The 72,089-nt window shown below is 37.1% G+C and overlaps 1 protein-coding gene across 1 annotated transcript; it reads right to left on the bottom strand.

Moving 5' to 3' along the window:
- Window positions 1-16,653: 16,653 nt before the first annotated feature.
- NDUFS4 (NADH:ubiquinone oxidoreductase subunit S4) lies at window positions 16,654-64,048 on the bottom strand. Its single transcript, XM_065656613.1, has 5 exons — window positions 63,894-64,048; window positions 43,332-43,410; window positions 25,314-25,486; window positions 21,097-21,170; window positions 16,654-16,860 (listed from the first exon to the last, which is right to left on the bottom strand). Exons 1-5 carry the CDS (start codon window positions 63,977-63,979, stop codon window positions 16,757-16,759), a joined length of 516 nt encoding a protein of 171 aa, XP_065512685.1. The 5' UTR covers window positions 63,980-64,048; the 3' UTR covers window positions 16,654-16,756.
- Between the last annotated feature and the right edge of the window lie 8,041 nt (window positions 64,049-72,089).

Here is a 72,089-nt window from a genome sequence, read left to right as displayed (position 1 = left end):
AAGGTATTTTGTGTTCTGAGCATTGTCCTTCTTCTTCATTAATACACGTCTGCTTTATTTGTTTCTCACATATAGTCAGTCCAAAGAACACGGGCATTTGTGGAGAATTTTTTAGCAGCAGGTTGATTAACTTCTGAGAAAGTGGATTTTAATACCAGAAACTGTGACAAGCTCTTCCTTGTAACAGTGCTGTGCAGTGGCAGGGCGCTCAAAAGAAAATTTTATAGTAGACTTTTGAGAGAGCGAGAGTGTGTGTATGTAAGTGAGACAATAGAGGTTTTAAAGAACAATATTGTACAAAACAAGAATAGTATATGTTATTTATTTTACAAATGATATTATCAGGATGAGAATAATATAGTGTTATACATTGGAATCTAGGAAAAATGTCCATTACCTTGTAACTCTTTCTTCTGTGCAGTGCATGTTGTTGCATGCTCATCTCTGTAAGCTCTGGGACAGCCACTTAAATCCCCATAGGGGGCTACTGCACAGGTACACCAAGGCACAACTGGCTAAAACATTTGTGCCTTAAAAAAACATGTCAATGGAAACAAGTTACATGTTGCCTCAGTTCTTGCAGACCTTTGTCAAGTTACACCATCCCTATTAAGTCATAGCAACAAAGATTTAGCAAGGTTTATAAAGCTCTGGTAGGAACACACCCCTCTGCTCCCCAGGCAAGAGGCACCCTTGGTTCTGTGTTACTTCAGCTTTTTCTGTTCTGGGGTTTCCTGAAATGTTATTGTGGTTCACGGTAACAACAGCTACATTTTTAACCATACATAAAATGCATAAAGAGAAGAAATGCTTGCTGGCACACTGTTTTGAAAGGCAATGCTGTCTTGGTGGCTTGGGCCAGATGCTTTCTGGGCAGATGATGTAAGAGCAACAGGATACACTGTGATTAATATAGTTGCTCCTTCTAGTCCACCAGTTCTGGATGCTCTTCAAGATACCCTGTTCAAAAACACAGCAGCAACTTCATCATCCAACAGTGAACAGCCAGTTACAGCCTGTTTTGGTGATTTCTTCTGTACAAACTTTGTCTCACTTCTGGAATCCCTCACCTTGCTCTTAATGACGATGGTGACTTTGGCAAAGCCTTGAGGATTTTTTAGCTTACACAGTATATTTTATTCTTATCTTTTTGTTTCCATTATTTGTGTACTACTATTTTATATGACAGCCTAAGACTTGTTACTTCCGACAACTCAGAATATTAATCTCCCTCCAACAGCTCTTCCTATGCAAGGACCAGTAGTTTCCTCTTCACTGGAACACCCTAGGAAACAGCATAATGTAGCAAAAAATAGCAACTGCATTTCAGTTTAAAAAAGAGATTGCAGATTTGGATGTGTATATACTGCATCATGCATCCATTTTTTCATTGTTTTTCAAAGTGTTCAGTGTCAGTATCATGAAACAAAGTTTACCACCTTACATCTGTGATAAGCAACCACAGAATTTCTTGACATAATTTTTTGAAAACACAGATGAACAAAATTAAAGTGGTGCTAATACCATTTGATTGATCAGTAGTTTCCAAAACCACTTTAATGCCAGAACAGATTGGAATTTCTTGTGGCCATAGCCAAGTTTCAGCTCTTCACACACTTCCCTTTCCCTTACCCAAGCTACAACATATCTCACATATATATCTCATCTGGCATCTTTCTCTGTAAAAAAAAAAACAACTACCTACCTCTAGTCATTACACTGCTATGTATTTAAAGGACTTGTTCCTGAAAGCTGTTTTAGTAAAGCAACTGTCTAATTAAAATTGCTACATCGTAACCTATCCAGTATATCACTGTTGCCAGTTTTTTGAGAACCAGCAAGTTGAAATGATAAATTTTGCCACAGAACTTTGGAATTTCCAGTTAAAGCTCATATTCCATTTGGTAGCCTGACAAAACTGAACTTTGCTTGGATTTGGATGAAAATTTGATGAAAATTGACTTTGCTTACATTCTTCTTTTAGAAGTAACTGTTGTTACTGTTGTGGAGGAAGCTCCGTCTTGATCCACTGGAAACAGGCAGTGTCATGATTTAACTGAGTTGTTAATATTAATTTCATCCAAACCTACAAATTTAGTTAGGGTGTTCTTAGCTCTAAGGTTAAGCTATAGTTCATTTAGATGCCTGATTAAGGGAGTATGCTTTCAGTGAAAGCTTACACTTTTTAAAATAAGCACTTCTTTTTCAGTCTCTAAGTAAGGAAGAGAATAGTAAAGCTATCAAAGGAGTATCTTAACACATTGCCTTTCCTAAAAAAATTATGCTTAGCAAATCAGCATTTGTTTCAACAGTTGAAATCCTGATATACACTGGCCACTGTCACATTGCAGTCTGCAGTCTTGATGAATAACTTCCCTTTCTTGTTCATCTATCTTGTTCATCTATCTATTTGCGACTACACACAAATAAGCATCAGATTAGCAAGCTATGTTGCAAATGGAAGGTAAATACTAGTAGTCCAATCACCACCATGGGCACTGTTGCTCTAGTAAGAAAACAACAAAACAACTCCCATTTGTTATTTGTTGACTATATTCAGCTGATTTTTCCTTTGTTGTTTTGAAGTTTATAAGATAAAGTTCGTAAAGAAAGAGGTGATAACATTTTTAGGCCAACTGACGATAGAATATTCTTAGAAAAAACTACCAAATCAACAAAGAAAGTAAAAAAAAATTGATCCATCCTTAGTACATTTAATGCTGTAAATTTCTCTCTAAGAAAAATTCCTAGTTTTTATATTTAGTCTAATCTAGGTCCATGGAAATGTCTCCTATATTGAAATAAAATTGCCAAAATGGAAGTATTTCAGTGCCATCAGAGACAGTTAAAAACTACTGGCTAAATGAATTTCATGTTTGTTTGCAACTTGTTAATGAGTTAGAAGTTATTTCCTTGAAAGTAACAACAAAAATCAGGACAGTAATTTCTTTTTCCCAATGCTTATCTGGAAACTTTCAGTGTCTTAATTTGATAGACTGGCCAGACTGGTATTCCAGACTCTTTGCAACTGAAGTTCAGAATCTGATTCGTAAGTCATTGCCAACTTTCAGACATTTTCCACTTCTGAGAAAATTCTTAGGCTGTGATGTTTCATACTTATATTATCAAATGCTATTTTGAGTTAACTGCACTTTGTGGCAGAAACATGTTTCTTCCATTTCCAGGGAATCAGCAGCTCTAATGACAACAAACCAATTTCTATTCCCATTGTGAAGAATGTTTTGGCTTTGCATTGGACATCATTACAGATGAAAGGAAAATGGCTGAAAAGAAACCTTCAGGTAAGCCTTCCCTTTTGTCTTCATGCTGAAACATGCTTTGAGTATAGGAAAAGGCTCATTCTTTATGTATGGCCCTGCAAAACAAAAAATGGTTTATAGATACATTTATCTTCTAACATTGCCTGGAGACAAAGCTATAGAGAAAACTCTCGTCAAAAGATATAAGTACCAGTGGCTAAACTTGTGTATGCTCAACTTGCGGTGCTCATCTCGCTGTCTAGTAGACTAGCTGGTCTTAAAAATACTGCAGACAGCTACATTCTGCTACGAGATTATTAGTGCTCTGGAAGGGAACAGCATCCAATGCTCCTACCACTTATTTTACAGAAAGAATAATTTAACACAGCAATGGCTAGTAAAATGATTTGGGAAATAGCAAGCCATTGGCATGAGAGGAGATTAAAGAGTTCAATGTGTTTAGTTTAGTAATCAGAGGCTAAAAAGGAATCTGATTAGGTATTTTAATTCAGAAAGCACTTACCTGAGAGGGAATATTTGCTAAATAAGTGGAAAAGTGTGTGAACTGGTTATAAATAAAATTAGTCTGACAATAAGAACAGAAAAAACAGTATTTCAGAGAGAAGCATTCTGGACTGATCTTTGAAATGCAATTAGGGCCACAAGTAATACAGTGTTTAGCAACTCACAAGTGTGTAAGTGGGATTTGATGATGGGATAGAAGTCATCAAGTTGTCGAAAATTAAAACTTGTGATTTGTATCTTTGAGTGGTTAACTTCTATCTGTAACAGAGGCTTGAAAGGAGACTGCATTTCCATATAGCTTTTTTGCACCATATTTTAAATACTTTAATCCTGCCAGCTGTTTACCTGCAGGGGCCATAGAGATTTACATTTGCTCTCAGTGCATAATATGGCTTTTGGGGAATGAAGGTAGGCAGGGTTACTTTCTTTTGAAGCATCAGACAACGGCTGCAGAAAGCGACAGGATATTTGGGCAGAATTTACTGGTATTTTCATGATACTGAAAAAAACTTTCCTGCCTCTGCTCAGTTGTTTAGGAAGACCCTGATTTTCAGGTGTGGAGTCACATGGATTCCTCACCCCAAATTCAGTCTGTGAACAGTCCTGTTTTCTGCCTTTCTACATGGCATTAGGCACTAATTACTTTCTGTTATCCCCTGGCATTTTTCTCTTCACAAATGCCGTGCTACTGCTAAGGCCATGGTTGGGGCATCAGTGACATGACAATTTTTCCTATTTTACTCTTGCATATTATCTTCTGTGACGATTTTTCAGCTTCATACTGAACGTTTTGGATTTGTTATAGATTGACAGAAACTTTTGTACTAGGTTTTGAGGTTTCACAGGTAAGTGCATGGCTGCATACTTAGAGCAGTCAGAGCAGATATTTTTGCAGACAGCTGTGGAGTACCTATTCATGATTGGCTGTGATTGATTCCAAGCCCCTCCGGAGACATATCTTTCTCAGTATTTAAGTTGACCAAATAGTTGTTGAATCTCTGCGACTGTGACTAGTTGGAATATGTTTGATGCCCTAAACAACATTAAACATAGGAAATTGCTCCATATGTCCTTTACCTGAGAATATAGTTTACTGTGGAGAGGTGGGGGGTTTTTTTGTTTGGTTGTTTGTTGTTTGGTTTGTTGTTTTGTTTTGTTTTTCTTTTTAATGTAGGCACTCTTGTGTTCTTGTAGTAAAACCTCCTAGTCTCTGTTTCACCAGTTCATCAGCTAGAAGGGTAAGTTCTAGCTTCTGGGGATGCAGGAATATAATAGTCACTTCATCTAGGTTTCCATTCTAACTCCATGATGTAGGCAGGTCAGAAACATAGCATGATTTGGTCTTTTGATAATGATGCTGAAGATGTGATGTTACAGTCATAGCCTTCTATGCCAGATGGATAAAAAACACCTCTGCAACTGGCCTATCATTACTTTTTGGCACCATTCCAAAAGCAGTGTAAGGGTTTGGACAACCTACAGTAGAGACCTTGCTCAGCCTTCAAGATGTCATTTGCCATCTTCCATCCTCAGTATTGACACTTGGAGACTATAGGCCACTTTGTTTATTGCTTCCAGATGTAAAAGGTCACCTTCTAGTTCTACAGTAGACTTATGATGAGTGAACTATTTTTTGGAGGAAGAACAGTAATTCCTACTAACCCAGCTCATTTTATGTGTTCATCTGCAGCTTGACGGTGCTGCCTTGCACACACCAACAAGAAACATTTATTACCGAGTAAGTGGCATCTATTTGGAATTACAGCTCAGCTGTGGATAAAATGGGATGAGATGTAGAGAGAATAGCCAGCACTGGTTAACAGTATGCAGACATCAAACCAGCTGGATGCCTCTAGGGAAACATTTGAACATAAGCTTATTTGATTAAGCAGCATTTCAATGTTTATTTAACTAGATGGTAAGCATCTCTTCCTATCACTGGATTAGCATTTTCAAGGTACCAACAGTGAAATACATAAACACTTACTGAAAGGAGACCAAAGTGTTGCTTCTCCTATGGCTGCTGTTTTTTAAAATCTATTTTTGCAATAAATCTTCACCTTTGTACATATGCCATACATGCACAGTCAGAATACCTAATCCTGAGTTGTTAGATGGTCTTCAGTGGAGTCCCACATGTTTCCTTCACTTATAAATCTGTTAAAAGTTTTATAATGATAAGAGTACTGAATACATGTATACAACACAATGAACAGTTCATTTGTGGAAATAATTCAAAGGAGAGAGAAAAGGTATCATGTATTTTACTCTTGGACAGGACACTAGTGGCAGGAGGTAATTGCTTAGTGTCTGACTGAAGATTAAAGTATCAAAATAAGCATACAACCCAGACTTATCCCGCAGGGAGCGGTGTTTCATAAACCCATAAACAGGTGGTATAGCACATACTCCAAAGATGGGAATATTTCCAAAAGAAGTTTCAGAAGCTTTTATGGAGTAAATCTTTATCTGACTGGGGAGAAGGTTCTTATTTAGCTATATGTTAACGTAGAGTATTTGAATTAGCAATCCATATGGATTCATTTTGGGAGAAAATCTGCAGCACTGCCTGCAAAATGGTTTGTTCTTTTACTCTTTCAACAAAGCCAGTCACCTCAATCAGGTTGTGAATGTTTTGGCAAGATGCAAATCATTAAAAAGTGTTCTAACATATACAGTATACAGGAAGACTTTTTTATAGTAATTGATTGACATGGAAAGCTACAACTATTTTCAGGAGAATTTTAGCTTGGGGATTAAGGTGGACTTCTATTGGATCTCAAGAAGCAGAATTAAAATGCTCGTAAAAGGTCCTATATTTACACAAAGATAATAAAAGAAACAAAATCAGTGAGTCAAAATCCAGTCTGCATTCATTTCACCTATGATGCTATAAAGGAAGGACTCAGTAAGTGCAGAGTACACACACAGCAATTTTTTTGAGACTATAACAAGCTGGATGGATTCCTGCTAAGTTAAGCACAAAGAAACCTTAACACTTGATCAAACTTTCCAGGTCTCAGGGAAATAGGAGGAGAGCTTATTTGGATGAACATAAGATTGCAAATTTTTTCATCAGAATCACTGCAGGTGAAGGTTGTGAGAACAGCCTTATTTATACTGTAACAGGATCCTTCCACCAGACATGCCAGAATGCTTTAGTGTCTGAACCAGGATGCCAGGCCAGAAATTCTTGCATGTAACAAAGGCAAAATCTGGCTTCAAGAGAGATGGACGTGCCCAATGGCACATGACTAAGTGTTCTCAGATTCAGGCTTTTTACTGCCCAGGGTTTTCTCTAAAATTGAAGTGAGTTTTACTGATTCCTGTTGATACTCTGAAATCCAAAGTTTGCAAATTCTATTCTGCAAGATGGCATTAGAAATTGTATTTCTTTTTCATTGTAAGCCAAAATTTGGCAGACATTTAAGAGGCAGCATATTCTGCCTGTGATCTGGCAAAGAAGATACTCTAAATTAACTAGAAGTGGGTGGGGAAATATTATCCCTGAGGATCTTGCCTGGAAATAAAACCTGGAGCTTTTGAAGTTCCTTGCAAAGAAAAATAGAAAATGGCATCAGAGAAATAAACTAGAGTAAATAACAGTCACAGCAGCTACCTAGGAAACATAAGATCTAGACTGAAGTTCTGGCTCCAAATCAGACCTTGGTGTCTGGGACATTCACATACAAGATGATTACCCTAACAGTATCTAGAATCCGTGCTTTAGCCACTTCTTTGGAACAGTCATATTTTGTGCAGATAACTGGGTACTACCTAGGTCAGCAAAAGGGAGAGGAATTCCTTAGCCTAACGGTTAGAGAATTCACCTGGAATGTTGCAGCAGCAGGTGCCAGTCCTTCCACCGTGCCTTCCCGGACATTGCACTTTCCTGCTATTGCCTAGGCTTGTGGAAATTCAGTGGTTTTGATACGAAGTTATGCCTGAATGTAAAATATTTCAAAACTACTGTTTATTTAAGACAGAATTTTCCCACAAATCACAATGGTTTCAACAACTCAACATTTCCCAATATTACTTAATTTTTTAGAGAATATTTCCAAGCTGCCAAGATTCAGAGAATTTTTTATGCTGCTGACAGCTCAAACAGCAGGACTCTAGTAGGTTAAATAAACTCAAAACAAAGCCTAAAAAGAAAACCTTTTTGAGCTAGCCTAGTGCTAGATTAATGATATGCCACGGATAAGAGTTAAGCACCTAGACATGACTAGCAATTCTAATCACAGATGAGACAATTGGCTACGCTCTGCCATTTTATGCCTTTGGGAGATGGTGAAGGTCATTCAAGTACACAGATGTGGGATGCTGAGCCTCTTGGCCAAGAAAGAAATTCCAAACTCCAGAAAACATAGCACCAGGATGGAGCACACGTAACCACATCATTCAAAGACTGACTGTGAATCTTTAAGGCAATGCCTATGGAAAAGAATAAAAGGCCCAACAGGTGCCAGCAAGAACTGGATTTTTGTTTCTGTGACACCATTTGTTTTCTATTATGGATATTTGCGTCTTAGGTTAACATTCCTCTGAGATAAGACCTCATACCTGATAACATTCATCCCTAGGCCAGGCCACAGATCTGTGTCCCTGGCACCGTACAACTATTTCTGTCTTGAAACCAAAATACTCCCAAGAACTACATCACTTTGTGTTCAAGTTTAGGGTTGTTTGGTTTGTTTTGTTGTTGGTTTTGTTTGTTTGTTTGTGTGTGTGTGTGTGTGTGTGTGTGTGTGTTTTTGTAGAGACCTGGTCAGGAAAATTGTTCAGGAAGAGAAAAATGAATCGTGATCCTGGAAAGAGACCCTGAGCACGTACAAAAGACCATATGGTAATGATCAAAGTTGAGGGAAAACAAAAAGCTGCCTTCCACCTGCAAAAGAGAATTGTCTGAAGATAGTGAAATGGGAATGCTTTGAAGATAAGCCATCACGCAGTGTGGGAAAAGGAGGCAAGAAACGAAACCTGGTATTGAGACAATTTCCTAAGTTGTACTCTGTGATAGGTGAGTGGCGGAGCCAGGTGCTGATTATTTTCTACTCTGTTCTAACATGTAAAAGCCAGCAGAAGTGCTAATTTTGTTACCTGCTTTTCCTCATAACCTGCTTTCCAGTGGGTAGAAAGCAGGCAGGGGAGGAACTGAAAATGATCTCAGCTATTTCTTTCAAAATATTCCAGGTAGTCAGTCATCTCCCCTTCCTGAAGTGGGATTCCTATGTTGTCTTCCATGGTCTTCTCCTGGCTCTCTTCAGGAAGATAAAGGCTTAATTTCAAACATGGGCTCTGCAATTTCTCTCTCCTGTGCTTCTTAATCAGTCTGAAATCCGAAGGTAGGCACTGATGGGAAGTGAGGATACTATTTTTGAGGTCACATCGAGAGAAGTGAGTATACCTAACTCTCTCCACTCCTCTATTGCACTGACTGGTAGCATCTATGACTCCTTCAGAAAGCATATGGAGTCTTGAGACATAGGCAGGTCTTCAATACTGAACCAAACTACTAGCCTGGAGGAAAAAATTAAAAAAAGTAAAAAAGGGCATTTCTTAGCCATTCTTTGTAGCCAAGATGGATGCTTCAGCCATCCTTTTTAAAGGAGGCAGAAAAAAATCCAGAAGGAACTTGAGATAACATGACAAAATGAAAATATGTATGTAATTCAGCCTTCAGCTGTGCAAAGCAAGGAGATTCAGATCTGGAAATATAAATTCAACAGTTTTAACATCCCTCAGACGGATTATATTTTACTGATCAGAAGTTAATTGTCTCTCAGTCATGAAGAGTGGTATTCGTGATTGGACTTGAGATGTTCACAGTGGGGATGGCAGTAGCTTAGCTAGCCTCTGTTTATAGTCATAAGTGATTCTAAGAACATAAAGGTGATCATAGTGGTTCTGTCTAGCCTGGGTCCTGTTTCTGATGGGGAGTGAATGTAGACAGGTGTCTAGCTCTGTAAGGATGCTTGCCATGTCACATAACCTTTGAGTATTCACAGCCTCCAGCCATTTGTGCTTTAGGGACTGGAGGTGGCTTCTATGTGTTTAATAACCCTTAATGATATTTTTTTCCCCAATACCTTTAGTTTCTTTTTTGAGACATGAACATTCAACATTTACATCACACACATGGCAAGAGATAAAAAGCTACTTCTATAGTTCCATGCATCTCACCTCTTCAGATTTCTATACTAGCTAAATTAATCAAAATCCATCAGCTATTAAAGGAATTCAGGTGAAGTGTGGATATCCACATTGTGGACAGGTAGGTAGTTCGCACATTAACCTCACTTTAAAGCAGATACTGGAAGATGTTGGCATTTGCAGTTTTACACCAAGTTACAGTGATGGGCTGCAGCAAAGTTATTTCCAACTTACTGTTATTTAAAAGAAATGGTTTATATTCACAGTGTCAGGTTTTTCTTTTTTACAGCCTAGTTTTAAAGTACTTTCGTTTAAATAATTTTACTTAAATAGTTATTATACTTGTGCTAGTTACTGCACATTCGCAATGCTGTGGTTCGCTATCCCTTGCTGAGGCAAACACCTTTTGGTGCCAAGTTTTATCTTACATATAGATGCAAAGAGCAGTTGCAAACTAAGGATCATGAACATGGAAATTAAAGCAAACTTATTTAGCTGAACTGGTAAAATATTTAGTAGTTTCTTTTACAGTGTCTTGGCTTCTTCATGTTATGAGATTTTATGTCTACTCTAGTTATTGGGTATTATAGATATTTGAATGCTATACTTTAGGATGTTGACTGGTAAAATAACTTTGCTATCAATGCCCCAATATTAAGCTGGTAATTTGTCTTGCCAAAGAGAGAGAGAAAAATGCACCATCAGAAAGCTAAAACTTGAATGACCCATGCAACAGATTAATGAATAAGACAGTCTGCAATGTAAAGGGCACTGTAACTGCAGGATTTCCCCAGCCATGTGTATCACTCAAAAATATTTTCTCAAGCACTGTGCAGACATCCCAACTGAAGCAAAAATGGGAAGAAAGCAAAAATAAATTTTCTTTCTGAGCAGCTTTACAATTTTAACAAAACACCTATTTGGCAACAACATCACATAATGTAAACCAAAACAGTGAAACATCCAAGAACTAATCAGAAAATGTGCTGTAATAAGTAGAGAATTTATTAGGCACTGTCTGTAGTAAGCATGTTCTGGTTTTAAATTTACAGCATTTCTCAGTTTGGTGTTTCACCTCCCTGAGCTGGTTAAGGCAGAAGACAGCAATGACAAGCTTACATTTGATTAGAAAAATAATCTCAGCACACTGACTACAGCTTTGCATACATATTCCTATAAAAGACAGCCAAGGCATGCTTAAAGAAAACAGCTTTACTTGTCAGACATGCAAAGAATTTTCTCATCTCTGCCTAATACAGAGAAATTAAAATATCTTCCAGTACTTACAGGCACAATACCAGAATAAAGACTTTGGCTGACTTAGCGATGCCTTTGTAAGAATAATTGTACTTATTTATAAAGTCAAGCCATTGTTTTACTAGGATGTCTTATGAGGGTTAACTGTACATATAATATGAAAATATTTAATCTTCAATGAAATACTTGTGCAATCATAGACAACAATTTTGAATCTGTGCAATTTAGCTCCATGTAGGCATCCGAGTATGATAACCTGTTTAAAAAAAAATGATGACTGAAGATCATGATGGTCTGTAGTAAATCTCCATCAGCTTCAAAGTGGAAATTGTTTGTCACCATTAATCACAAAAACTTGACAAACACAATAGTATGAAATGTGTGAACGCCATACTGGCAAAAAGTACTACTAACAGTCATTTTGTGCCAGACTAGGATACTCACATGAACAAACCCAGCTTTGGCAGTGGCCAATACTGACAGCCAAGAAAAGAAAACAAAACCAGGGCTACTCCAAGGATACCCTTTCTCAGCTGCCAGCAGCTTTAGCTCAAGGATTTTTCTAAACAGGAATCTTTTTCATGTTTAATGCAAACTTTCATTGCATGCATTTCTTGTGTTGAATTTGAGGTAGTGTAAAGTTAGTTTTGGTAGTGAAAAAGTTGCCCGTGAATTTCAAAATCTGTAATGTGAAAAATGCACTAGTTTAAGCTGCATCCTCATGAGTTCGTTGATCTGCCTCTGCATGAAAAACACTGAATAATTATTAATATACAGTTTTCTCTGCACCACTTGTGATTTTAGAGGCCACTACCAGACGCATCCTCAGTTCTCTCTCCTGGAGACTGAGTTGCTAATCCCACCCTACAGATTTCCTCCTCAAAAAAAAGATACCTTTGTCTTTAAGTATGCTGTTGTCTCTCACTGTAACCTAAGGGAATTCTGAAAGCCCTCTGTAAATCCAAACTGACTACGTAAACCATCTTTTCTCCATATTCACCAGCTCCTCTGAAGAACATGGAAGTGAATTATGTCTAAAATAGACCAACTGACATATCATTTTTATATCATATCTGTTCACAGCACTATAGAGGGTTTTTATTTGTTTTTGTTTGTGTTGTTGTTTGTTTTGTTTTGTTTGTTTGTTTCTTTTTTGGGGAAACCCCAGAACTCAATAAACTAAAACCCCAAACCTGTCACCTGTTATTCAGGTAGAGGTTTAAGCAAAATATTAGCCACAGATAATAAAGTTTCAACTTTAAATTCCTTCAGGGCTGCCACAGGACTACTGTCTGACCTTTATATTTATTCTAATCAACTTGTCCAAAAAGGTTTTCTATGCAGGAAGGGTTCAAAACAGGAACCCTTCCACCCTCTCTCATGATGAACATGGATGGAAGAATCAATATTTTAAATTCAGCTGAAATCCACATTTTAATACAATTTCAAAATAATTTGCCTTTGTTGTTTTTGTTAGTTGTTGTTGTTAGTATTTGCTGTAGGCACATTTATTTCAGTGAACTTGTGATGTTGGTGATATACTTCAGCATTAATCAAATACCAATTAAAAATAAATTCCTCTCAGAATGTACAAATAAGAACAAGGATTTATCAAAGTAAGCTGCCTTACTAGACATACCATAACTTACAACTAATTTTTTTTTTTTAGGTTACTTCAGGTTTCCTTATTTGCATAACAAAATATGTTGGCATGCCCAGTAACCAAACGTAAAGTTAGATAGCTGTACCTCTGGCAAAACCAAACTACACAAGCTTCTGGTGTGAAATTACAGGCAAAAGCTAAAATTAGTCCAAATCAGCTTCTCTTTTCTGCTACATAATAAAACTTTGCAGAGAAGGATAATTAAATTTTCCATTTCAGAGTATCACTTAATAGACTGATTTGTTTTAAATTATCCATCAAAACTGCAGAGTTAAGGAATACACTGCTAGAAACCTGAAATGGTGCTTTTAGTTTCCTGACAGTCTTTTGGTTCCATTACACCAACAGGACTTGGAGAGTTGCAAGGCCTTTAATAAAACAAAAAAATTATTTTTTGCAATTATGAATGCTGCCCATCTTCAAAATAAGTTGGTATCACCCAAATGTCATTTTATCACAACAGAACTGTGCAAAATATATTGGAGCATTTGCAGGTATGCACCTACATTTTGTAGGGAGTCCTATACTACGAAGTAGATATTGTTATTGGTAGTCAACCACAGAATGGGGAGGATTTACTTCCAGCATTTGAATTTGGCTTAGGTACAAGAAATGCCATAAAATATAAAGGTTAGGACCATTCTGAGCATTCAGAAGACAGCTAGACTTGGGTTGGTTTGGGTTTTGTTTCTCTGTGGCTCATTACCAAATTGATGTAAACATGCGTATATTAAACAGAACAGAATTCATTGCAAGGAACTTGGGAGAAAAAGTGGCAGGACGGGGGAAATGCAAATGTGGAGTAAAATTTTTAAAAAGTAAAGTTAAAATATAACAAAACCATTCCTGGTTTTAAACAGAAAATATAGTAGTAGCCACCCTTTCAAAACTCATGTTTGAAAATCTTAATCTGATCAAAAGACATTTAAAAAAAATCTGCCACACACCTTGTAGAGCTGATGGGAGTAAAAGTAGTAGTATATTGGAGGAAGAAGATGCTGCTACTGCTTCTCTCTTAAAAGAAGGAACTTTCACCCAAATTTGACAGGAATAATCCAAACCTCATTGTGATATGTAGCTGGCTGAGACAGCACTGACAGATAATAAGACTTTTTGAGAAAACTGATGATACTATGCAATAATCTGCTAGAAATGGGAAAAGACTTTGTCCAGTAGCAGGGTTCTGCCTCCAGAACTTCACAAAATATATCTACACACGTCCAAGTGTAACCTGCTTCTGGTCAGCTCCTGTTATACTTGCATAAGACTTTCCACAATAACGGAAGCTACAAAACTGCAAGGAAAACCTCTCAAATCTACACAGCTCAATGAGAGAATGTAAATGTGTACAGCTCCTCTACAGTGCTGGCATGCAATTCTTTAATACTCTTTTGGTTGTTATTGCCATGTAAGGTGGCATGCAAATCCCACTCGGTAAAGAACATGTTGTTTGGGAGCTTTAAACTTTTTCTTTTCCCATTAATGACTTTAATACTTGTAGAAGTTTAGAGGATTACTGCCATGAAAAGCTTTGATTACTTGCGTGCAGCACAGCTACATCTACCATCAAGATGAATATTTAATCTTGTTCAGCATTTCTATCAGCCTTGAGTCCTCAAAATCTCTTCAGATTTCAATTTTCAGATCAATGGTTGAGGACACTAAACCCCCCTTATTACGGGAGTTTACCTGATGTGCCTTTTGTTTTGACATACTCAAGATTTGGGAGCAATTTTAGCTGTCATAATACCCTGCAGAGTAGATAGAAGCTGGAGTTTACCAATGAAACATTCACGTCTGCAGGTACTTAACTAAAGACAGTCAGATCACCTTGTACAACTTCAGTTGAAGCCTAGTGCTGTAGTATCCTGATAAGCTAACTAAAGAGTAATGAAATTTAGTATCTAGTAGATTTTTTGATCTCTAAAATGTATTCCTGCTGTCTTCTGCAAACCTTGTACTCAATTTCACTTCTAGAGTCTGAAGACTACAGAGACTATACTCAACTCTCTTGCGCTGTCAGCATGCTCATTCTTAAGAAGCCATCCAACAGGAGAAAAAAATCCAAGTCCTAGGAAAGTGATGGGAGCAAACGCAGGTCTGGGCTCAAACACAACTTAAAGACTCGAAGGTGGGGTGCATACTACAGAATCATAATGAACATACGCATTTAAAAAATATAAGAAAAAGCTTTCTTCCTCAGGAAGTGGGGAAGGGGACTTAACAAATTCTGCTTTGAATATTTCCGTGATCTTAGCAGAAGAAACAAACAAACAAAAGAAACAGTGCTCTATGTGAAACTTATTCTAGTTACAAGAAGTATAGATTAATATATAGCAATTTCATATATTATGTGTCTAAAGGTATTGTTAGATTCTAACATTTATCAGTGATTTCCCTGGACTACAGAGTTTCAAAAAACAAGCTGTGCATCTGCTGCAGTAGACATCTAAGTACTCTTCAATTTTAATGCTGACAACTATCTTATAAAGCTTGAAGACCATTAAGATTTTGCTGCTCTTCACTTGCAAAAGACAGAAGAAAACCAAAACCAAACCAAAAAAAAACCTCCCAACTCCAAAACAAATGAGTTTTCTTATACTGTCTCCTTAGTAAGATCAGCATATTAAGCTGGAATACAGAGATACGGTAGATTCTGGACTGTTAAGGTTCCGGTTTGGTGCACTTTGGTGTTCTTGGAGGACTTCAGGCTTCACTGCACAATGCAGCATTCAAAATTCAATAGGAAGATGAATTGGAATAACCGTTCTTGTCTGTGATAGGAAAATAACAACATCAGCAAAATGGTTGATTACACTGAAACTGGGTCAAAAACAATGCTTTAAATGAATGTTAGCCAGCATATAGGGCAGCTAGTTAAAACCAAGACTATAATCAAATCTGAGCAACACAAGGTAGTTTTATGCCTTCTTTTAGCCAGACTCAGTGCATAGCACTTACACCATTCTTTAGATGTATGTGGAGAGAGCTCTCTCAACTGTTTCTTGTGTGACAGTTGGGATAAGGCTTCCAGTTGCATATGAAAAAGCCGTACCTTTGCCCATTTGTGAGAGTGTTCACTGATCATGTGTTGATATCCCAATTTGTAAGTAAAAGATAAAGCAAAAATGAATAAATCAAAAGCCATAGACATAGAACCAAGGATTCCAAACATAATATTTTGCATTGTTAAAATGAATAATTTAATGTCATGTAAGAAACTGAGCTCAGGCTATATATTCGATGTTAAGCTGAGATGCTACCATAACATTTCTTAGTTTCACTTTTGGAGAACATCATACAGAAACAACTGCAATTTTGGTCTTTTGGACTAAACCTCCCCCATATCCAACACAAAACCTAGTTCTTTTTATTCCATGGAATAATGACAATATTAATTTGGGCAAAAAAGAGGTTATATAATATACCTTTATACAGAATAGTCTAAGTTATACTCAAATGTTAAGTTTTATATAACATTATCTGCTATTCAATTGGCAAGCTTCTCTTGTATACAAAGAGAAAGAAAAAACCCTGGCTTCTACTGAGATAATTTGTAAATTAAAGGCTTGTAAGTTTAAACAAGATCGTGAATATAAAATTACCATCAAAGATAAACCATAATCTTCAAAGTTGCAGCTGATTTCAAACATTCCTTTTGATAGATTCCTAGTACAACATTTTTTTTGGAAGTATGAACACTCCAAATCTCCTCTATTTATAGGGAAGTTTGTAACAGGTTCAATTGGAGACATCAAAAACATTTTAAATAGACATCACAAGATGCATCTGTAGTTTAAAGGTCAAATTTATTAGGAGATTAAGAGATGTATTATACATAGACTATAAATATAGCACAGCTGACTTTATTCACAGTCAGACAGCCAATGCCAACCTATTTTGTAGACACCCTTGTTCTCTTGTTCCAAGAAAAGTTTGCACCATAAGACTTGGATTTAGGTTTTGGAATCTTCTTCTCTTCAACGTCATAACTCCAGCCTGGAGGTTACAGGGGAAATAGCGGGGGGAGAGAAGAAACAAAGAGAATTCTAAATATTCTTAGTATAAAATAGAGAGCAAATGCAACTTAAACCTTTTAACTTTAACGTCTTTTTCTCCACGTAGGCATCCACTAGTTTATTCCTTTGTAGTTAGCAGCAGAGAATACTAAAATGCCACAGATGTGACAAATGTCCGTTCTCTCAGTTGACAAGCCATAACCATATTATGTACCGACATTTTGTTTACTCCTGCAAAACTTGACCGTCATCAGTGGAAAAGCTCAACAGGGAATACTGACTGTCCTGCAAGTTCATGGCCCCACAACTCCTCAGCATCACAGAAGCACGAAGACTCTGTGTATGCTGGCACAGGAAACAAAAATAAAGATAAAATAAAGGAAACATGGGAAAAAATAGCATACAGAAGATCAATGCCAAAGCTTGGGAAAGAATGGAGACCATGGAAAGGTACAGAAAAAAAGAAAGGTTGGGAGGGCCAAAGAAAGGAATAGCAAAGAAAAAACTTAAGATTCTAATTCTAAAAAATTAGAAAGGAGTTTAATACTTAACATTTTCATAAGAACATAAAAAAATAGGAGTAAAAGAAAAGGGAATGAAGTGATAGAAGACAAGTAAATTATGTGATAGTTAAGCAAGAGAAATGCTAAAAATTGTCAGAAAAGAGGAGGTGGAGACATTAGTGTTTATGTAAATCAAAATGCAAATTGGTTGCAGCCTCCAGGTGTCTGGAAAGTTGCCAGGGCAGCACTCAGTATGCCAAAGTTTTGTCTCTTTAGCTGCAACATTTCACTCAAAGTTGAGGTACTTGAGCTGAAGCTAGAAGTGGTTAAGTATGAAATTTTAACAGATACTAATAAGATGATACTTTTCTTCCTTAGTTTTAAAACAAAAACTTGGTAAGTCCTAAAAGGTTTAATATATATCTAAATTTTTACCCTTAAGATGTTCACAGAAAACACTCAAGATACATCTACGCATCAAAACAACTTTTGTAAGATACACAAGGTGTCATGTCACTGTGACTCAATTTTGTGTATTCACATATGTCACACAAACATTTCCTTCATGTTTATTAGGCTGAACCAATATTAATTTCCAAGTTAACTATTCTCCACAAGAAATGCTGGAATAGAGGTTTTAAAAACATTATTTCCATCTGTGAGAGCACTGGCTTTTGCTTACCGTTCTGATTAAAAATATAAGCTTGAGTAAACAACCAGAACTAGATCCAGACTTCAGTATTGCAACATTCAGCATTGTAACACCTAACTTTGAGGCACTTATCTGCTGGAATGGAATCTACAGGCCCAAGTTTTGCTTTATCTTTTTATACACTAGACAGAGAGGAGCTGAGCACCTCCAAAAGAGATTCACAACTGCCAATACAATGACTTGGGCTGCCATAGCCATCCAAAATCCACAAAGTTAGTTATATCCAACTTTGGATTGCAAGAGGCCACCCTATGTGATAAAATTTCACACTCTGGAGCAGTCCCCTTGAGTTAGGCACCTTCAGCTGTTCATGACAGAGAGCAGAGGTCACCTTGTTACTCAAGCTGTATGTTTTTAAACAGCTACCTCAGTGATGTCAGACAGGATAAAAAAAAAAAATTAGGTTGACAGGTTAAACTTCTACTTTCATCCTGTTACAAGTGCTTCCTCCTTACCTCGACTTCAGACCATCCTCAGCTGTCATATTTTAGACAAATTACTCCCGTTACTGTATTCAGTGCTGCTATTCCTACACTAGAAAAAACCTCAGATGGAGCAGGCCGAAAGACAGCTTCCCTCAGGTTCCTGAAGTTCTTAGATGAGGAAGAACTCTTAGGTTTCCCAATCCTATCAAAATACCTGCAATATCTAGGTTTTACAGAGACTAAACTTGAGGTTTTTAAGGCATCTCGTAATGGGTTGGTTCACATGGGAAGGACAGAGAAGTAAATATTTGTGTTCCTAGGCTTAGACATGTTTCAGTAACACCTCAATTTAGAAGAAAAGTTCCATTGTAAATGTGTGCCTAAGTTTCTCATTTCTTTCTAAACACAGAACTAAATATTGTAAAATTTATAATTCCAGGTACATCTGATACAGAGGCTATTACTACAGAAAATACTATGCACATATCATGCATATAAAACTGAACCACCTTAAATAAAAACGGAATAAGAATTTAGGCAAGCCAGTATGCGCAGAAAAGTTTGGCACATCTCAATTATGGTAAAATTAGGGGTGCAAGCTAAGGAATACTGAAGTAATAATATTAAGTCACAGCCTTAGTTTAGTTGGTAGAATTTCTTTGTAGTTTTCCTGCAAGACAGAGATTGTTTAGTAATTCAGTGAAGGCATAAACTTCCTACCCCTAATGAATCAATTATTTTACTTGAATCTTCATTTTGAAAAGACAAAATACAACACGTCTGAGAAGACGATATAAGTAGCTCATAATTATAGTGATTTATAGGCCAGGATTAAGTTTTCTTCTCTTATAGGCTGAATTTCACAAGAAATAGAAATAGCATGAACAATACAGAAACATAAAGCAACACCAGATTCTCCTAAATTTCCTGTTTGTTCACAGAACATTACAAAATACTATTAATATTGCACATTAATTGGTATATCCAATGCAAATATGATGATCCTACTAATTTCTTAGTGAATACAACTTACTTTTGAATTAAATTAAGACTATTAAGTTGAAAAAAGATCCATTCAAAGAGGAATAGAGGAATTACAGACTACACTTTAACACTAAAACGTGCAAATAAATTACACATTAAATGGTTTAGCTTCTTAATTGTATAAGGTAATGGACCTATCCTGTTTTTCAGGTGTATAAGACAAGCCATCTAACAGCTCTGCACGATTTGGTCTGATGAAGAACTTTACTCCTGTTTACCCCGGATCCAATATGTTGAAAGCTGTAGACCACAGGGAAGACTTCTGAAGAAGCTTACACTCCATGTGCATTATTCCTGCTTTAACTCAGTGTAATTAATCTTCCTCACATCCATGAGCACTAAGCATCAAACCTAGCTCTTTAAAAAAAATTAAACTGATTTTAAAAAAAGCAGCAAAAAAATCATACCAACACATAAAAGGACTGCTGAATATTCAAAAGGCTGAGATTATGAGTACTGCTCATGGTCCCATAATTCTGTAGAGAAAATACAAGACTAAATAACCTCAGAAGTTTATAGATATAGTCCTTCTGATACATCATTAGCATTAAAAGTATTAAGTAATGATACTGGATTTTCTACCATCTCTTTTCTCAAATACGAACAAACATCATGTGTAAGTGTTTAGGCTTCAGTATTGTACTTGGGAAGCGTTGGTATAACTTCCTCAATCTATGGCTTCCTCTGGGTTCAGTGGCAGGGAAAGTGCTGATCTCCTCTCTTTGATGACCAGTGACAGGACACGAGGAAATGGAATGAAGCTACACCAGGGAAAGTTCAGGTTGGACATTTGGAAGAGGTTCTTCACTGAGAGGGTGGTCAGTCACTGGGACGAGCTCCCAGGGAAGCGGTCATGGCACAAAGCTTGTCCGAGTTCAAGGAGTATCTGGACGATGCTCTTGGTCATATGGTTTAGTTTTAGGTGGTTCTGTGAGAAGCAGGGAGCTGGACTTGATACTTACGGGTACCTTCCAACTCAAGATATTCTGTGATTCTACAATAAACCCATTCTGCAACATGGCCAAAACTAAAGTCCAACATGCTTAAATGGTAGTGATTTCATTTTAATTTTTCTGATTATCAAACATTCACAAGGATTCTAACTGTCTTTCCTCAACTAGAATTCAGATGCTCATGTCAAACCTTCAGGCAAAAATCCCACGGCCATGCTGCTCGGAACCCCAGCGTGAGATGCTCTTAAAGACAAGGTATTAATTTTCCTCCAAGACCCTAGCAAGGCTCAGTTCTCACTCAAAACACAGATACTTGCAAAAGCATTGCAAAAATAACGTTAAGAGGCTGAAACACTTTTCCAGAAAGTGGAAGGTCTAGATTCAATGCCTTCAGCACACTCAGAAAAATTCCCTCCCTTCCCTCATTTTCTTCCTCCTCGTGTACAGCACTAAAGGTCTACCAATTTTGTGAAGCAGAGGGAAGGGACTTTATCCTGTACTTTTTCTGTTGTTAATGCTTTGAGATCAAGATTGCCTACAGAAACTGAATCCCTCTTGCCTAATATGTATAAGACGTACCATTTTTTTCAGCAAAGGCAATGGCATCTTCTTTAGTAGAGAAAGTAAGAACCATGTTGGATAAAGGATCAGCTCTGTAAGAAATCAAATGACAAATATAAAATTGTTATATCTGATCTCAAGTTCTATATTACACATCTTTTTGTAGTACACCACCTGGCAAGCCATTCAAAATCCCTTTATTTTTATTTATTTCCAGGATTAACACTTCCAGAAGAATATAGTTTCACTCTCTCAAGCCTGTTAAACTTCCCTCCCAATTCCTTCCAGAAACTCATGTTTTAAGTTTTTTTGACAAACACATCTAACCACCTGCTGAGGCTATAATAAGCATTCTGCAGCAATTTTTTTCATTTTTAAAGCTGTGTAGTCCATCTTTTTCGGAAGATTAGAAGGGTTAAGGCAATTTTAAAAATTTTAGGACATGAGAAATCTGTAGAGCACTAGGGGAAAAATAATCTTATACAGAAACAAGCAGAATATCAAACCGAACAAAGAAGGAATTAATCGGAGACTGAAAAGTACATCAAAAACCTTCAAGAGTTCAGCTTTGGCTGAAGTCACAACAAGCAGATTGCAGGCCATCACTGAAAACAAAGATCAGAAATGCAAACTGCTAGCTAACTAAAAACCAAGTGTCTAGTTTTAGATGATCAGCTATTCCTTAACTGCATTTCTGAAAGGATTCAAACAGCAAAAATATTTTTGAAACAAATTAAAATCAAATTAAAATCAAGTTAAAAAAACAAACTGCCTTATTTGTTGCTATAAAAGCTCAATTTAAGAACAATGACAAAGAATGAAAAAAATAGCATTTTAAAAATCAATCTACAAAGCTTTTAGAGAAATAAGGTAGTGGCAGTAGAAACACAATGATTAGACAATGCTTCCCTGAGACAACACTGCACGAGCCTGGGAGACAACTGGGAAGACAAAACCAAATTGCAACAAACGATTGAAGGAGCTGCCTCTCAACTGTTCTCTCTTTGAAGCTAGAGGAGTAAGTGAACAGAAAAAGCAACTAAAGATACACTGAACTCCCTACAATAAAGGGCAAAGCCTGTGACTGGTGGAGGGGGAGGGGAAGAGGGTGAATCTAGCTTCCAGCAAAGACAAAAATGTAATTTTATCTGATGTACTCTTGGAAAATGGAGTTCACTATATATCCGATATAAAAAACAGGATAAAGGCAGGAATTACACTTTCACAAGCCACTAAGATGGGCTCTCTTGAAGACATTTAAAGATTTCTCTTATAAAGGCAGTATGGAGAATTAGGAACTAAGAATTAGTCCATGGCATGATCAGTGGAGAATCAAGTGACCCCAATATACCACAATATTGCAACAACTTTTGCTTATCATTCTTCTCTTCCATGATTGGGGTTGGAAAAATCTCAACGCTACCAAGTGGGAAACAAAGAAGTTTAAGTCTGAAGTGTTGTGATGGGCCACTCCCTGTTCAGTCCTGCAAGTTTGGCAAAAACTTCCCAGGACAGAGGCAGCCTGGAAATGAGGATTGTGCAGAAAGGACTTGTTCTGTTTTCATGTGGAATAATCTTTCATACAATTTAAATACAGCTTTTTTATTTCCTTCCATAAATGAGCTATCCATGTGTTTAAGTTGGTGATAATCTGTGAGTATATTGGAGTTCAGGATGGCCAGCATGATGTTCTGATTGCGTTGGCAATAGCAGTGCTGCAAGATTTCCTATGCCTGCCCTAAAATGTCTTACCAGTCACTGCAAACTGTGATTCCACACTTTGTTCTCTTATGAGATCCTGTACAATGGAAACCACACATTTCCCATATTGCTTTGTTTACAGTTTTATATTAAAACATACACTCAAGAACTATCCATAGGCATTCCTGTAATTCCCACTATTCAAAAAAAAAATACCATGGGTACATTTAACTTAGATCTACAACTGGATAATTTTCACTGAAAAAAAATAGTATTCAAGAAATAACAAACACAATAAAAAAACCAAACAAGACTGTAAAATGACAGAAATATAGCAAAGACCTACAGGTAAATATGTATATTGAGTTCAGTGGAAAACGGATCTAATCCCTAGACCCTCAAGGGCTCTAATCCACTAATCCCATTACATTATTCAAAATTAAATGGGAAAACTTCTAAGTATTGTTCTTTGCAGAAATTAAATCTGAAAAGAAGAAACTCTTCTTTGGTATTTCTGGGTGTTGAATGGTAATTTGAAATTATCAGAATATCCACTAATAGTTTTTGAGATAATTTATTAAAAAATTCACAAACTAGTTTAAAACTCTTGACCTAGCAGTGTCAATTCTCACCACAGAATTTGCTGTTGACCTAAGTGGAGCCTACATACATGGGAAATATCCCTTTCCCTACCCCAAAATAAAAACACATGCAGAGATAGATTCATCCAAAACAGCCATTCCAGTTTAAATTCCCACAATAAACTCACTCCAGGACAATTTAACATACAGGTAAACCCTTAACACCACGGCTAATTTTTCTAGGTGGTTTATTTAGCACAAATGGTTGTGACTCTTATAAAGGTTAAAAGCCATTGTTTTGGCTGAAATGATGCAAAATCCTACCCAGAAGGTAACTTGTCTGTGGAGGTTAAAGTCAGCTGGAATGCAAGGGGGAATTAGAAGAAATGTTAAATTTGACCTGAACTAAAGCAAGTGTTACTGGCACCTGCTACAGTATTATGATCTGTGTAATGGTATAAATAGACCATACGTTGGTGGCAAGACACCTGGGAGGCACACAGACAGGAGGGAAAGGTGTATTGCTGGTCAACTGTCCATCATCTAATTAATTTAGGCCCTGTGAAACAACCTGGTCATTACTTGCTAACTGTAGAAGGTACTTGCAGTAGTTGAGTCAATCAAGCCACACATGTCTTAAATCATTGAAATCTTACTTTCTGAAACAGTAATTTAAATATCGCCCATGATGTACCTAAGATGCAGTCACTGTTATACACTGGCTTTAAGTTTTAAAGCAGGTATTCTAACAGACTATTTTAATACAACTAATATTTTACCTCACATTTATTATTTTTTATCATCTAATGACAGTGAATTTGGCTTCCTTAATGCTTTGCAATACCAATACAACCGAGATGTTACAGGTGGTGAGCCTCCTTTATTTTTTATGGAAGGAAGATTTGATTTCAGAGTTATTTTGAAACATTTCTGGACACATTTATTTTATAAATAAATGTAAGAAAAAAAAGATCATTCTGTGACCAGATTTAGAACATTAATCTCAAAAATGCATCCTCAAATTATTTAAGGTTTTAGGGTTTTTTTAGTTTTTTAGTTTTTTGGGTTTTTTTGTTTTTTAAATGGAATTTCATGTTCTTTGATCATAAGTGCTAATATGATTGCAGCCAGACATTTTCAGCACACCTTGTATCCTTTTTGAAGTTTGAAAAATAATCTTTAGTGTTTGATTTTTGTTTTTGTAGAATAATTATCATTTCTGAATACACCTCAAACAAGACAGCTTCAAATCAAAACTACAGTGTTGTCAGGAGAACTGCTGGCATACTCCTCACAGTTTATGGGAATTCTTACCACACTGTAAAATGTAGGTAGTATACTTATATAGGGAAAAAACAATGAAAAATTAGCTGCATCCAAGTTATAGCTCCAAATTAGAGAATATTTATCATATTTTTTCTGGATTTTGGCATATTTAGGAGTTTTTACTACTAATATTAGCAACATTGAAACAGTGAAATATTTTAAGTAGGTTTGTTGGGACTTTTTACATTAGTTATAGCTCCTCATTTCAGATCTTCAGAATATTTATAAAACTTTGAAAAAAAAATCCAGAAGCTAAATATTGTTATTTTATGTTTAACCAAATCTAAAAGATGCAACTGAGAGCTGAGAGGATTTACTGGTTCACATAACTAATAACCTTCTTTTCCTGATGCTGCCATACAGTAACATCACCACAAATGTAATCGTTGAAACTTCTGGTTGGTAACACGTTTTTCAAACTATTCTAGTTGATGTTGCATGATAAAATCTGCTTTTAAACATAGTAGATCATTAATCATACAACTAACAAACCCAACCACTTACAGTAAGTGCTGTTAAAACACAAGCAGATTTACAGGTAGAAAGGATATTTCAAACTTAAAATTGACATGACTAGTAGGAGACAAATACAGAAGAAAACTATTTCCAAATTCAGTAACTACTCACGTAGATGCCCAGCCCATCAAAGGGTTCTCCCAGCGCTCCCTGTTATCAAATTCCATCTTCCATTTCTTTGTATTGTTAACTCCTGCCTGCATTGCATTACGTGCTGGAACAAAAATATGAACTTTTCTGGTTTTGATGTGCTCATCTGGAACACCAGTTAAAGCAGTGATATCCTAAGAAAAACACAATGGAACGTGTTAAAAAAGGGTTCATATAGAAGGCTAGTAAAATAATACTGCTTATGCTTTTCACATCATTTCATGCTTTATTTTTTATTTTTTAAGCTACAGAAAATGAAAAAAAAAAGCAGAAAAGTATGTTACGAGTCCAGTTGTATAAACGTGAAGCTGATACATGTTGGAGCTGCTATTATCCTGCCTCTCCTGGCTGAATTACATTTTGCATGGATCTGTTACCTGAATGTGCTTGTCTCTCAGCCACACAACTGTTAGTGCCGGAGGGATGGACATACTCTCCCACCCTCTCACCAGAGCTGCAAAGCCAGGACTGCTCCAACTTGCACCAGCTACAGCAAATGAGGAAATGTATAAACTCTTCTTCCTCCCTTAAAGAAAATACTAAAACACAGACCGAAACATTGACAAATCCCAAAATTTTGCATTACCATTGGGAGCCTGAATTTAATATGAACAGGAGTATTCACCAAAATCCAAGTCAGCCAACTATGTGCTGCAGGTTAAGTGCTTTCCCTTGGGCTTAAGTCTGTGTATAACTGAGACACACCAACATCCATGTGGACTCAAGAAGCTATGCTTAGCATGAATAAATAGGTAGGAGGTTATCTTTTGCACAATAATCTATCGATTGTTTGAGACTTCAGATCAGCTACTAGAACCTAGCTCTCTCATTTCTCTGACCACTAGTTATTACATATAACTGACCCCCTCATCATGTTTCAAGCTATGAATATCAGCTTTTGATAGTAAATTCTTCTGCTGATGTTCAAGATCAAGAGAGGAACGTTTGGTAATGCTAACATTCTTCAGTGTTTTTGTGAAGGACAAAAGGATTCAGGAGTCTTCAACCTTCAAAGAAGAAAAAAAAAAAGGCTTGTAACATTGTATACAGTCAGTAGTAGGATGCCCTCCTCTACTACAGCTTGGCTTGTGAGACCTCAACAAAAACCGGCCTAAAACACTAACTATTAAAGAATAAGACAAGGAAAAAACCTCACAAGAATTGCTATGAAAAATTACCCTCTGCAGCATCTGATATAATCAAAGTGATCTTTCTTGCTAAAAACTAAACAGTAATTACATAAAATTAACCTGTCAGTTCACCCTAGTAAAGAGCGACATCAAACATCAAATCCATCTCTAAGGATGCTAAACTGCTCCTGTTCCTTACATACTTAAAAGGCCAGTGGGAGCTCCTTAATCTCCCTCTCTGCCCTTCCCTCTCCTCCTCTCTCCAGGAACAACCAGAAAACTGGTAAAAGTCCAAAAAGTGCAGCAAAACTTTGGGCTACTAAACTCATCTCACCAGTACTGCCATGACTTGAACTAGAAGGCAAACAAATTTAAATAGGACACTGTGGCTTTATAGGTCTGTAGCTACTAACTTTATAGGATTTTGTTTTGTGGCAAACTTAAAAGCTGGTGCTGTCATCAGATCATCCTTTGAAATGACATGTCTCATTTTTTGTTTTACTTAAAAAAATTAATTTTGTGAGATCATTCCCTCAGAACTATACCAGGCAGCAAGTTTAAACCACTGGCTTTATTTGCAATTACAACAGCAGGTGAAACAAACAAACATGCACACTGATTTTCCAACTTCTGAAATTTCTACCCAGACTGACAAATGAAACTGTCAAAACATCTTAACAATTCCATTATAAATGCTTTCATTAGGACCAAGTAATGTTTATTTTTCATATGAGTCAGCAATGATATGAAAAAGAAACATTACCAGTCACTGGAATGTTGCAACACGTATGTAAAACACCTCCTGACAGACTGGCATTTCTGACTACTGAAGCTAAAACCACAGTTTTAGAAGGAAATAGCTTGAAGTTTTCTTATTTGAATTGGCAAAGTGCTTTGTTTAACAAAAAGGTTTTTTTACCTGCAGTAAAGTTCGGTGGGTGTTTCAGCTTGTCTGTTTATAGGAATAGGCTACTATATTAGTCCTAATTTCTGTATTTAAAAGACATGCCTACTGAGAAAATATAAGAACATTCACAAAAGATGTCTTTTTTTGCCTGTGAAATAACCTGCTACGCACAAAAATTCTGGGTTTGTTATCATCAAATACACCCAAATATGCAAGCTTCAAAATAGCTCAAAACTAGACATTACTTTTAAATTATTATTACTACTATATTTGCAGCACCCCATACACCAGTTATTAATCTTATGCTTCAGATTTAGTGGTTTTTGAATTGTTTCAGAATTATCTAGGTTAAAATAAGATACTTTGTTAAATAACACCATGGACACATTCAATTTCCTCTTTTGAAGCCTTCACACCAGAGAATCATAGAAATACTACACATTAGTGCATACAGAACACAATCTAACCAGAGTGTTAAAAATGAGTAAATGCTATATTTATGAGGTAAATATAGTAAAGAAATGCCTAGACTTGTTCATTTGGATTAAAATAAAACAAAAATCCCAGACAAACCATAAGTCCCTTCAAGCCATGTTTCTTTTGGCACTCACTTGGCTCCAAATCAAAGTTATTTCACTAATAATATAGGATTCATCCCCCAAAAAATCTTTTCAAGGTTAAAACTAAAACCTGCCTACTTTATGAAACTAAAATACCTAAATAGTGTTGCTCTTCATATTTTGATTCATTATAGCTAAAGTTTCCGTGCCTTCTGGGAATCTAGCAATTGTTTATTGATATCTTCCCCATTTTAAAGCTGGCAATTGAACAGACAGTTGTTAGGACAATGAGTTTCTGGTTTCTGAAGCCCAAGTTGTCCTGACATAAAATCACTGGTTTTGCTTGCTGTAGACATGTAAGGTACTGTAGCATAGCTGAGCTGTTGCCAAAGATATGGAATAAAAAGGCTTGGCATCTATCACATACTTGACACCTAAAGAGCACAGAAGCTCTAAAATTCCTATTCCCCGTAGGCGCACTCTTAGTCTAGACAAACTGATTTCTCACACTTTTAAAATGCATTACAACACTCTATTGTGATCATTTCATCCACACAGCTCCAGCTAGTGACAGAAGAACCTGTCCTTTAAGCGACATTTCAATGGGCTAAAGCTCCCGCTCCAAGATGCCATTAAAACAATATAATACTTGAAAAGAACTATGCTGCACTGGGTTGAGCTCTTTACTGTGTCTTCAGTGCTTTGTTCTGAGTTCAAGTTCTCATTGAAACTACCTGTGAACCAACTTTCCAAAACAAAGATGTTTTTTGACAGCTAGTTTCACATTACTATCTCTCTTCTTTTTGAAGTGTTCCTTACTGAATTTTGCTATATTAGCATATTAAAATATTAGTGAGGTGTTCAGCATTCAAAATAATAAGGTGACAATATCAAAGACTTGAGATTTGAACTGCATAGGTTTGCTTTACTAAAAGTTAATAACTCAGCTTCATGCTTTTAACACAGCTTATCACCTAAAAGGTGCATTGTGGCATTGTTTTTCTTAGTATAGATAGGTTTGGTGGTTTTGTTTGTTTGTGGGGGGTTTTTTTTGTTTGTTTTTTTTAAATTCAAAAAAAATTAAAACATTCATTTTGAGGTATTTTGGCTCTTCTAAGAATAAGCTAAGAGGGACAAAATTCACTTTACTTAAAACAGCAGTAATCACACAAAATTGCTTACAAATGAAGATGAGGTTTTGTCTTTATTATAACTCATGTCATTTAAGAACACTTGTCCTGGCAGAAAGGCTGGTAAAGCTGTTCATGAAAGAGTGATAAGAAACGACAAAGGTGTTGTACAGCAGGGAGAAAAACTGGTTCACAGAGGCAGTGTCAATTGAAGCAGGATTCGGCATGAAGACGACTTCTAAAAGAAATAAGAATTTCCTTAAGTATCCACTAAAAGCACAAATTCCGAAGGGGACAAGAAATGGAACTTTATAATTCAAGTGAAAGAGACAAAAAGCTTGAAAGTATCTCTGAAAACAAGTGGTTTTGAATAGATGGGTCAGTTGTGCATAAAGGTATCATGTTTCTCCTATGACATTTCTTTCCATGCATAGACAAAAACTGTACATAACCACTATCAACTATCTACTGTTTAACACCCCCACCTTTTTCTTTTTTTTAATAAGGGAAACAGGGAACAAGCAATGGGAAGTTGATGTCAAAACACAGAAATACCTCCCAGCAAGCTTCCAGCAACCACCCAGGATTTTGAGTCTTGCTAGCCGCTCTCTTTTCAATACCAGAATTTCACACATTTCAATGACCATTATGACTTCAAAGAATCAAATTTTCATCATTGTCCGTCATCTGCCGGTTGATTTGTATAAAGGAGTTCTTCTGCATGCACTCCAGACAAAGGGCTCCTTACTTTCGTGGCTATATATCAAGTTTAAAAGTTCTGTTTGTGACAGTTGTGTCTGTGGTAAATTAGGGTAACACTGAAGGAGTGCAGCTGCTCTGCGGGAACCTCCTTTTTGGCATCATTTCACTTAAATAAAAACTGAATAATTAGCTTCTGCCTTTATTAAACCGCAAAAATGCCACTGGCCTTAGTAATTACTTCCGGTTGCCCCACCTACTTAACCTCAATAGTTTACACTTGTTAGAAAGGAGGGAAAGTAGAAGTTTTCTGTACTTTATAGGAGTTTACAATAGCTTGCTCTCCTCCCCACTCCCAACATGTTTTACCAGACTAAGTGCATAAAGTTTTGCTACAAATTCATGTTGCAATACACTTTCTTTAGGAGCTGTTATATCAAAGCACAGAACATGTTGCATAATACCCACAAAATAGCTGCTGTGAAAAGGAGCTTTTTATTTAGCATGCTCAGCTGCTTAGCCTGTAAGTCAGGATGAGAACATTTATGTTTCTACACTTCAATACAGTATTTTTGAAACAAATGTGAGAGAACAGAATCCACTATGCAAATTGTAACTGGCAAAATGGAGCAGAATGAGCTAAACATGGTCAGACAACATTTATCTAACAGCTATAGACATAACAACAGGCAAAAAGCATATTTGCCCTTAGGAAACTCTGTATCACACAGAATAGTTTTCTTTCAGGCTTCACCATCATTTTGCATTATCACAGTAATCTGTGAACAACATGGTGTTACTTGTAACATGTTCTCCCATCTAACTATCTTGCAGAATGATTAATATAGAAGTTGGAAAATCAGTGAAAGATCTGTATTTTTAAAAAGAAAACCTAACATTATACACACAAAACAGGATTCAATAATAATTGCATGAAAGCTTCTATTTAAAAAAAAATCTCTTTCCATAGGCAGTTCCGCAGAAAACACTAAAGAGAAACTGGATATGGAGAAAGGATATGCCGAAAAGTCAGTCTAACAGAAGCAGAAATTGTCACACTACTGGAATCAACATAAGTACTTTATAGTCAACTGACTGCCATTATACAAAGGAAGTGTCGGGATCCAGAACAGTTCAACATTTGCAAGTGCTGTAAGCTTCAGCAAACTGCTCAGCAGCTTGTATTCATAGCTGAGGAGATACTACTCTAACAGCAAGGAGGGCCAAGCATTCTCTGTTGTCACAAAAATTCCTTGAGAACTTCCCTGTCATCCCACTGCACAAAGGCTCACTCCACTTTCCCAGTATTTTGCATGCCCAGTATTATTCCATGCTGCTGGTATGAGATACTACAAACACAGTGTTATGACAAATCCTGCACACTTGGATTTATTCAAAGAGAATATGATGAAAGAGTAAACAGGAATACTTGACTGGACTTCTAAAAATCCTAAGTGTTCTCTATAAACTGGAACACAACTTCACACTAATAAGTAGAAAACTTCCCCCTCACCAACCCTTCTTTCACATCTTAAAACGCTTATAGTCTGCATTACATTCCCAAAATCTGTATTCACATCCTTCTCCTGCAATAACAGAAAGACTGTATTTATAAAAGTGATTAATGTTGAAACTTATGGAAAAGCTGCTGAGTCATACTTTCGATAATTTAAACCATAATACTAAAAACAAAACAAAAATGCCCAGATTTTGTATCTCTCAGTGCACCAACAAGACTCAAAACAGAGAGGCATTTTGTTTGACAAACATGCAAAAAATACCTATAATTCAGCCTGCATTCTTGATGGACAGGTAAACAACATTTTAGAAATTTTAAAATGAAGCATTCAAAACACGTAAGCCCCACTTTCAGCACAGACAGATATTTCATGCTCAGTTTAGTTTTCCTGCCAAGAAAGAATCAAAGAGCAAGACAAAATTATTATTTTTTTTTCTTTAGTTTTGTAAATGTCTGGGTAAATATCATGAAATTAATGAGAAGGGGAATCCAATATCTGGGTCTAAAAAAGATTGATGTTGCTACTATTAGCCATCAGAGACTTCAATGTGGTCATTACATTCTTTAAATTAAGGAAATTATAAACAGTGTGCTTATCTTCAACAAGGTGGAAAAAAAGACTGAATTACGGCAGATCTTGTAAACTACTTTTTCTTATAACACGGCAGGATTTAGAGAGCATACTTTCTAGAACTCATTCGAAGCATATGTAAGCAAGTCCTTTGCTTCCACACACTCAAGTAGCTTGTGGTTTTTTATGAGCTGCAAGGCATTTAAAAATACAGAGTTTTCTACAGCACACAACTTCCAAGTATTCTACAAGAACTTTACAATCCTCAGATTAAAAAACATGCAAAAATTTAAATAGTTAAGAATAAGACAACACCAAAGTTCTTAGATCATAAACTTTCAAATAAAATGAGTCTTAGTTTACCTGCATTTAGAAAAAGAAAGGATAACTGAACAACTGAAATAATCTGATTCCTCTTAGAAAAATTTACAGTTATGGCAACACTCTACTGCTTTATGATCATAAGCAACTCTTCTTACAAATACTATTTCTCAGTTGGAAAACAAAAATAACAGGCAAGAAGGAGCTTTACAGGAAAGAAGACAAGTATTAGCAGCTAGAGGCCACCTAGAATAGAAAGCATTGTATTGATTTCCCTGATTAGTTCGATTTTGCATATACTATTAAATAAATAGTAAACTGCAGTTCACTTGTAGTTCAGTGATGGTATACTCTTTCAGATAAAATTTATTCAGTTTGCTGTTCTGATTATTTTTGCTATAGTCACAGCATAAGTCACAATGAGCAGACTGGCTTGCAAAGCTACACATAATATTTCAAGAATATCCTGGTGAATTATACACTAAAGATGACTCTTGAGCTTACAGTCCATAAACTGTAGTTTTGATCATGGACACCTAAAGCCCCGGCCAGGAACTGAGGGTAGGGTCTTCCATAACTTAAGTGAGAGCCAAAATTCAGGCGACTCTTGCACAGTGGAGATAATTTCTGTAATTTTTGTGTGTTTCTGATGACATTTTAGTAAAGTTCTTATTTTTAACATTCAGTTACCTGTATTTATAGAAGAAATCATAAGCATAAGACTTAAATGAATTTTATAAAGGTACTGTTTTCCAGGAATTCTGTCAGGAACAAGAAAATTAACAGTTCTGATCTGCTTTATACCCATTTGAAAATCTTACAAAGCTTCATTTAAAGTATTGATTGAGAAATTTTCCAAATACAGCCCAGCTAGAGTTCCCAAATACAGGCACAACTTCTTTTATCAATTTCATCACCTTCAGCCTTTGGAGGTGAAGGGGTCTCATCTGTGTTAAAAGTGTGGCCCAGTGCCTTTTCTCAGTTTTATGGCAAGCTCCCTTACCAGTTCAAGCTGCAGAAGACCCAAGGGAGGATGACATCCAGAACCTAGCAGCGAACTGGGACACTACTCACACAGCAGAAGTACAATTGCTGCTGTGAAGCAGGAGTACCTTGGCCAACTCATACTCTAATTTGGACAAAATCTGAGCTGTTGAGTTCAAATTTGGATGTATGGCAAAGTCTTAAGAATTGATAACTATAGTAAGACTTCCTATGATGAAGTCGCAAGAAAGATTATCACTGCAGTGCATGAAACATCCTTTGTAGATTCGGTTTTAGCTAGAGAACAATCTCCCTGGGCTGGTGGCTAGACCAAAGAATACTTTTTTAAATTTTTTTTTTTATTTCATTATCATGCATTCTGGTGTTCTTTTCCTTACACTACCCATCTCTAATGGTAATGGTGGAACACCATTTAACTTTAAAGGTTAAAATTTAACAAATTATTTAGGCTTCTGTTTATTAAAAATATATTCATCAAAGGTGGGGGTGAAAAAAAAGCAAAAAGTAGTCTTTTAAAGTTTAACTTGACACTAGTACATGGTCTGTTACTAAGAACAATGAGAAAACCTGAGTTCATGTAAACCACTGCCTGCCTTCATTCTGATGCATGTTCTCTATTCTTTACATCTCCTTCAGAAAGAAAGTGGTTTCTGTAACACTTCTTTGCCACATCGTAACAAGTGGTGTGACACATAGGGGAGAAAATCAGAAGCAAATCCCCAATCAAGAAATGCAAATTTAGAGCAAAATCCCTGTTGGTACATGCTTTTTAGAAGAAAAGTTGTATTTAAGAAATTACAAGGAAGCCAGACCTGTTAAAAGCTGTCTCTTACCCTAATGCAAGATGTAATGCTTCTATGTAATATGCATGGACTTTAAAAGTTGAAAGCAAGTGCTAAATAGTGTACGTAATTTCCATACACAGCAGGTAGTGAAACAAGAAAAGAACTGACACAGTTATCCTCGTTAAAGAGATGCACAATAGAGAACTGTTATGCAGCATTAGCATATTGAAGGTCTATGCATTAGGGATGTTGCGGCTATTAACAGCTTAAATGTCCACTGTATTTTGTTAATTAGTGCATACAGCTTATAAGCCTTAACTGTGTTTTAGAAGGTTCTGTTCTAACAGTAATGCAGTCATTATTCCCTGGTGGGTATCGGAAGAGTTGATGGGACTTGAACTGTTTCAACGTCATCAATAAAATACGCAGCTTAATACCACTGGACAAAAGTGGTTTCTCTAAATTTACCTATACGTTTAGTGAAAAGGGCAGCTTTCTACAATCTCTCTCTAAAAAGCTGAATCATAACTAGAATATATTGGTGCTACTTCACAAACTGTTTTTAGCTTGTTCTATCTAGAACTCTGTCTGTAATTTGTGCTTTGGCCTTTATATGCTTGGTCTTTAAGGTCATAGGACAGAAATCAGTCTTCTACTTCATCATACAATAGAGAGAAATCCATCATCAATTAAATTCAGTAATTCAACTTGATACACTACATCTTTTCTTTCAGTTTTATATTACTGTTGAGAAAAAAATTTGAAGTAGACTAGGACGTACAATTATGTTTACTAAACAGTGATAAAAAAAGAAAGAACTTGTATTGGAAACAGACATAACAGAAAAAGATATTCAACTTCTGACTTATCAGAGGATGAGAATTAGTTTACCCAAGAATGCTTTCAAATGGAGTAGACATGGAAACAAAAACATGGTTCTAAGAAAATGCACCTAAGAAAAAGTACAAAGCAGAAAATAAAAAATAAAATACTAGTGCAGACTATAATTTTAATCTTAGAAAAGCTTCTGGGTTAACATGCTACTCAGCGAAAACTTTAAAATATATGATTTATGATGATCATGTTGGCCTATATAGAAAAATACTGTTATTTATTTGTATACATGAACATACGTGCACATCTATAAAATAAATCTGTAAGGAAAAACTAAACACTTCTTCAGATGTTTGTAATCAGAATTACCATACCCTCATTTTTTAAAAAACATTTGCAACATAATTATAAAATCTTTTAAAAATACTGTATTTGATATGTCTTATTAGCATCTTGTAGAGATTATGTACAGCTCAACTTCTCACTTGTTAACCCAGTTTCAGGCTAACAGGTAATACAATAAAAGTTATTACCCCATCAAGCAAAGATTTTCTTTTGCACAAAACATAAGCCAATGGGCTTTATGGAGTGAAAAGAACTGAGTATGCCAAAAAGATACATAGAGAATGAGCAGCTTTCTTACAGTGCATTGCTTCACAACACAAGGACTAAATTGCATATTAAAGCTCTGGACCTGAACATCAGATGCACACTCCATGGTTCATGTCCCCACTTAGCATAGGTTAACATTCATAATTTGAGAAAACAGCCATGAAAGTAGTTCAAAGATACCTCATAAACAAGCCATCAAGAACTGGAAGAGCAACTGGTTCCATTTCATCATTGATGTTCTGAGTAGAAAGAGGTGGTACTGAAGAAGCACCAAGCTCTCGTGCAGCATGACCAAGATTTTAAAGGATTCCTGCAGGCTCACTGGGCTTTCCAGACAAGGAAAGCTTTCCCTTTCCAACTTGATAAAATGATTCAGCTAGAACTTCCTGACTAGCAACAGCTTTCAAGTCTATACATAGAAATTTGTTAGTTAGGCTAACTGTGTCTTAAATGTACAAGTTACTTACACTACAAAACTGCAAAAAGACACATTTGATTGAACAGAAAAGCAAGCATGCTACAAGGAATTGTTTATTCACTATTCCTGACAGGACAAGGAAAATTCATGTCATCTACATCAATGTTTCATAACAGGGTATACTAATGCAGGTATACTAGAAAAGGTTCAGATAATGGTAGCTTTACAAGAACATGAAAATACTGTCTAGTCTTTAAAAAGCAAAACTACTAAACAAAATTGCTCCAAAAAACCAACGGCTTACTTTTATTCTTTCTAGCAGATCAGAAATACCGCTTGAAAATTCAGACTTACAAAATTAAACAAAGATTTGCATATTGAATAACCTTCTGGAAACCAGACAAACTAAACATGGCACAATGACACTCCTTTAATCTGTTCTGAGCAGTCATCACAGCAAGCTCTTCAAAACCAGTATTCTTTGATAGAAAATTCAATGAAGTGTAATGAAACAACAAAAAAAAAATTGCTTGCATATCTTTCAAAAAGACGTATTCTTTGACCCAGTGCTCCAGACTAAAGCCTTGGAATTTTTGCACAAGAATGCTGCACGAAGGAAGCCCAGACAAAACAGACACTAGAGATGTTAGAAGGTTGTGTAACCTCAAGCTCAGACACTCCTCCATCCAATACCCATCAGAGATAGCACTACCATGCACCAAAAGAAAAGGCTCTCAGACAAAGAAATCCAAACCATCTACCCCATCCTAAAACCAAAATAAACGCACACAGGAATGAGAGCTCTCATTGACAGAGCTATGTATCACTTCATACAAGGTTCTGAGCTACTTGCAAAACACATAGTTTGATAAACTGAAAAAAATATCGCAAGCTAAAATTTAGTAATACAGCAATATTTATTGCTCTTAAAAGACAGCTAAAGGTGGTGGCAATTTCTTTATTTGAACTGTCAGAGTATGGAAAGCTTCTTTATCATGAAGACTAACTGTTGCCTACAGACATTCTTACAGAAAGCTGTTTATTGGTATCCAGCCAGCTGGGTTTTCTAAACCACCAAACTACAATTGCTTACAAAAACAAGTTGTAGCAAGCAGCACAGGCTGAATTGAGCTAGGATATTCCAAATGAAGAGGAATTTAATTGCCAAACGGCAAAATATAGTGAATCTGCAGTCCTGAAAACATGGACATAGGTAGATAATCTGGTACCTACAGACACACCTACACCTGAGCTTGTACTGTACTTAAGACCAAATGCAACTACTAGTCTAAACTATAAAGAAGAAACTGCCAAATTATTTAAATCAAAATTTTAAAAACCACTGTTTAGAAATAAATATATGGTCTGGCAGAACAGTGTGGTGTATAAGAAGTGAGGATTATCACCATCCCCAAAACCATTAAAACCTTTCCTTTTCACAGTAGCTGCTTGACAAAGTTATCCAAGACAGTTTTTTCCTCCACTCTTAAATTAGAAACTTTTATTAAAGTAGCTGTATATGTATTTGTACTTGCAAATTGGTACATTTGTACTTCCATATTGGTACTTTGCATCCTTTGAATATGAAAACTCCCTATCACAGAGTAATACACACAAGGCACAGAAAGTTTTATGAGTTATGTTCCTCATCTGAAGAGGAATGCTGCCCTAAACTGAATCCTTTATGGTAACCAGTTCAATAAATACTGTAGCTATAGTGGGTTAAACAAAGAAAATATTATTCTAAATTCTTTTATCCCATTAAGTTACTTTAGGAACAGATTAAACTCACCCTCAAGGAATACCCCACAAGGGGTTAACAGAATTTTGAAAAACCAAAACACAGAACATCTACTATATCCTTATTATCTAACACAGTGGTAAGACTTTGAGAATTCTTGGCTGAAGAGTAGTTCCAAGAAAAGGAAATCTAGTAAGCCTGTCTTTAATAAATGCATACTTTGCCAAGTGTTTCTCTTCACTGAGTTGCAAAAACAGCTCCTTATACAGAGTCTTCAAATGCAATGTCACACTGTCTCGCACATAATTTTATGACACATTATTGCTTTGCTTTTCAGAGTAAAGTATAATATACACTCTCGGTTCTTGGGAAAGGCTGCTAGCAAAGACCACACTTTAAAAAGCGTGATAAAGCTTGATTTGCTATGTCCTTTGTTTCACAGCACTGTAGACTATCAGATTGAGATTTGAAGAAGTTTCATCATTCCAGGCTATTCTCCACTTGTTTGTATATTTTATTTTGAACCTCAGTATTACCAATGTTTATTATAGTGAAGTCTATGCAGCTCTAATCAAACAGAAATTACACAATTTCACAAATTTCTAAACCTAGCCAAAGCTGGGATTTGGATGAAGGTGAACAAACTATGACTCAATGCTGAAAACACCGTGTGATGTCTGCTAATAATGTAGTCTTCTAGAAAAAATGGACTGGAGTGTTTCCGCAACTTTTTTGCTGAAGAGGTTCATGTTCTGAGAATCTTATTAATATACTGCTACTTCTGGATTATTCAGTAGTAAACACAATAGACACTAACCGCTACCTCTGGACAGCCAAGAGGAAGCTCCCATGATTTTTGATACCAATTTCACAATAGTTATTAGAGTCACAGAATCATTTAAGTTAGAAAAGATCCTTAAAATCACTGAGTCCAACCATAACCTCTAACTGTCCAGTCTACCACTAAACCATGTCCCTAAGTACCATGTCTATAAGTTTTTACATACCTCCAGGGATGGCGACTCAATCGCTTCCCTGGGCAGCCTGTTTCAATGCCTGACAACCCTTTCTGTGGAGAAATTTTTCCTAATATCCAACCCATTTCCTCTCTTCCTATCACTTGGGAGAAGAGACCAACACCCTCCATGCTACAACCTCCTTTCAGGTAGTTGTAGACAGTGATAAGGCCTCCCCTCAGCCTCCTTTTCTCCAGGCTAAACAGCCCCAGTTCCCTCAGCCGCTCCTCATCAGACTTGTGCTCCAGACCCCTCATCAGCTTCATCACCCTTCTCTGAACTCTCTCCAGCACCTCAATGTCTTTTTTGTAGTGAGGGGCCCAAAACTGAACACAGGATTCAAGGTGCAGCCTCACCAGTGCTGAGTACAGGGGATGAGTTCTGATACAAGCCAGGATGCTGTTGGCCTTTTTGGCCACCTGGGTACACTGCTGGCTCATGTTCAGCCACTGTCAATCAACACCCCCAGATCCCTCTCTGCCAGGCAGCTTTCCAGCCACTCTTCCCCAAACAACATTCACAGCCTTTCCCTCATCCACTAAGTCCACTTATTAACCTGCCTTGGCCTAGGCTGCTGCAGCATACAGCATTTTCTACTCCTCTTGAACATTATCTGAAAAGTATGAACTGCTCATCCTCAAAAAGGGGTTCAGATTTTCTTTGCCAAATTTGGTCCATGCAAGTTATCTTTAGTGAGTTATGCAGAGTACGTCTACAATCAGAAGGAAGCCAGCCCTCTGCTGAGGGTTCAGAACTGAGACTTCTGAAGCATTACTGAAGAAAAGGTTAATTAACAGTATAGACAAAACAAAACAATTTCAGGACAGGAGCTGAAATGTCAATAGCATCATTGTAGTTAGCCTGTCAAGCTTGTAATAGAGTACGTTCCTACGTGTTCTCAAAACGCTGCAAAAACTGCTTTAGTACCATTTCAATTGCACTTGATAGTACTGCTCTTGAATGCTTAACTCTGTGTAGCAACTCATGCTATTTTAGCTTGGCCTGACACAGAATAAAAACATCTGTGAGATGGCTGCAACTAAAAGCTGACCCTTAACCACAGTTCTACAGTGATTCTAGTGTCTCCCCAGTGACTAAACCCTACAACTACTCTTGCAATAATTTTTGCTTTGAGCTACAGCATATGCATCATCAGTGGAATATTCTGCTTTATAGATGCAAAGTATACTTTCTGGCAGTTGTTCTGATTTTGAAATGTTCACAATATTGGTATCATTTAACCACTACACAAGTCCTTTTACTGGTAAATATTTGCGAGTACCTTCCAATTGCAGACAGCAACTTTCACAAAAGTGCCTAGCCTGCAAAAGTTCCAGGCTAGACAACCACAATGCAGTGTTACCAGCACTGACTGGGAAGCCTGCTTGAAGCACGCATGCTGAACTCCATGACTTCTAGCTACAACAAACAGTATTGATGCACCCTACTTACAACAACTGAAACAAATTGCCGTAATTTAAAACAGCTCAAATACTCACTTTAGGCGAAACCATTGAAGCTTTTTAAATGATGATGGAAGTGATGTTGTTCCATATGCACAAACAGTTAAATAATTTGGAACATTACCTGAGAGAGATTTCCTGCAGACAGCTTTTGTCCTCTATAGCCCAAATTTCCTAATGCAAGAAGGGTCTTGAGAGACTACTTTTCACACAGCTATTTGTCCAGACTCTTGGAATATGACCTAATTGGTGGCTAGAGATTCACAATGTGATGCAAGAACTATATTTCTGCTTAGCTTTTTTCATTTTGTATGTTATTTTCTTCAGATTTAACTGTTCATGAAAAGTTATTTTATTCCATATTCACTAAAACCAGTTAGTAACTGAGAGAAAGATATGATTTCTTGGATGTGTTCTATAAAAGTTGAGCATTTAATTGATCTTATATTTAAGAGTGCTGGTTTTTTTCTAATATGAAAAATTAATATTGTCTAAACTATTGTATTTTCTACTATTTCATTAGAACTCATCTGTTGTATTCAACACATGCTGAGCTGCAGTAAGAAGGTGACTGACTACTGCTTAATCATTCAATGTCAGGATGCTCTTACCCATTCTATTTCATTTGTGTTTCCCAAGACAATGAGTATTTTAATACCTACATAACCAAATGGGACTCTAGGTAATTCAAAGGAATCCCTGTCGATCAAGTTCTAGCATAAGCATGTACACATAGAAATACAAGCTCTGCAAAAGCACTGGAAATAGACAGATTAATACGACTACAACATACAGTTAAAAGTTTTCAATAACCACAGTGTTACTCTACTAGCCTTGTAAACATCAACTTACAGAAGAGTTCAGTTTCAAAATAAGTTACAAAAGGATTAAGGTAAACAAAGATAACCATATCCCATTTCCCACCTGTTCCTGCTGCTGCTTGCAGATATGTATGTAAAAATCACCCATAAAGTGATGCTGGTTTGTTTGTTTGTTTTAAAGTAAGACAAAGCAAACAAATTCAACAAAACATGATTTAACGATTTCTAACAATAAGATGCATATATCTGGCACTAACACAAGAGGAGGTGTCTTTTTTAATTAAAAGTTAAGCATCAGCTTCTGGAATACAGTTTAGCTACAACTTGCGTGGAAATAACATGTTTATTATGCTTAGGAACATTATTTAGAAAACACAAAATTCATGTTATGTGTTACACTATTTTTAATGGGTTGTAATTAATCCTACTTAAAATTAGGAAATATACTGCAACAATCTAAAATAAGTTACTACAGTATGCTACTTTTCCATGAGGTTTAACAGGTGTTTAGAGAACTTCTAACCCTGAAGAGAGTCGAAAACCACATCAAACCTCTTTGTGAAGACTTTCCTTGCTAATGGGATATAAATTTTTGCCCATTAATAGAAAAACATTTATTTTAAATTTTACGGCAACACAGAAACCTCTCGAAAAACTTTTAAAGATTTTTAAAATGGTGTTCTAATTTTCTATCATTTTGTTTCAGGCCCTACAATAATCTGGGCGGGGTGGGGGGGGCGGGGAAAGATTTGTGTATCTAGAATGCGCATCTACATGCACACAATATTGTAGGAAAATACTATTCAGTCTGACACTGAAGTTAATACTTGAAACAACCAAGCATAAAGTAATCATTTAGATACATTATATTGATCAAAATTAAACAAAGTTATTCAGTGGCTGCTACTATGAGATCTCAAAAAAAAAACCCCAATAATTACGATATGAGTCTTCAACTTGATAAGAACATATAACTACATTAGAAATAACCACTCGCAATTCATTTACAGTAAGAGAACAGAACAGTTGTATTTCAAATTAGTATCACTTTAGCTCAAATGGAAATAAAAACTGTCATCACTAGACAGGGTAACGCACAACCCTAACTTAGGACAATGTACAGTTAAATACAAAATGGAAGATAGAAGAGTATTTATTTTATGGATCTGTCTTTGCACTGTAGTCTCTTTCAGCTGCACATATCCATCATGGAAGGCCACCATAGGGAAATGTGATACTGTAAATTCAGGCATTTTAAAACTCTATTTAGTTTTTTTTAAATGTTAAAGAACAGCGCTACAATAATCAAATGCAATTCATCATTTGTTTTGGGAACTGTAGGTCTATCAACTTGGTGAATCTTATTTGCATAGTACATTAAATGAAATTTCCTGAATCCCAAATTATGCAAAGTAAATACAGTATAATTTTTAACCTAAAATTAGACTACTACTTTTTAAAATTCATAACGAAGTTTACAAAATAATCTATTTTTTTTTTACCTTTAGTAGATTATTATTGCTACATGTATATTACAAAGCATGAGAAAAAAAGACCCTAAAGAGTTGTTACACTAGGTGCGTTTTTTTTCCAATAGCCTGTTAAACTTCAGCTGTCTCAACTTGTAGTTATCATTACAAATATTCAATTTATAAATACAAATTCCAAATATTTCTTAAGCGGTTCATATAGCTTCAGGGATACAAGAAATTACATACATTATGAGCTGTCTAGTACATATGATGGGAATTTTTTTCCCCGAAGATGCAAAAGCGATATGAAAACCAATGAAAAGCATGCTTCTGTTGTGACGCATCCCGCCCCAGAAGTCTTACAAAAATTATACTATTGAATAATGTAAACATAAGTGTCAGGTTGCATCTAGAGTAACAGACCACACATTATGGAAGAACTTACAAGAAAAGATTGCCAAATTTCTGATCTGCTACTGATTAGCAGAAGAATGTTCTGCATTTGTTCCTAGTTGTAATCTAACCTTCATGCATATTCAAAAACTAGAGTATATGCGCATAGTAACAATAATCTTGCATGATGGTTCTTTACACACTTTCTTTAGTAGTATGAGTCCTAATGAAGAAAATTTCAGGAAGCTGGCAAATCTTGTCTATTTTCACTACACAGAAACTATACCCAGATTTCAAAATGAACAAACTTCTTATAAATTACAGCTCGTACTGATCCTTGGCTCTAACATAATAATAAAAAGGTACTCCTCATTTTAAATTGCTTAACACTTTGAATGCCACAGTTCCTATGCATTCTTTTTTACTAACGTTCCCCTTTTAAAAATGTATGAAGGATTGTTGCTTTGTAGTTCACATTCATATGGCTTTCCTAGAAGAACAGAGAATACCATACTGAATGCCTATTGTGCAGAAATAACCTTGAAGACTGTATCATAGCAGTATGCAGCAGAAAACCCTTACCAACTTTTCATCAACTGTGATGAGTTGCGTGTCTCGAGTTTGGTCCTGTGCCAGCCGCCATGTGGAAGTGCTCAGTGACCTGCAGTGCAAGACTTGAAGTTAAAAAATGATTCATGCAATGAGAAAATAGAGGCAGACAAATCTTACATAAACAAGTTACTTTAACAATATCCGTCTTGTAAAAAAAATTGAAGAGGGAGAGATGAGGGCACAAAAATCCTTTTTCTCCCCAATTAGTTCTGTCTGCTGAGTTTTTGGCAGACTCCCACTTAGCAGTTCACAACAGGCTGCACTTTATGTCAGCCTACAGGCTCTCTGTCACAGAGAGACTGCCAGTGGCAAGGACTGTACTGCTCTATATTAATGTACAGTAGCTGGTTTGTCACGAACAGACAGAAAAATACAAGGCTGCTGCAAGCATTCTGGAACTCTGATCTTTAAAATTATGGCATCACAGGAAAAAAATCCTAAATCTATTTGTAATGGTAAAGATCCAGTTATACACTTTAGCAACAGAATATTAACAAATTAAAAAATAAAACCAAACAAAAACCCACAAAAGAACAACAAACGCAAACCACAAACAACAAAAAACAACTAAACAAACCCTAAGCTGATAATTCAAACAAAATTTTCTGGTTTTGGCTGGGCAAAGCTCATAACTATTTTGCTTAATTTCTAAATGAGTATGGGTCAGCTTATTCATTTCCAAGAAGTACTATTACTCTTCTTGCATAATTACTAAACCTGTAAGGTACACATGGAAACACAGAACCCAATTCTACACCACTGAATTAAGAAGTAAAAATCACCCTTAATTTGCATTATGTCACTAATGTCAGGATTGGGCCCTTTGAGTACAAATAATCTTTTGGCAAAATAATGCAACAGCAAGTGAAACAAGCCAAAAAGCACAATTCTCTGAGCTAATGTTTCACATTTAATTAAGGTCATTTTAAACAAATGAGGCACAAAAATGCAAGAATATAGACAACTGAACAGTAAGAGAGGCTAAGCCACTTTCATTTCAACTGTTCTTCAGAAGATTGCCTAATTTGGGAAGGCAGACATGCTTGCAGATGCAAGCTTTGAGATTTTGACTATGGGATACTCACAACCATACTGCTAGTATTTTAACACCACTGGTAAAGTTCACTTAACATTTAAGGAAACCATTCATAAGTGCCTTTAAAAACACCACAGCTTTTAAAGACAAATTCCAAGACTTTCACAAAATCTGCAATACTATCCAAATTTACCCTTTCCCACATAAACTGTAACAGTTAAATGGTCAATAACATGAAAGGCCTTTCAGGACCAGGTAACTTGCACACAACCACTCAAAACCTGTAGAATGAAAAGACCATACCTTCTGTCACATTCTAGTAAGCCATCCTATCTGGGGAAACAGTCTTCATAACACATTTATCTACCATGTCTTCTAATCTTAAATCCCTCACTAATTTTTGTCAATTCTGGTGAGAATGCATTTGATGAACTTGATCGCTTAGTCAATCTAGCTCCAATGGATTTAACACATTAACTAAACAAGCATTCAATTTACACACAACATTATCATGGTAAAGTTTTTAAGGAGGTAAAACCTACACTAGAAAGGAATTTGAAATAGTGGCTATAAAGCAAGCCACAAGAATTTTATGAAACTAAGCAACTGGAACAAAGTTCAGTTCAGTAATACTTCAAATGCAGATTCCCACAAATCTATACTTCTAACCCAGATTACACTCTACTAAATTACCTTCCATCTGCCAATAACAATTTCAAAAAATCTCTTCATCATGAAAAACAAAGCACAAAGTTTATAGAATCACTCAACTTTGTGACATGGACAGACACCTATTCCTATTTAAGACGATAAAAACCATCTGCAAAGGTACTTTCAAGAACATGATGAAGTCTTCAAGTGCAAGGGAGCACAAGAATTTCGTAAACATTAAAATGATAACGCCTCTGTTAGCTCAAAATCTCTGTCACAGAGAGCTTCTGGCTTAACACAGTTGTCATTTTTTAATTTGTACACGTAAAACAATACATCATAAAAACAGGACAGATACTGCAGTATGCTACAAGAAATGGCTCTTAGATGGTCCTTATTCAAAAACACACCAAGAAAGAAGCTATCTTAAAAGCCTTCAGAACAATAGCATTACACCTGAGTTCTAGTGGCAAGCTGCTGAAGCCACAGAATTTTCAACATTAAACACTGTAATAGGAAAATCAGTTTCTGTCCCACTGCAGGAATTTTAATATCAAAGTAGTATTCTGCAGGTATTTTAGAACTTCATGTGATACTGTGTTCACTACACTACTTAACGTACGGCCAAAGAAGGACATGGGATTATGCAATCAAACTGGCTGTTTCTGGATACAAAACAATCTAAACTATTAATCAAAAAGTTCTCTGAACCTTGCTCCGTGGAGAGGTCTGATGAATACATAAAGATTTGAGCATGACAGGATTTAAGTCAGACCAGAATGTCTTTAAGTATGACCAGAATCATACTTTTCCCTGTGATAGAAATGCAATTTGGAAGAAAATTTAACACAATTAACTTTTGAAAAATAATTTTTTTCTTTATCTAGGAAAGCATTAATCAACCTTGAAAAGTATAAATGCCATGCCCTTCTAATGTGATTTCTACTCACCATCATGTCATTTGACATCGCTTTTGCTCAGATGATTGATCATTTTGGAAATTTCTATATTAGCAGAAAAAAAATTAAAGAGCTTTTATACCGCTATAGTTAAAAGGGAAGAGTGGGGTAAAAATCCCACCAGATTAAAGGTGAGCAGAATATCTCTCCAAGGTGCCTCTAGACTGCATACAGAGAGACGTGATTTGTTTTCCATAAGGTGTCTCTCTAAAACGGGATAAACTTCAAGGCATCACACCTTACAGCTCTCCACGTTTTAGCTCTTCTTCTACAAAAGTAGATGGATGGTTTACTTCTGCTCCTCTTCATAATTTTTCAAAGCCTTTTCTCTTGACTACACCATTCTGGAAAATGCCCAGCTGTTACTGTAACTTTCAACCTTGTTCATTTCTTGAGTGCCAAGCCTACTGTCCACCCCTGGATTGCAATGAGTTGGAGAGAACATACTTTCCCTAAGAACTTCCTATTTGAAAAGTGATTGAAAACTGGCATTTGGACTAGACTAGGAATGTGGAGTCCATGGAGGTCTCTCTGTGTAAAAACACATAAACCACCATTTTTGCTTTAAAGATAACATGCTGCTTATATCTCCATTCGTTGCAGCTCTCATAGGAAAGTAATCTGGAGCTCAGAAATACCAGCAACTCTGAAATATCATGTGATCTGAAATACTAGTATTTAAAAGTTAATAGAAAGTGTTACTAGATTACCAAAACACTTATTTTATTTTCAACAGGTTTCATTGCAGGTTTGTCCCTAATGTCAGACACTTAACTGAGGAGATAACCAGAAAACAGACCTCTTTCACACACAATCCTCTCTTTTCAAACTCCCGCAATGACAAGTATCATTTCATCACTCAAATATCCCCTTAGAAATTGTATACACTTTACATTTATTTTGCCTTCAGATTAAATGAATATGAAATCTAAATCACTTAAGCGACCACTCAGTTTAAACCTTTTATTCTATCTTCAATGGTAAAGTAATTCTTACAAAATTCCCAATTAATACTTGCCTTTGTTCACATCCACCTTGACCTTCAGGTAGCTTTCGAGATGGATAAACTTGCAGAACTATAAAACCTACTTTTTACAATTCCATTCTCACAAGGTTTTTCTCCTTTCTTCTACTACTGACCTCCAGAGAAAGGTAACCTGCTTTCTTTCTTTCTCTTTTTAAGCAACATGGGTTTACATTATCCTGTTTTGCCTCTTTTTGACTGCTTATACTTTTTTTTTTTTCCCAGTCAAAACATGTTGGGATGAGGCTTTAAGAGTAGGAAGTTCCATTCTTAGCCTGTTCCAAGACTAATCAAACTCTGATTTAAAATTACAGTACACAGAATACTTTAAATAATATTAAATAGACCATCAATATAATGCTAAAGTTCAGAAACTATGAAGAAAGTTTTACACGTAATAGCTAGCAATAAACAAACCCTGCTATCTTCTAGGCTCATTAATGTCCCATTCAAAACACAGATCAGATATACTTCCTTCACAGCTATTATCTAATAAACAAAGTGGGATGAGTCTCCAAACTGTCCACATATCCATTTTTCTTATAGTGAACTCCCTAGTGATGAACAAACAAGCCTGAGTTTATTAGAACAGTTAGCCTTTTAAAACAAAAGCCCTTCAAAATTACATAGACAAAAGTAAAATCTAGTTTTATAAAAAAGTTACCCATGGCCTTTATGATCTTGCTGATATTTCCCCACAGTATCTCATATTAATGTATGTGGATAACCCAATCTGCAGCTTCTTGGATTATAACAAACTCTTCACAAAGTCTTCTAGTCCCTAAAAAGTGTCTCTTTCATCAAGGAAACCTGGCTGGTGAGGATGCCACACTTAGTCCACAGGGACTCGGGCAGCAAAATTCTCTTCTTTCTGAAGTTTGTCTTTCTGGCCTCTTCCTTCAGACGTATCTGGCATTACTCTCCTCCTCCCCAAGTATATTCCCTCTCTCAAATTGCCTGATCAGTCTCTTAATGGAAGATGCCTTCTTTGTTCTCCACATTAGTCTGACACACAAATATGGAGGTGTCTTCAAACAGGGATAAATTGGCATGAATGTAGAGGAGCTCCTCTGACTACACAGACCATCACTCAAATTGTCATTTGGTTTGCAATTATGAAAGTGGTATTTTCTCCCCACCTCATACCACTGTGTTGGGCATTTAAATTCCTTAAACTTGATCTATATGATCCTGTATTATAATTTTACATTATTACCATTAAATCATTTCTATCATTTATTATAATTTCATTATACTAATTTCTACAGTTCACTTAAAATGTAACTTTGGACAATAAAATTTTGTGTATACCATAAATCAGATCATGGTCCAGCTTCAGCATGAACTCTGCTTTAATATCTGTTACAAAACAATATACTTTACTGATATTTCTGGGTTTTAGTGTTAGGAATTTTTTAAATGTTAATGTCACTTTTTCTTCCACAGTTCTTCAGAGAGGCCTTATAGACATGAACATTGTATCTAGACTGGGTTAGGGCTACAATTTATTATTTTAGAGTCTCACAGTAAATCTGCAAGTCTTTTATACTGTGTAAAGAGATGAGTAGAAATTTGGCAAAGACTACACTACACAGTCTTCTTAGTAAATAATTGTAAAAATACTATTACATTAGCTCGGTAATGCAAAATGAATTGATGACTACTAGAGAAAATGTAAATTTGTAGAGTTCGAAAATTTCTATAGGTTTCACGTATCCTGGAAATACAAATGCTGTGATCACCTAACTACGCGTCTTCCACAAGAAGCATTTACTCCCCTTCCACTGTCATCTGTTGTTCCAGCAAAGTCATAAATGGGTTCCACATCTCTGCTACACAAATGGAGGAGTCCATTGAGAAGCCATTGGAAGTTCTCCAGTCTTCACTACAATATTCACACCAGTATCAGGTCTCTTGACCATCTTATCCCGCTGTGGGATAAGGATGTAGCAGAGTTCCTTGTTTCAGAGGACATATTTAAGTTGCTTCCTTTCTTACATTAGAGGCCCCAGCTATGTTCATGCATTAACCAGTTCTGTTGAACTAGAGAAGCCAAACATTAAAGCAATGAACAGCTACAGTCTTTTGTGACATCAAGATGAAGGATATTAAGGCACCTGACTTGAACACTTATCTTGCTAGTTTTGGGTATCTGTATTCAATCTCTAAAATTCAACAAATTTGAGCTTAAATATCTGCTAAGCAACCTATGCTTAATCCCTATAGGCTTTTGGTTTTTAACTGCATAAACGGAAAAATAAATGGAAGTCTTACAGAAGAGAATGCTTGCTGCAGAGCCTCTCGAAATGTCATGAAGAATCCCCCACATGCCTAGTGGAAGGTGAAAAGCAGCCATATTTACAAGGCATGAATTTGCCTTCCACAAAGAGCAATGCTGTGACCGGCATGTTACACAACATCCAGATGCGAAAACCTGTATTTACTTGATCTAATTCAGTAGCTGAGATTTAATTCATTGCACAAAAAAGGCTCCTTAACCTCTTCATGCGACATATTGACTGTTTGATCTGTTAGCACCCCCTTTTGGTCAACTGTTGGAGATCTGTTAAAGAAAACCAGATATCACAGCACAGGTAATCAGACCACAACACAAAGATGAAACAAACTCTTGAAGAAGACCTCACATGCCTCATGAAAAACAAAGGCACTTATTAAGAAGTAAGTCTAAAGGGTGTTTTAAGTGTTCTGATACTGAATGACCAGGGAGGGCACCAGTAGGTGTGAATATGCATATATGCAGAAGCTGCGATGAACCATTCAATCCATTGAACAGATAAATCATTCTTAGAAAACCAACCTTCTTAATATTTACCATGAATAATATAAGCTTCACAGCATACAGTCACCATAAAGACATTAAATTCTGAACAAAAAAAACATGGAAGCACTGCCAGCTCAGAACTTCAACAGCATCCAACCTAGTCGCACACTGCAATTAAGCAGACTAAAACCAAATCAGTATAATGTTCTCCCATATAGAATACAGACATTAATGACTGCTTGTTATATAGTATCAAATACAGTACAGATCACAGTATTCAGCCCCAATATAAAGCATTTTTATAAAGATAGCTAATAACGTTGTACTTGTGAGAGATGAACTTAAATAGAGTGGTGCTAGGTTTGCTATTGTAACTAAAGTGGTAAAGACTTAACAGTGTCAAAGGTATTTTATTTTTACTTTTACTAGGATACATTTATTATTCTTATTACTACCCATTATAAGCAAAATACAGAATATAATGCCAAACACTGCCTGTGGAGACCATGTAGTTCTATTTTGTACTATGAGCTACATGACTAATTTTTGGTTTTGGAGGAAAAGCAAGTTCGTCATTTATAAATAGTTATATTCTCAGAGAATATTGGCACATTATATTTTTTTCCTTTGCCTACAAAATTATGTTCAATTATAAACACAGTAAACTATGCTTCTGAATGGATGAAAGGAATACCAATTTATTTAATCTAAACTACTGAAATTTCTGCTTAAAGTGGCAAAGATATCAGAATTGAAACAGAAATATATAGACACTACTTCTACTGCTAAAAAGTTCATATGCATAATATCTATATATTTCCAGGTGTGTATTCGGAAAACAAGGCAGGAACTTACTGTGCTTTTCTGTTAGGCGAATCTGAATTATGAGAAGGAGCAATGGTCATATAAATCATAGAATATGAAAACAACTTTAAGCATTTGACTTGTGGCTTGTAAGTTAGTGTGCATGTTCAAAGCTAAATGTTAAGTTCACCTGCCCTTAGAAATATTAAGTGTCTTAAATTTTCAAGTAGTAAATACTTTATTAAGCAGAAAACAATCAAATTTTAGTTATTTTAGGTTCTACTTTAATCATCCCACTGATAGGAAAATGCTATTAACATATCTATGGGCAATCAAGGTATGAAGTGAATGATAGCACTATGCAAACACAGCCACAGTCCTTCCATAGCTATCATAGGACCAGAGCACTATAGCCACTCCTGACAATCCAGTTAAGTCCCCAGGAGAAAACTGAGCTCTGAGTTGCCCACCATCAGTTTCCCCCCTTTAAACAGCTTTCCCAGGGTCAACAAGGAATGAAAAAAGCTAGCTCTGATTATTGCCAAGCTTGCACTGCCCTTGATTCTAACAGGGCCCATTCGAGCTGCTCTCTAGACAGCTAATTGAGCTGACACCACTAGGCATACAAACACCAGGCAGCAAAACCCTTCAGGCATGCTCAACCTACCCCTGCAAAGCTACAAGGGTGTCTCCACCGTGCTTTTGAGCATGATGCTTTGTATAACAGGAGCATTGATTAGGTGGGTACATGCATAGCACAAGCATACACACAATGAAAACAACTTGAGCTGAGGAATAGTTGAGGCAAAAATCCACAGAGCTAGCTTGGATTCAAGTCAGCACACTGACAAGGTGAGGGCTGTCCGTCCTGAAACAGTTCTCTGCAAACCCCAGGCTGATACCAGACTGTTTCTTGATGTGCTTGGACATAAACTCAGCCATTATTTGCAACTAAACTTCTGAACAAAGCCACACCAGTGATTCTAGATCCTCATATGCACGTAACTAAAGTATGACAGTGGCCTCTCCCATATTGCACCAAACAGACTAGAAACAATTTTAGAGAGGGGCTTAACACGTTAAGAATTAAATGACCCCAAATTAAATATTTCTGTAGTAGAAATCATAAAACTCATTATGAAAGGAAATCTGGTGTACTACCTTTACAGCAATAGAACACATGATTTATAAAATGGTCAACTGCTGTCAGGTGACAGGAGCTCTGAACTACTGCCACCTGTACAGTTGCTGATCAGCAATTTCATTACACGCTACTCTCCAAACCAGAAACCTAATCTTAGAAATTAACCTCAGATCACAATCTGAGAATAGCAGATTCCCCGTGGAGCAGTGGAAACCTCTTGTAGGCAAGTCAGCCAAAAGGCAAACAATACTAAAAATGCTGCACAACCCATATCAACTATCAACTGAACTTTATGTTATCTAGCTAAAAAGCCTAATCAAGTTAAAACAGAAGAGGAAAAAGTTATGTAAGGCGTAAAAACAAAATACACAGGTGACATATTTGCTGTTCGGGCTTTCTAAATGTCAAATGGCTCCCCACACATACACATTCAGGCATTCATACAACTAGACAATAACTAAAAACTATGCTCTCTTTATAGTAAGAACAACAAAAGTCAAAGGGTTTAATTCCAAACCCGAGAGGAATGAAACTAATGTTCCACAACCCACCTCTCTCTTAGGGAAGTTTATGCATTTTGAACAAGAGCCTTTGAATCATGTAAAATTAAACAACAAAAAAGAGCAAATATTCCTCTGCATTTGCAAACTGGTTTATGGCACAGTACTGGCCTGCATTTCATCCCTATCCTTTCCTCCTGATTTAGCCTTTCTATTTGACTGCACTTACAGGCTTGAATAATATTTATTCTAATAATCTACTGTAATAGCAATGTCTGTAAAACATGGCACATAAATAAAGGCAACTTCTTTCTTATTTAATGCCCTTAAACATTTGAACTGTAAACTGCTGAACTAAACTATAGTACAAAAAAGAATCCTTTAAAGTGCTACTGGAAAACTACATCTTGGTTTACAAGGGTTCATGAAAGTCAATGAAGTGATTTGACTAGTAAGCCTCAATTGTTGGGCAGCTATGAAAAAATGTATTTAAGAGCTATCTATTCATTTATGTTTGTATTACTTCATAAAAGCCACTTAGTGACAGCCAAATGCCTCAGAAATTGAATGCGACATACAGAAGCATGTCACTTTTCAGAACTGTATGCTGTCAGCTGTTGTTTAAGATGAGAAATGCATAATCTAGCTAATATTATTGTATCTGAATTTATTTCACCATTGCTTTGTCAACTTTGCCTTGTCTCAGCTACCTTACTCTTTAATTTCCTTCCTGACATCAAGTTTTTGTCCTCAACTTCTCTTTGAACTATTGCCATTCTACTCTTGTCTGGTACCTTAGATAGTCTCCGTTATATCACACAACTTAATCACACCACAACCTATTTTTTATTTCTTCTGCCTGTCCACATCATTCCTTTGTTTACATATTTCCAACCTCATTTTCGCACACCTCTGAGTGGAACAACTCCCATGGTATTTCAATAAATCTTTGCCTACTGCAATGAAGACACACCAATGGTGCCACCATACAGGCAAGAATATAATTTGAGTTTTCAAGTAAGCTTGTGCTCTAATATTAAGAGTCTGAAGACAAACTCTGTCAGACCACACATCAGAACCCGAAGGGCACTAACAGGTCTTAATAGCCATGACAAGCCTCACCCAGGGCTTCCAGGAACAGCCTCTGCCTGTGGCCTTTGAATTCCGTTTAAGCTCAGCTCTGGGTCTTCAGCGCTTGCCTGAGTGACATCATTAAGTGCACCCACCTCCAGGCCTGGCTCTGGCTCCTGTCTCTGAGCCTGGCTAAGCCCCTCACCCAAGCTGCAGTATGACTCCAGTCCTGTACAGACCTCATAGCCTGGATGGACTTCAGATGCATGTTGCAGCTTGTCTCCAAACCTGTCTCTGGTTCTTTTTGCTCCTGAGTGAACTCCCCAGACAGACCCTGGACCTCATTCATGACTCTGCTGTGCCTGGGACTGCCGATGGACCCTATTACCAGTACCCAGCTCTCCTCATGTACAGATGCTGTGGGACTGTGCCTTGGCCAGTGAGGGCAGTGTCCCTGCTATGATCACCTTTAGCTTGCACCTTGCCTCACCTTCAGGAGCAACCAGGCCTTGCTGCTCCATGACAGTTTGCTAAGTCATTATTTCCTACGAAATTCCTTTTTTTCCCAGTGAACGCAATATATTTGCACTTGTTTTTCAGCCTCATTACTTTGCAACCAAAGCACAGGACTTAATTTTTATGTAGTCTATCATGACAAATTTTAAATCTTATCTCTTTTTAAAAATATACTAAGCACACTTTTTTTGTTGTAGGCACCAGGGTCATTAATCAGCTTCTACAATACACATCTGTCTTTAGCTCAAAACAAATGGTTGGCTGCAATGTAAGCAACCTATGCAAGTGTCTCCAACAGAAGTTTTTAAAAAGTTATCACATCAAAACTTTAACTATTATTCTACATGAAAGTGTAAGTAACAATTACACGGCACTACTTTAGAAAAAAAAAAAAGTCCTTTCTTCTAGAGAGTAGTGATCAGCACTTACAGTCTTGGGACAACAATTCTTTAAACTGATGAAAGATAAGTTATTGTGTGTTACAAGAGTAATATAATGAAACTGCCAAGCTACTTAAAGGAAGCTGACTTTAAAAGAAAGTGTCTTGTTGTTCTGTAATTATCTTACTTCATTGTATTTCCATTTACTATTTATTAATGTAAACACATTCTCCGAGACTTCTGGAGAACTCACCTTTGAGAATAAAAACAACCTCATCAGCTACCCTATTAGTGTGTTCTCTTGTACTCATACACAGACCTTCTCCTCCACTGGTACTATTCTTTCCTTTGGCTTGTCTCTTTTCTGCTCTTACCATCTGAGCAGCTATTAGCTCTCTGAAACGATACTGCTAGCCTTGATACTGCTCACTCTCTTCTAAAGTGGAATAAACCCTTAAGGTAAAACTGGTGATTCAAATGCAGACATTATTCTTGAATTCCAGTTCAGACAAAAACATTCAGATTATTTGACTCTTTCTCTGGTAGGCACAATCAACACTGACATATGACAAAACATCACTGCTGCAGATCACATCACACTGCAATTCCCCTTCAGGTAACTCAAACAGCACATACAAGTATTCCTTTAATACATGACAGAACAGCCAAAGCTACTGCAGGAAGAGCTCTGTGCTTTTTTCCTTTATTTAAAATATAGTGGTCCTACTGAAAGTACTAAGCCACTTGTTTATTCTTGGGTCTTTAAATAGCCACAAAATACATCTCTGGTTTTATAATGAAAGATGGTACTTCTGAACATTATTGACAACAGATGTGATATCCATAAAAATCTCTACTTAAAACTACTGAAATAGATAGGAAAGATGAAAAACTAAAGAGTTCACTGCAACAAAATCCTGGTTTAGACTTTAATACAAATGGCATCACTTGCATTTAGTAGAACATTACTTCATTAGACTGATAGCATATGACAACATCAGAAGTAGTATTTACATATATACGTTCATAAAAGACAGGTCTTCAAATATTTTATATAAAATACATCAGACCTGATTTTTAAAGAATAATGAATAGAAGCTGTTTATGAAACCTTCCATGTTAACACTCCAAGAATAAGCAGCTGCCAGAAATGTTTGCCCACACACATTCTGAAGCTGCCTACAGTCTGTCTAGTTGAGTCAGAAGTTAATTTACTTCCTCAACATCAGTCACAGGTCAAGGGAAGATTAAGACAGACACAAATTACTGCAGCTAGCAAGTGGCTTGTTAACAAAATGGTACCTAAACATAACTGTTATACTGCCAGGAGGAACAGCTGCACTTTGAAACTCAGACAGAAATATGCCATTCATTTCTTAAGAAATGGTGAAATATGCATTATAAAGAAGGTAATCTTAACTATTCAGCTTGCCCACTGCTAGTTTAACAACGTCTTTTATTGAAAACAATAAAGAATATGACCTTAAGACTTTTGGAGATGTACATTGTAACACACTAAGAATCAAACTCTTACCAAAAAAAAAAAAAAAAAAAATCATCATCAAAATCTCAGCACTTCGATCTCTTACAACAGTTTCATCTATGACAGACAACTTGGCCAACAGCAGAAAAATCAATAGCTGCCTGGAAGGGTGGGATATTCTTAATTTCTAATTTTTCTCAAAACAATAAAAAAAATCATTTCAGGCCTTACGGTAATGAAAGAAAAAATGCAAACAGACATGGTTCACTCTCAAAGAATGAAAACGCACAAGCCTAAGAACAGGTATTTTCCTGCATCACAAAGAACTGCACAAAACATAACTATGAACAACACTACGTGTAAGTCCCAGACAGAACTAAATAGTGCCACTGCCTTTGTACCTCCAGAAATTTACCTTACGCTTAACTCTGTTTTCAAGCATATTTAAAGTTCACAAGTTCCCTTTTTTTTTTTTTAAAAAAAAAAATGGCCACAAGGTTGGGGATGATGAGAAATTATTACTATAAGTAGATGATTTGCCCGTAGAATAATTTATACAAAGATGTCAGCAAAAGAAACATTCAAAATTGAGAATACAGGTAGAGCTAAAAATATGAACCACATTAACTGTAATTAGTGTTTCCATCCTACCTATTCATCAACATGTTCTTAACAATAGGCGAGACTTCTCACAGTGCCACAGGGAAGACCTACCACACTGGTCTAATACACTGAGAGCTACACATTGGTCTAATAATTCCTACTGTTGATTTGATTTGCATTTATTTCCTCAAAAAAAAAAAGTGTCAGATTTGCTTGTGTCTAGTTGTGAGTAAAAGGCCAAAGCAGCATGTTATTGAGGTAGATGGTATGAATTAAATTCTCAAGTTACTTTGGGTTTTGGAAATTAACTTCTGAATCTCACTGGTGCATTTTGATAGTGCCTGTTTTTGTGAAGAACAGCTTTGAAAGTGACAGTTCCTATCAATCAGAAATACAACCCAACCCAACTGTCTTCTGGGCTTTTCCAATCATATATAAATATTGCATGAAGTTGAGATGCATAATGGAATAACAAGGTTAATTGAGTCATAACGCTCAAACCTACATTAAGGTAACATCAAGGTCATTTTTGAAACCCAACAAATAATTTTTCCAGTATGAGTTGAACCTGCTGAACAGTATATGTTAAACCACCACCACTGAAGCAAATTTTATTATTTTGTTAACATAGATTTGAAATTCTATCTATTGACAGCTGACATTCAAATTCTTCTCCTCCATGTATCCATATGGTATTTCATAACCTTTCAATTTCTTTATTTATTTGACGAAAAAATGTGCTTGAAGTTATTGTAACAAGTTCTACAAATACACTTCTCTCAAACTTTGAGATACCAAATATTTGGTACTAGGAAATACCAACACAAAAGACTTCCATTAAAAAAAAAAAAAGAGGTTTTGTTTTGAAAATAAAGTGTCATTTTCAAACAGTGTCAGTACCTATTTTAAATTGCTTAGTCCCTGAAGGAAAGTATTGTGTCTTTAGGATACTAGTGCCAACAAAAGTCAACTCTACCCTCCAACGTTTTTTTGTTTTGGTGTTTTTCTTGTTTTGGTGACGTTTGGGGTTTTTGGTCAGATCTCCACTGCTCTTCACGTCTTCAAAGTATAGAGAAGATTATTAGGTTCTCAGATCAGAAGATTTAGGGAAAAAGTTACCAGCATGTAACAATGTTTTTTTAAAGATATGCCAAATTTTAGGCAAGTGACCTGCATTTCTAAGCTCACAATGAGTAGTTGCCACAGAGCTGGTAAGAAAAGCTTTCAGCTGTTCTAGTGCAGAAGCAAGCACATTGCTTATTTACTAGTTATCTTTCAACACAAACATACCTTAAATATTTGTCTGCTTGCCTCTATTAAAGCTTCTCTTGCTGAAAAGGTTGCCATTCCTCTCCCTTTTGGTTTCTAATTCCAAAAGAGAAGGAAGCAAATGTAATTAAAATACATCACTCCAACCTATACGGCTAATAATGAACAGCAATTTAAGAAGCCTCATCACGAACATTTTGCTGCCACAATGCCTGCTGTATTTACTTCTCCATAATTACATTAAAAACCAGCCATTTCCAGAACATCTCTCCTTTGCCCTCATTCTCAAACTTCGGCTCTCCCAATTTCTTTTCCCTTTCTGCCCCTCTTACTTTCACTTCTTTCTACCCATCTCTTCTTCACCTAGATCAATATTCAAAGTACTTGAACTTTAAGAAATATTATAGGAATCCCATACAACTTTAAGAACAATAATGATCTTGATCTTAGCTCACTAGGAGACAAGTTGTACGTTAGAAGACGGCTAAACTACATGATACATAGTATTTTTCACTTTTTTTATTTCTCTTAATCCGTGACAGAATTCTTCACTTTAACAGCAACATCCTACCGCTCTAATGTTTCATTACATCCAACATCTTCCCTCCATGGGGGCTTTCCAAAACTTCCTCTTTCCATTCTAAAGGAAACAGGGAGCACTCCTACACCCTGCTTCCCATAATGCCAAACAGAGAAGCCAAAGTAGGAAATCCAAAACACCATTCTGGTTCACCAGAGCCACTCTGCCTCATAATATAGCTGCCTATCCATGAACAATACACCAGTCAGGAACAAGACAGTATGTTGTTGTCCCGTCAACTCTTACACAACAGAAACAAGTAGTAATGCATTAGCAACTTTGCGATCCCACACAAAATACTGCAAAAGGACTCAAGTCAGCCAACTTGTCAGAAATTTCTTCCCCTGAAAGCACACAAAACTGATGAGGATGGCCTTCCTTCACAAGAGGCAGACTCTAGATCATCATCAAAGGACATGTGACTATTACAAATAACCACTGATGATGCTTTCATTCACAGTGAATATGCAAGACTTGGCTGCTAGACTCTCTTTTATCTACACAACCATTATCTGAACAGTATGGACAGAGTCAAAGGGAATGGGTTTAAAATGAATTATACACTTATAAACACGGAACATCTACTTCTCCCAAACTACCACTTCAGGCTGTCTGCAAGATCAGACAAACGCTCACTCCTGCCTGGAGTAGCTTTTAAACTTATGCTCATGAAGTGTTCAAACTGCAGTGTTTTTCATCTTTTTCTCTCCTAGCTATGTCCATTTTTCTCTCCACAACTTTCACCTTGAACCTGCTCCAAAACTCCCATGTCACCACAATTTAATGACCAAAAAACTCCCTGGAGTTTTATTCCACGTTTCAGTTTAGAGTTGTGTTACTGTGTTGTGAGATAGTCTGATTCAGTGTACTTTCTCTGATTTGCATATTTTTTTAAGATAGAACTATAAAATTCATGTTAAATATATCTTTTTAAAGGTCTTTTTCCTCCAAAATGAAACTATGTATAAACACTTTTACAGCAACAGCAAGACCTCAAAGAACATTTTCCCTGGACTTGTCTTGAAATTCTATTCAAGGTACTGTTTGCAGATGCAGTCAGCCATTGGAATTAACTTTTATGAAGTTAAATGCTGCAGAACCATTTTTTTTAATTAATAAAAATCAAACCTTCTGATGTGTCTGAACCTGACAACACCACACATACATTACCTGCACAGTATATGAGAGTAAGTAACAGATATGCATTATAGCTTGATGAAATAATAAGTAATATAGCAGCTACAAAATGCTTTTATTCCAAACTGGACAAAATATGTCACACTGGCTAGAACTAACACTGGCTAAATAGTGCTTCAGTTAACCAGATGCTTTGTGCATCTTTTTGCAGCTCTCTGGTCTACCCGGATCTAGATCTTGGAAGTCTACTAAACCCTATTTTAACATATGGCTTAGTATGAACATGCAACAAAAAAGCCAACACTATTTTGAAGAAAACAAACAAACCAACCAACCAACCAACCACACCACAATAACACAAAAGAGCAAGCTAGTTATCTTGGGAACAAAAAAAGTAAATAAACATTTTTTCCTATTATTCCTGAAAGAGCAATATAGAAAATGAAACAGGTTTATTCTATATTTCAAAAATCCTTTATTTTCCCACAAAAATGCATTCCCCCTCTTTTTACTGAAGAGGAAGATTGCTTATGTGTACAATAACCAATGAATAAGATTTAATGGCATTCCAGGTTTCCTCATTTTCTCAAGCAAATAACATAAATTGAAAAACAGGCTTTTTACTACACAAATATTCATAATTCTTTGCTTTCATAAGCTCAGATATCAATTTAGAGTGAACTAGCAAAATATTTGCTATTGCCCCTATAGTCTTCACAACAGAATTACAAGAGGAAGGAAATATGTTTTGAAGAATCATCCATCAATCACTGAAAAGTGCCATGAACAATCCATTATCATGAAATGGAGGGACTGTGTGGCCAGGTATTACACCTACACACACAAAATACTCTGTTTCTGCAAAAGAAATTAGTATCTTTGTATCCTGACTGCAATACCTTGTCAAATAAAGGGACTCTCTGAAATACTATGTGGTTTTGGAACAAACAGCTGATTCCCACTCCAACAGAAATTTGTTTGAAGTTTTCTTTTCCCAGCTCCACCTACTCATATTTTCCAATGCAAGGAGACAGTGCAATCTTTCCCAAGACAAAGACATTTAAAGAGTCCTTCCTCTGCTTTCTTCCAACTCATATCAAACATAAAGAAATGTAACTGTATTATTTAAATTATACTCTTTAATCAAATTTTGGCTGCAGATAACCAAGAGGTAAAATCTGAAGTAATTAGCAAGTCAGATGAACAACATACATCTTTCTTCCTGAAAAGGTCAAACTGAGAAGGGCACATTCAACATAATTTCAAGCTCCTGAAACCCTGAGAGCAGCATGAAAGCTTCAAATCTGTGATCTAAGCAAAGGAGGCACTTCTACTTTCTGCATCAGCTCAAGCCATCTGCTGATGGTCTATCAGGCTCATCACCAGACAGAATAATGATGGTTTCAGTAACCACTGCTTCAGTGATTCAAACATTTAAACTAGGCACACAAAACTTCCTAAAGATAAGAGGAATGTTGCTGCTTGTTCTCTTAACTACAGACCAAACACTTATTTCCTTGTTGTGTTACCAGCAAGCAGTTCAAAATCATCAAGCAGCTTGGGGCATGCATACTTTGAAGTGTTTTAACATGTACTAAAAATTAAATCTTTGTTTTAGAAGATGTCATAATATTTGTAAGAAGCAAATATAACTCATGGAAATCTGAATACAATTTCTCTTGTGACTACTGGAAAGCAATCTTGGGAATTGTTTTCAGAATCAGAGGTCAGCTATACAACTCTGCAATCGAAGTTCTGAAAACTGGAGAACTAGCAGAAGTTTCACATCCAAAAATCTGCAAAAAACACTGCAAATAAAACTACTGCTTGAAGACTCAAACAATAAGCTATAAATGATCAGTGCTCAAACAATAAGCTATATCATTCTCATAACCTAGTTTCAGCAAATAACGTGAAACTATAATTTAATCAAGTTGTACCAGGCTCGACCAAACCTTATTCTGAATCTGCACAAACATAAGCACAGTGCTGAAGTGACAGAAGAATCATTCAAATGCCTTCAGAGTTAACAATTCCAGTATCTTCTTCAGTCATCTCCTAAGAACAATGTTAACTTCTGTTGTTAGCAATTCTAACACCTGTATTTACTTTAAGACATGCATCCAGCATACTGGTATGGTACATTCTTTCTACAGATAGACAAATACACAGATTATTCCAATAATAAATTAGAAAAATTAATACTTTAAATATTCTCAGAATTTGTTGTAACAAAGAAGCTACTTGCACCAAATTGTATCTGTCAAAACACTTTTCTGAAAGGAAAGCAGTACTGCAGGATTTGTATATCCAATTGCAAGATATGCTGCAAATCATTGGCTTCTCAAAGAAGTAGGCTTTTGGATAGTTGCTGATCATTATAACTGGAAAATAAGCTTAAGTGGTTTGTATTATAAGACCATTCACAATTCTGTGACGTAGGAAAGTTCCTTTATCCCTTTTTTACAAAATAAGATGTGAGATACTAAAGCTGGAAAGTGGACTTCTATACTGCCAAGCTTTCAAGCATCCACCTGCCCATTGAAATTTATTCCATTGGAGTCGTCCAGATTTCTGGTAAAATACAAAGGATTACACGGTATATAAGAAACATATCCCCAAAGGAAAACAAAACAAACAGTTCCTTTCAAGAAGCAATAGAAAGTACAGAAGCAAAAGATACACTTTCTCCCATGCACCTCTATCTAATCTTATTACCTCACTATGAGCTGCAGGAAGACATCTTAAAATTTAGGGCCCTAAATCCTTTTCTGTAATTATGTTCTTTGATTCTCCCTTCCAAGCAGGGAGACTGTAGAGGTTGCTTAACAATATTTTTTGTATAAAACAGTAACAGAGAAGAGGAAACATGTTTCAGTACTTACTTCATCAAGGAAAGAAATTACTTTACAAAAATTATGCAATGAATGTCAGCCTTAACTGTTCCTTCATACTACCCAAATGATCCTATTCTGAAACATCTTTTCCTTGTTCCAAAGAAAATTTTATTCTTACTTTTCCAACATGCAATGATTGCAAAGATGTGTAAAACTATAAATAGAGAGATTCATAGTGCTTCTCCCTGCTTCTTCAAGAAACCTGTAGACTTATAATCAGGCCACTCTCCTACAGTAATGTGAAACGCAAGTTCCAGTCCCTCTCAGGCAAATGTCTCCAAACTCCTTCTCAGTGAAAATATTAAAGGACACTAATTCTCCAGTCTTCCTCTGTGACATGGAAGGAACCCAAGGCACTGTTTCAAAGAAGGAATTTCCTGGAAAAAATGCCAGCTTCCTACGTCACATTTCCATGCTATTCATTCCCATGCCTGCTATATCCTGCTATTTGTTCTGGCATAACTGCTTAAAAGGCAGAGTGGTAAAACTTTAAAACAAACAAATAAAATTATTTTTAACCTGAATCAGTTGTCTGATCCAATTTACCACACAGCACAGGCAACAGTTGTGTCAATATCATATACGACAAAAAGAAGAGCAGACACAAGCAAATATGAAAAATAAGTTTCTGCATTAGCATGGAGGAATTCCTAAATTCACTTTGACAGATCTGAAGTATTTTTATGAGACTAAGGATTAATCTTCACAGGTGCCACTTTAAGAGGGAGGAAGCAGCAGTAGCCAATGAGACAGTCAAACCATAAAAAATAGGAAAAAATAGTATGGCCAGTTCTTCTTTCTCTGTAGATGTGTGTATATATAGCTTTCTGTCTGTTTATATATACACATATGCATAAAAACCCCACCGATTTTTAAAAAATTACTAAGTCTATCTTGTATGTGTGCTAATATGTAAAGATTTAAGTAGCATGGGAAAACGAATTCTCCAAATCCTTGTAAATGGCACTGAACTATATTTTTTTCTGCTGATGACAAGGGAGCCTTACAAAAACACAAGTCCTGTGGCACGCACAGAAGTAGACACACACACACGTCTTCAACTAGAGCTTGAGTCATGTACTTGACTTTCAATACAGATCTCTGCATTAAAAGAACAAACAGCAAAGTATGACCAAAAATTTTAAAGCGATTTCCAGCAACATTTTGAGGAATCTGTGAAAGAGTAGCTACATAGCCCCTGAAAAAAATTAACAGACCTTGGAGAGGGGACGGACAGAAAACCTACAGGGTACAGAACAGGGTATAGGGGTGTAAATCTCTGGGAAGACCGTGCTGGTGATGGATGAAGCCACCGCCCTCTCCCTGGCAGCGGGGCAAGCGCTGCCCGCCACGCCGGGTTCCTCTGCCGTTCCAATCAGCTCCCGACCTCCTTGGCGCCACAAGGACACCGGGCGGGCGGTCCCTGCGAAGAACACAGCCAGGACGGACACGGACAAACACGCACAGCCCCGCACGACGGCCTCGGCCAGGCGCCCGCTGGCAGCCCAGCCGCCCCCGCTCGCGGCGGGGCCCTGCGCGGCGCCCCCGGCCTAGCGCCCTAGGCGGCCGCGGCGAAGCCCTAGGCCCGGGTCAGCCTCCTCGGGAGCGCGGCCGCCCCTGCGGGCCGCCGCCGGCGGGCCCCTGGCTGCGGCGGTGCCGCCCGGCCGGCCGGCGGAGCGCCCGCGGTGCCCGTTACCTGGCCGGCGACAGGCGGGCCGCGGCGGCCCCGCTCCTCGCCACAAGGTGCCTCAGAGCCGCTGACATTGAGAGAGCCGCCGCCATGACGCTCGCCGCAGCCGCTGGGAGACGGCGGCGTCGCAGGGCCAAACCTCCTCCGCCCAGACAGGAAACGCGAAGGCGAGGGCGGAAAGAGGGAGCGGGAGGGAGCGGGAGGGAGCGGGAGGGAGCGGGAGGGAGCGGGAGGGAGCGGGAGGGAGCGGGAGGGAGCGGGAGGGAGCGGGAGGGAGCGGGAGGGAGCGTGCCATGGCGAGCGGGCCGGGGGTGCTGGCAGCCCGTGGCCAGCGCTGCGGACGGTCAGGCCTGATGGCCGGAGCCCCGTGGGCGAGCCGTGCAGACGTTTGGGGCACAGCCGCCCTTTTCCCCAGCTGCACGTTTTCAGGCAGCTTCGTGCGTGACGCCGCCGTCTCGATGGCAGGGGACGAGCCCCCGGGAGGGACGGCGTGGGCCCCAGCGGCCTCCCCGTGTCCCTGGCGGCTAGGCTGGCCGGTGTGTGCCTGGGGGCGGGCCCGGGCAGGGGGCTCGGCGGCCTCCGAGCGCCTGGAGCTGCTGCTGCTCGGGGACAAAAGCCGTGGGACGGGTATTTTGGGCCCCTTTCTTCCCATTGCGTTTCTCAGACGAAATGTCACACTCGGTACAAAGACATCAAAGCTTTGCTGTATCTTCTTGCATCTGTTTTTAAACATCTTGCTAAATTTCAGTACCTAAAATGTGTCCTCGTTCTTGGTCCGCTGAGATAAGTTTCAAACATACTGTGATACTTTCAGGAGTTGCGTTTTGGTTTTAGACCAATTCCAGCCTTATTTTCTTTATTTGAGCAAAGAAGACTGGCAAGACCCCTGTTCCCTTAAAGGGGAGTAATATATTTAATACATTAACTGTAAAAGGGAACTAAATAAAAGTACTTATGCCCTGGAAGCATAAGGGTGCTGTGTTCATGGTTAAAGAAGAAAGATTGCTGTAAATGAATAGAAAAGATGATTGTGTTCAGTGCCAAAACCTCAAAACGCATGGTGCAAAAGCACAGTGTTACACTAGGATCTGTAACGTTGTGAAGGATTGAAAAGTTTTTGTTTCCAGGACAGGGGAAAGGTGATATTCTTAAAATTGTTCCAATTATTTCTTTATTAAAAATCTGTTGACATTTTGGAAAAGAGCTTAGCTAAAGTTCAGCTTCAATTTTACTGAAGAAAAATATTTAGAAGTTGTTAAGCAAGAAAATGATGAAATTCCTACAGGAGGAGATGTTGGTTTTGACTAACTGTTTTTGTGTTGCTCCAGGAGAAGCCAGCGTTGTTCTCAATTTTGACAGCACAGTTTGACAGGGTCAGATACAAAAGTTCTGCGCAAGCAAGTAAATTCAGCATTTTCCTGCCCCAAATAAAGGAAGACAGAAGAATAATAGTTCTGATGAAAAGCTAAACTTTCAACTAATGTCTTCTGCAGTTATCAAATCAACAGAGCATTAATTTCCAAAGAGAACAAACAAGCAACACCCTTGTATTATATAACCCTAATTAAATGTCAGACCTAGAGCCATCTTTTATTAGGCAAAGGTTGCAAAATACTTTCTATTGTAAATCATCCTGTTAGAACTTTCCACACTTAAATATGTAATTTTCTATGCTTTCTACTCATCAAATATTTCTGAGTTGTGGGGGAAATGAAAGTGTGTACTTTTTTCACTTTCAAAATAGCAACAACGCTGTGGAAGAAGAAGAAAAGTGAAAAATCTTTCTGGGCAGCATAACATAGAGACACAGTAAGGACAGTGGTTTACAAATTGGTGGTTTTACAGATAGGAGCATTTAAAATTAATTTTTTAGTCATTAGTGAATATGTTGAAAGTCAAATTTAGAAAGACAGACAGCAGGAGTGATTTTGTAGCAATGATGAATTGAAGTGAATATGGGGAAACAATAGCCTTTGTTAAATACAGGTGGGAAAATACCCCTAGCATTTGAACTTACAAGTTTTTCTTCAGGGGTTTTGAGAGAAAGACTTGAAAAACTGTTCCCTGAAGTTTTTTGTTATTTTTTTTCAACTGTATCAGTTTTAAACCTAATAATGCATGCTACCTCTTGCACCAAACCTTCAGTCACATGCAGATAGACATAGTAAGAGTATCTGCATCTTGGGAAATTCATGAATTTTTCTCTCTCTCTCTTCCAAAATCTTTTTCCAGTGGATGAGTTATGGTAGGTTAGAGGAGGCATTCATACAAACTCCTATTATATTTACTTCAACTAATCTAAACTTGTCCCTGTCATGGTGCTTTAGCTAGGAGAGATGTCTGTCATTTCTGGAAGCAGCGGAAGATTTTACAGTCGTTCAGAAGCACCAGTGGTTTGGTGAGACCAGTTGGCCTTGAGGGCTCCATTGTAAACTGAGGCAAATTATTTCAGTCTGTCTACTTTGCATCAGCTGACAGATCACCATAGGTCAGCCGAGGGGTAGATCCAGCTTTCAGGATCTTTGTATCTGTTGTTTTCTTCCACTGTCAGAGATGGAGCTGGTGGTTTGGGCAGCACACGAAGGCTCCTGTGCTTCGTGTGGCTCAGTTCTCTGAATTCCTGCTTGCCCTGCTACTTCTTCGGGTGGAGGAAGGACTGAAGTAGCAGACGGCAGCTGGAATTTGGAGCTGCCACCTTATTAACTGAATCTGTCAAAGGAGGGTGCCAAATTCAGGAGCTGCCTTTGGCAGCTGCAGAGTCAGGACTGTCTTGTGGTAGATCACAGCGACTGATGGGCTTGAGCATGTGCACAAGTGAACGTGCTGCTAATTGCTACCACAGTCCCTGGAACTGTTTTGGCCCTGGCCAATTAGCACTGTCCCAAACAATGTCTGAGCACAGTCTGGGAACTAGCATGGGCCTGGGACTGTTCTTAATAAGCTGTGTGGATGAGGCCATTCTGGGTTTTGGATGGTTTTTTTGGAGCAGGGGAGAAGAGGGGAAAGAGTTTAGCTCCATGTATGTGAGCTGTGCCACGTAAGCTGAGCTGCATCAGGGGTGCAAAAGGGTCCTTGGACTGTTTATTTACTCATATAAATGTAACCATAGCATTTGTTGCTGAAGTATTGTTGTATTATATAGTAGTCACAAAAACATGAGAGACTATTTCAAGACAAATAACCATAGCTCTCCAGAGACAGCATGTGTGGCAATTCCAAGTACACAATTTACCGTGAAATTAATATGCACCAACAGTCCCTTGCAGTCTGGTGCCTGAGAAAGGGCGAGAATGAATTTTTCTGTCTCCCATTATTTCCCCAAGTTTAGAAGTAGACCTGTAAGATACTCCTACATAGGTTTAAGTTGAATCTATATGGTTTTATCCAAATGGGTTAAATTTGTGTAAATGTATTCACACATATAATACAATGCCTTTATAAATCATCATGTCTTAGGTTAAACTAATGAATTTGTATGCAATAACACTCTTAGAAAAGGAAATGTTAAATGCTGTATTCCCCAAAATAATTCAATGCATCGATTTTTGAGGTGACTGCAGAAGAATCATTCTAAGTCCATATTTTCATGAAGGCTTAAACTTTTCATTCATAATTCTGGCTGCAAGCTGGTCTTCTGTCACTGATATACTGTGAAACACTGTCCCTCAAGACTGAAAGAGTTCATGTGCCAGCACTTATTGTGCTGTACAGTATGCTCACAGTTCCTATTGTCTCACTCTATGAGAAAGCTTATTAGCTTAACTATGCATAGAGTCATATTTTCTCTTCACATATGTGAGCTGCACACATTGTGAGAACTGGAGAGGAAAATTTAACCTTTTACTTTTTTCCTGCAAGACTGAGGTTGCACAACTTTACTCCATGCCCAAGCAAATAAATTCTGGTACAAATAATTCCACAGTCTTGAATAAACCACAGTTAGCAGTAACAAGCAGAATTCTAGCGCTATTCTTTAATGTATTGTTGCTTTGAATTGGTTTGTTTTCTTCTGGGTGGGATAGAGGAACTATGTAGGAAACAATAGCATCAGTCTCAAAGACCTCGACAGTCTAACACAGCAAAGAACTGGTAGAAAAGGGGTACAACATACAAGCAAACTGATTATACTGGCTATAGCTACTTATATTTCCAGTTCCATTTTGTTTGTTGGTTGTATTGCTTTTACATATAGAAGCTATGATTTCAGTCTTGGGTAACTCTCAGATTCTGACCCTTCAGACATCTAAGCATGGCAGCTTAACATACAGTAAATAATTCACATTAATGAACTTTCATAGGAGTAGAACTTGGTTTTCAAAAGACTAATTTTTAGTTTGAAAAGTTTATCTTTGTAAGAGCTTACTCTGTAAGTAGTGACTCTTTTGTCTACATTCTCCTCAAAATAATTTCTTTTGCTGATGAAATATCAGCTGCGGTTATGCTTCCAGGTTTTTTGAGTGTTTGCAGGTGGACAAAGACTATTCCTCCTATATAGTCCTTTGCAAACCTTACCATGCTTCAGGTGCCAGGATAAATTTAATAGAAGAATTCGTCCCAAATGTCCATTTCTGCATTAAAAGATGATTTAGCATAAGAATATGATGTTTTGGGATTTTAGTATTTATTTGCATTCCCTATATGACAGCCAGGTTGGTAAGGAAGCTGACATTATTCTCAAAGTCTGTTTGATTGCATATGAAATTTAAAGTGCGGTTGGAGCTGTCTGGATTTCATTTCCCCGCCCCCTTCCTCCCCCCACCCCGCCCCGCCTTTGGTAGGGGAGAATAAAACATCTCAGCTTATATGGGAGAAAAAAATTAAAACCAGGCAGAGCCAGCCCCATTGTAAGCTTCACATGCAATCAAACAGCCTCGCAGGGAAACTCCCCTTCCTGGCTTCACTGCTGCCACTAGTGAACTACAATTAAAAAAAAAAAATCACTTTTTATACTCACTGCTTTCAAGCTAGACATTGACATGTGAACCAAAATCTTCTTTTTAACTATTGCCCGGGAGGCCACCAAAGAATCCCAGCTGACCCCCTGCCATCAGAGTGAGTGATGGTCGGCTGCTGGTGTTGCAGCTCACTTCCCCCAAGCTGCCACCCTGAGAGATCCCACCATCCACCGTCGGTGTGAGTGACATTAGCCCACTGGGCTTTGAAAGCACTTTTCAGGTCGGTCATCACGGAGAGATAGCTTCCTTCACACACACCATCAGGGTGAGTGACGTCAGGCCACTGGGGTTTAAAATACAGACCCTCAGGCTTGCTAAGCTGACACTGCTGAGAAAACTGCTTTTATTGTTTTACATCAGCAGGGACCTCTTTGTCTTTTTTTGCATTGTTTACTTAGAAGCCAGCCTCCCCTTCCCTGACTCCCACCCCAGGCAATTATTAACATCTGTAGAGTAATTTCTACTTTTTTTCTCTCTCTTTTTTTTTTTTTTTTTTTTTTTTTTTTTTGCTGGAGGTAGAGCAGATTTTAGTCTTTGAATTTTTATAGCCATCTGCTTTCTCATATGATTTTTGAAAGATCCTGGGTGTGCCTGAGTGTTTGTTATTGGGAGAGCCTTAGAATAATAAAAGGAAAGCAATTCTCAGAGATTCTCATCTTTTAGCTGTCCAGGTCAGACACTCCTTGATCGATAATACTAATGATAGTCATTCTTCCTTCTTAGCTTTTCCTGAGGTTCCTGGAAAATTAAGACTTCAGCAAATGTTTCTCTCCACTATTGCCAGAGTATGACTCTGGATGGTGCTTGGTCTTGCAATTCATGCTGCAAAAATTAAAGGCTTCTCTCTGGTCAGCCATTATAGAGATCTATACCCAACATTATGGATAATTTTTGAACCCTAAATTCAGATAATGAGATTGTAGAAGCTTTGTAAAATAATAAATGGGATTCAGGATAAAAAACCCTAAACTGGTTAGTACGAAATAAAAATATTTGAAATTGACATTCTGTAATATTTCCGAAAACACTATGTCATAGAATAACATGTAGTGCAGTAGAAGTACCATTTTTCTGAACTCTATTTCCCTTCCATTCAAAATTAGAGAATGTTTCTTGATATATTACTGAAGGGAAGCGACTTTTTTCAAATATTTATATATAAAAGATTCTAATTCCTTACAAAAACAGCAAACAGGTAAGCTAAAATAAATACATGTACGTAAGAAAATAAATTCTGAGAAAGATTACTTGGTTAACATTTTATTTAAAGATATATTATTGAAACTAACATCTGTCTGATTTGTGACTTTATTTTCTTTTTCTTTGTTCTGTGCAATTTGAAGCTCTTCTCTCACTGATCTAATCTTCATTTGGATGCATAAACTCATTTGGGAGTCAGACTTCACAGGAGGTACTGTGCAGAGTACTGTTGCTCTTTAAGATAAATTTGATTGTATAAGAGTCTTTCACTTCTTCAGCTTGCCTGTTTTTTGAATGGCCTTGACTACAGATCAATACTGAATGGCACAAGTGTCATTGAAGGAAGAGGCTTTTAATGTTTTTGAAAATATGTAACAAAAATGTATTTTGGTGAAGCAACTGGGCTGTCCAGTAAAATACCTTTGAAAATAATTTTATTTAGCCTTATGAGAACTGGAATATGTTAACAGTGCAATACTAGATCAGACTGAGGTCCTTTCATGTTAGCATGAAAGTAGCCTCTAGCAGTTACCACTAGGAGATACTTCTGAGGACACCGCAGGCAAGGATGACAATTTGTCTTCCCCGCTGAAGTTCTCAGCCTAAGTAATATCCTTAAACATTAAGGTTATTCCTACTCATAAAAGTTCTTTTAAAGATGCAGTTTTAATGGGCTTGATAACATTCTGTGGTAGTAAACACCACAAACCAGTTATGTATTTTGTGGTGTTTTTTTAAATTATTGTTCTGTTTGGAATAAATCCCACCCCACTCTCATATAAACAAGACTTTCAGCTGCTTGTTTCTGCCCCATATAAACTGAAGCAAGAACTGGATGCCGGCCTTCTGCAGTTCAGAACCACAGACAAGACTGGGAATCTATTAGTAACTGCTGTGCTATAAAATTTGCAAGAGGTTTTAAGGAGTGCTTTTGCTTTTTCTCCTGGCTGCAGCAATCTGTATGTGATTTGCCATTATGCTGTTGTTTTCTTGACCAGACTGAAGAAAGCACTACTTCCAGCTGTTTTTGTGCTGTTCACAGGAGTTTGTGTCTTGCCCCGAGGTTACTGGTGTGCCGGCTCTTGTACTAGCAGCACGCTCCAACTAGATACCCTGTCTACCGTGATCTGCAAGAGGACAGTGTATATGCAGCACTGCACAGTTTTGGGATTCCCCTGCCGTGGAAATACCCAGGCTTCCAGCTGCTCAGAAGGCTGACCATGGTATACCTTGTGGGAGGGTTGATTCATTTGCCACAGACCAAGCATGGCAAAACCTGTCTGTTCAGAAATGAGAAGTTAGCCCCAAATGTCTCAAGTTTGTTAAAAAATTAGGAAAAAAGAAACCAAACTGCTTCGCTCCAGACATTTGGACCCTCTTGGCTTACTCAGTCTGCATATGCAAATTATCCTACAGAACCATGAACTTTATTTTGGATCTTTGTTGTAAAATGAAAATTAAGTTTTCTTTTAAGTGCACAGCTTGAAAGTCTAAGATTCATGAGAGCTGCCAAAAAGTCTGTAGTATCTGTGACTGTCCATATAGAAATGAAAGATGGATGTCCCTATAGCAACTGGAATCTGAAATTAAGAGATTGCAAAAAGGAAGGCAGCAACCCAGTTGCATTATGCTTGCTTTGGCTCTGAGTACTTTGGATAAGAAATTGCAAGTTCTGTATCTGTCTGCCTTATGCACTGGCATGCTGGATCTGGGAGAGACCACACGTATTATATTTCTGCATCTTCTGTATTTGGATGAAAGACATCAAAATCTTCTACCAAAATGCAGCATACTATACTTCAAATTTTGTTTGTGACCATCACTGTATTAGCTGCACCAGGAATCTTAGTTTTGGTGACACAATTAGTTTCTGCAAAGAGGAATGTAGTGCCAGGAAAATAATACGATTTCTGTAAAGCAGCTGTTGGAATTCTTAAGGATTAATGATTCTGTTTCCATGGAGTAAATTACCGAAATATATATTGGCAGAATATTTTCTAAATAGAATATTTAGAAAATGTCCAGAAAAAAAAATCAGAGTAATTTA

The sequence above is a fragment of the Caloenas nicobarica genome, chromosome Z, assembly GCF_036013445.1.
Source record: "Caloenas nicobarica isolate bCalNic1 chromosome Z, bCalNic1.hap1, whole genome shotgun sequence".
Taxonomy (NCBI): domain Eukaryota; kingdom Metazoa; phylum Chordata; class Aves; order Columbiformes; family Columbidae; genus Caloenas; species Caloenas nicobarica.
Note: the sequence above shows the minus strand (reverse complement) of the source record. Positions and strands in the feature narration are given on the sequence as shown.

Coding starts and splice junctions, on each gene's coding strand:
- NDUFS4 (XM_065656613.1), bottom strand. CDS start 63,979: ATGGCGGCGGCTCTCTCAATGTCAGCGGCTCTGAGGCACCTTGTGGCG. Junction 43,411..63,893: donor GCCCGCCTGTCGCCGGCCAG/GTAACGGGCACC, acceptor CTTGCACTGCAG/GTCACTGAGCACTTCCACAT. Junction 25,487..43,331: donor TCACAGTTGATGAAAAGTTG/GTAAGGGTTTTC, acceptor TGTTTTTCTTAG/GATATCACTGCTTTAACTGG.